Source organism: Apium graveolens, chromosome 6 (genome assembly GCF_009905375.1).
Source record: "Apium graveolens cultivar Ventura chromosome 6, ASM990537v1, whole genome shotgun sequence".
NCBI lineage: Eukaryota > Viridiplantae > Streptophyta > Magnoliopsida > Apiales > Apiaceae > Apium > Apium graveolens.
This window is the reverse complement of record NC_133652.1, coordinates 133,950,012-134,021,538: the sequence shown is the minus strand read 5'-3', so window position 1 is coordinate 134,021,538 and position 71,527 is coordinate 133,950,012. Positions and strand designations below refer to the sequence as shown.

At 34.7% G+C, this 71,527-nt stretch overlaps 6 protein-coding genes and 1 long non-coding RNA gene across 12 annotated transcripts; 3 read left to right on the top strand and 4 right to left on the bottom strand.

The window, feature by feature from the left end:
* The first annotated feature begins 30,028 nt into the window (after positions 1-30,028).
* On the top strand, positions 30,029-34,113 carry LOC141663631 (putative sodium/metabolite cotransporter BASS2, chloroplastic). Its single transcript, XM_074469420.1, has 7 exons — positions 30,029-30,494; positions 30,745-30,885; positions 32,227-32,382; positions 32,458-32,579; positions 32,678-32,839; positions 33,264-33,324; positions 33,677-34,113. The coding sequence occupies exons 1-7, from the start codon at positions 30,078-30,080 to the stop codon at positions 33,860-33,862; spliced, it is 1,245 nt and encodes a 414-aa protein (XP_074325521.1). The 5' UTR covers positions 30,029-30,077; the 3' UTR covers positions 33,863-34,113.
* LOC141663632 (protein TIFY 10A-like) lies at positions 33,769-36,740 on the top strand. Of its 2 annotated transcripts, none has more exons than XM_074469422.1 (6): positions 33,769-33,881; positions 34,901-35,135; positions 35,578-35,689; positions 35,851-35,989; positions 36,092-36,149; positions 36,236-36,740. In XM_074469422.1, exons 2-6 carry the CDS (start codon positions 34,906-34,908, stop codon positions 36,423-36,425), a joined length of 729 nt encoding a protein of 242 aa, XP_074325523.1. In that variant the 5' UTR covers positions 33,769-33,881; positions 34,901-34,905; the 3' UTR covers positions 36,426-36,740. The 2 variants fall into 2 exon arrangements, with proteins under 2 accessions (XP_074325523.1, XP_074325522.1); XM_074469421.1 differs by having other exon boundaries at positions 36,089-36,149.
* A 564-nt stretch (positions 36,741-37,304) lies between these two features.
* On the bottom strand, positions 37,305-40,148 carry LOC141665463 (uncharacterized). The gene is made up of 6 exons (XM_074471448.1): positions 39,903-40,148; positions 39,444-39,545; positions 39,275-39,341; positions 38,727-38,786; positions 37,480-37,568; positions 37,305-37,422 (listed from the first exon to the last, which is right to left on the bottom strand). The coding sequence occupies exons 1-6, from the start codon at positions 40,109-40,111 to the stop codon at positions 37,305-37,307; spliced, it is 645 nt and encodes a 214-aa protein (XP_074327549.1). The 5' UTR covers positions 40,112-40,148.
* A 1,199-nt stretch (positions 40,149-41,347) lies between these two features.
* Positions 41,348-42,204, bottom strand: LOC141664036 (uncharacterized). The gene is made up of 3 exons (XR_012551797.1): positions 41,863-42,204; positions 41,563-41,723; positions 41,348-41,447 (listed from the first exon to the last, which is right to left on the bottom strand). It is a non-coding gene; the product is annotated as an uncharacterized LOC141664036 (long non-coding RNA).
* Positions 42,205-44,328: 2,124 nt separating this feature from the next.
* LOC141665462 (uncharacterized) lies at positions 44,329-46,188 on the bottom strand. The gene has a single exon (XM_074471447.1). The coding sequence runs from the start codon at positions 46,186-46,188 to the stop codon at positions 44,329-44,331; it is 1,860 nt and encodes a 619-aa protein (XP_074327548.1).
* Positions 46,189-48,992: 2,804 nt separating this feature from the next.
* LOC141664398 (putative ion channel POLLUX) lies at positions 48,993-57,742 on the top strand. 5 transcript variants are annotated; one of them, XM_074470339.1, is made up of 12 exons: positions 48,998-49,755; positions 49,855-49,923; positions 50,560-51,180; positions 51,838-52,020; positions 52,129-52,188; positions 52,296-52,499; positions 54,026-54,274; positions 54,942-55,040; positions 55,894-56,088; positions 56,267-56,359; positions 56,603-56,869; positions 57,204-57,742. In XM_074470339.1, the coding sequence occupies exons 1-12, from the start codon at positions 49,171-49,173 to the stop codon at positions 57,420-57,422; spliced, it is 2,844 nt and encodes a 947-aa protein (XP_074326440.1). In that variant the 5' UTR covers positions 48,998-49,170; the 3' UTR covers positions 57,423-57,742. The 5 variants fall into 5 exon arrangements, 3 of the variants coding, with proteins under 3 accessions (XP_074326442.1, XP_074326440.1, XP_074326441.1); XR_012552007.1 differs by lacking the exon at positions 57,204-57,742 and having other exon boundaries at positions 48,993-49,755; positions 56,283-56,359; positions 56,668-56,802; XR_012552006.1 differs by lacking the exon at positions 57,204-57,742 and having other exon boundaries at positions 48,993-49,755; positions 56,283-56,359; positions 56,603-56,739.
* A 666-nt stretch (positions 57,743-58,408) lies between these two features.
* Positions 58,409-59,765, bottom strand: LOC141663945 (glyoxylase I 4-like). Its single transcript, XM_074469792.1, has 3 exons — positions 59,441-59,765; positions 58,947-59,290; positions 58,409-58,698 (listed from the first exon to the last, which is right to left on the bottom strand). The coding sequence occupies exons 1-3, from the start codon at positions 59,641-59,643 to the stop codon at positions 58,622-58,624; spliced, it is 624 nt and encodes a 207-aa protein (XP_074325893.1). The 5' UTR covers positions 59,644-59,765; the 3' UTR covers positions 58,409-58,621.
* Between the last annotated feature and the right edge of the window lie 11,762 nt (positions 59,766-71,527).

Below are 71,527 nucleotides of genomic sequence, written 5' to 3'. Positions count from 1 at the left end.
CACTAGCTAGTTGGGCCTTATCAGAACTACAGAAACTGTAAATAAGTTGGCAAAATCTAGCAAAATATACAGTGTTTCTATCCTCTTGCATCCTATCCCCAATAAATCCTAGCACATCAATAGCATAATCAAAATGAGTGTGATTAATGAGAGCATACCCCATTTGTTGACTCGGGATTGGGATTGCATCAAAATTGGAGCACTTGTTGGCAAAAGCTTTAGTAATACAGTCAAAGAAGAAACTCCATTCCCTCCTGATGTGAGATCTCTTCAATTGTCCCAACTTTGCCAAAGACTTCTCATAACCCATATTGGCCATCATCTATTGAAGAGCTGGTTCCCCAACTTGTGAACTGTAAACACAGTTTTCTGGAAGATGTAAAGCTTGTCGAAGAGTAGCCTAAGTCACCACATGTTCATCCTCCCCTGTTGTAAAGATAATACTTGGGACCCATTTGCACCACCATCATCATATACACCACTCCTCCAAAACTCCAGCACTTGAGTTCCTGAGAGTGCTTCTGGTTGGGTCAAAGCAAACCCAATCTCATTGTTAGCAAGAAAGTCCTGAATAAAGTGAAGATCTGATGTAGCTTCATCCTTGCTAAGAATAGCCATGTAGTTGTTGGGAACAAACTTGGCTCCATTGAAAATGATATCCTTTGGTGCCATTTCTATGAGAAATAAGTGAGAAAATGGTGTGTACACAAGATGTTTAATAAAATGCATGTTAGAAAATAGCTTCAGAGAATATTAGAGAGAGAGAATAAGAGAGATTATAGAATAAGAAAAGTATGTAAAAGATTGTAAAATCTTTTAACTCCCATTTATATACTCTCTCCACTCAACAGTCCGTTTTGGAAGTAAAACAGACACTTTACACTTGTCAGCCAGTGAACAGTTAAAACAGTATTTGGTGGGCATGAGAAATAAGCAGTAATTATTGTGCCCATGCAGTTGTCAAGGAAAACATGTTTCCCACTAACCAAATGATTATGACTATTTTTATCTCACTTAATTACTTTCTGATAAATATGACCATTACAGTAAAACCACAAATAAGTCAAGTAAATAAATAATGCCACGTAAGCATCAGAGTTTCCATCAGGATTTACATCAGAACTTGACTATTATCAGAATTTAACGGTCATCAGAACATAGCTTTTGTACTCAAAAAGTGAATGTTTATTTCTGTGATTCTTCATTCAAATACTGATTGGTTTCTTCAGAGTTTAATCATCAGAATTTTCATCAGAACTTTTCCTCAGAATTTATGCAAATAATACTAAACTGTTTGTCAAAAACAACTTAATCACCACAGTAATTTTCATCATTCATATGGAGTGAGAGTGTGTGCATTTGCAAATGATCAGATAAATATTAAAGTCTGATAAACTTCAGTATATCTTAGAAATAAGGCATAACTAAGAAAAGTGCTTAAAACCTGTCTTTAATTTTGAAGTCTACTATAGAATAAATTTATGCAAGAGTCCACCTCAACTGTTTGTGCTCATTTTATGCATCTTTTGACATTCTTTTTACAGTGGCTTCTCAGTATAAGTGAGTCACAACTGCTATCAGAATTTATGCTATAATCAGAGTATTTCTCCAGTAATCAGAGAATGTGAAAAGTCACCAAGAAAAATTTATTTGTTTTTCTAATGCATATAACTTAATACCAGCAATGCACTTGGGTCTTCCCTTTCACATATTTACTCTAGATCTCAAAGGAGTACCTGATTTTGATTTTCTTTTCTTTTCTTTTTTTCAGATAAGTGAGGCTTATCAAGCATGTAATTCATCCTTAAGATTTACTGACATCAGAATTTGACAGATAAGAAGCAAGAATCTAGTTTGTGACTTAATAATAGGATACACAAAGTAAATTTGACTAAGCTCAAAATCAGAATTTGCTTGTGTTAATAAATTTCCACATAAATAACTAATTCAAACATGGGATTTCTAGTATATTAAAGACTAATAGGTCAGCATCTAGCACAGTAATCCTCATTGGATTAAATAGTCACAGAACATTCAAAACACTATCAGAGTTTATAGAATCACATCAGATAATAATCAGTATTTAATATATTACAGTTTAAAGCACAGATTACACAGAGATAAGATAATCTGTAAATACTGATCATAAAGTCTGATGTATGAGAATAAAAATTAAGCAGATTTTGAGAAAGAACCTGAAACCATTCCAAGTTCATTTACCAGTCTTGTAAAAGTTGCTTCACATAGTGGTTTGGTGAAGATATCTGCTAGTTGTTGATCTGTTGGAACAAAATGCAATTTCACTGTACCTTCCATACCATGTTCTCTTATGAAATAGTACCTAATGCTGATGTGCTTTGTCATTGAGTGTTGAACTGGATTACCTGTCATAGCAATAGCACTTTGATTATCACAGTAAATGGGTATTTTAGAAAATTTTAACCCATAGTCTAGTAACTGATTCTTCATCCAAAGAATCTGTGCACAACAACTTCCTGCAGTAATATATTCTGCTTCTGCAGTTGGTGTGGAAATTGATTTATGTTTCTTATTAAACCAAGAAACCAATCTGCCTCCAAGAAATTGGTAGCTTCCACTAGTACTTTTCCTGTCTATTTTGCATCCTGCAAAATCTGCATATGAGTAACTTATTAGCTTAAAATCTGATTCTCTAGGATACCACAATCCTAGATCAGTTGTACCCTTGAGATACTTGAAAATTCTTTTCACAGCTATTAGATGAGGTTCTCTTGGATTAGCCTAAAATCTTGCACAAAGACAGGTAGCATACATGATATCAGGTTTACTTGCAGTTAAATAGAGTAAAGAGCCAATCATACCTCTGTAGTTAGTAATATCTACTGATGCTTTAGTATCTTTATCTAACTTAGTTACAGTGGCCATGAGAGTGGATGTAGTTGAACAGTCTTGCAATCTAAATTTCTTCAGTAAATTTTTGGTGTACTTGTATTGATTTATGAAAGTACCTTCTTCATTTTGCTTGACTTGAAGTCCCAGAAAATAGCTAAGTTCTCCCATCATACTCATTTGATATCTTGACTGCATTTGTTTTGCAAATCTGTTCAATCGACTTTCCAGAAGGAATAGAGCTAAAGTCTCATACTATGCTCTTGGAGCTTGCTTAAGACCATAAAGTGCTTTATCAAGTCTGTAAACAAGATTAGGAAATTTTGGATCTACAAATCCTGGAGGTTGTTCAACATATACCTCTTCTTCCAATTCTCCATTGATAAAAGCACGTTTCACATCCATTTGAAAGACTTTAAACTTCTTGTGAGCAGCATAAGCCAAAAAGATTCTTATGGCTTCCAATCTAGCAACTGGAGCAAATGTTTCATCATAATCAATACCCTCCCGTTGAGAGTAACCTTTAGCAACCAGCCTTGCTTTGTTTCTTGTCATTATGCCATCACTGTCAGTTTTGTTTCTGAACACCCATTTTGTGCCAACAATTGATCTGTTCTTTGGTCTTGGCACTAGAGTCCAGACTTTATTTCTTTCAAATTCATTTAACTTTTCCTGCATTACTTGCACCCAGTCAGCATCTTGAAGAGCTTCTTCCACTTTCTTTGGTTCAGTCTGAGATAGAAAGGAATGATAGAGACATTCATTTGATGTTGCAGTTCTAGTTTTGACACCTGCTTCAGGATCTCCAATTATTAAGTCAGGTGTATGTGATTTAGTCCACTTCCTTGCAGATGGAAGTTGTTCTCTAGAATTGGATCCTCCCCCATGATCCATGTTGTCTCCATCAGCATTTTCTGATGCTTCCCCTGTAGTTATGCTCTCTGAGACTTCAGAATTTGAGTTTGATCCTTCAGGATTTGAAGAATCAGAGCTTCCAGAATTATCAGAATTTGGCTCATCAGTACTTGATGAATCAGAACTTGAAGAGCCAGTGACAGGTTCTGATGCTTCTTGAGAATCTTGAGTTTTGGTAGGATCTTCAGCTTGCTCCCCCTGAACAGGTGTATTTTCCCTTAGAGTAGTTACCACAGTTTTAATGACATCAGAATTTAACCCTTCAGAACTTACAGGATCAGAATTTAAGCCATCAGAATTTACAGAATCAGAATTTAAATCTTCATTTTCAAATCTCAGCTGATCATGATCATTGAAATCTTCAAGTCCAGTAATCTTTTTATCATCAAAAGATACATTGATAGATTCCATGACAACCCTTGTTCTTAAATTGTAGACTCTGAAGGCTTTTATGGAAAGTGGATATCCAACAAAAATTCCTTCATCAGCTTTTAGATCAAATTTTGACAGCTGTTCAGGATGAGTCTTAAGAACAAAACACTTACATCCAAATACATGAAGGTATTTCAGATTTGGCTTCTTTTACTTCACCATCTCATATGGTGTTTTTCCATGCTTGTTTATGAGTGTAGCATTCTGTGTAAAACAAGCAGTCTGCACAGCTTCAGCCCAAAAGTAGGTTGGTAGCTTTGCTTCATCAAGCATAGTTCATGCAGCTTCAATGAGAGTCCTGTTCTTTCTTTCTATAACTCAATTTTGCTGTGGAGTTCCAGGTGCAGAAAATTCCTGCTTAATTCCATGCTCTTTGCAGAACTCTTCCATGATTGAATTCTTGAACTCAGTGCCATTATCACTTCTTAATATTTTAATAGAATCTTTGACCAACTTATCCAGCTGCCTGACATGATCAGTTAGAGTAGATGCAGTTTCATTCTTTTTGTTCAAGAAATACACCCAAGTGTATCTTGTGAACTCATCCACTATAACCATAGCATATTTCTTCTTTGCAATGGACATGACATTGACTGGACCAAATGATCAACATGCAATAAGTGATAAGGCTCAAGTATTGAGGATTCAGTTTTGCTCTTGAATGGAGATTTTCTTTATTTTGCCTTTTGACATGAATCACAAAGGCCATCAGGAGCAAATACTGATTTTGGCAGTCCTCTCACAAGATCTTTCTTTACTAGCTCATTTATGTTGTTGAAATTTAAATGAGAGAGTCTCTTGTGCCAATTTCAGCTTTCTTCAATTGATGCTATACTCAACAGACATATTGCAGAACTATCAGAGTTTGTTGAAAGTCTCGCTTCATAAATGTTACCATGCATGTAATATTTCAGAACTACTTTGCCTGTAGAATTACTTACAACTTTAAAGTGTTCTTCAAAGAAATCCACATGATAACCTCTGTCACAGATTTGACTCACACTTAGCAGATTGTGTTTAAGTCCTGAGACAAGAGATATTGTTTCAATGATGACATTCCCAAGATTGATGTTGCCATATCTGAAGGTTTTTCCCAGGTTGCCATCTCCATAAGAAACTCCTGGGTCAGCTTTCTCCACAAAGTCTGATAGCAGGGCTTTATTTCCAGTCATATATCTTGAACATCCACTGTCCAGAACTAGGATGTTTTTCCTGTTGCCCTGCAATCATAAATACCACTATTGGTTAGTTTTAAGGACCCGTACTTGCTTGGATCCTTTGGCCTTTTTAAGTTTGTTAGCATTTGCAGCGGATTTAATTTCAGAGTTTATGCTAACATGCTGTTTATCGGACTTTATATCAGACTTTGCATCATAATTTACACTAGAAGAATTTACACTAACTTTCTTTAAAGAAGGTTTTATTTGATAATAATCATAGTACAAATTATATTAATCCTTACAAGTATAAATGGAATATCATAAACTACCACAATGAAAACAAGGATTTTGTGGTTTAAACCTAGCAGAATGACTCTTAACTCCTGATCTAGGAGGTAAAGAGTTTATATCTTTATTTTTCCTGCAAAAAGAAGCAAGATGGTTAGAGTTTCCACAGTTATAACATTTCTTTCTAGGAGCATTAGGAACAGGCATATAATTATTGCTTTTATTCACACCTTCCTTTCCATTCCTATTTTTCCTAGCTTCCTTTATGTTAGGTCACACACACACTGTAGAGGGGGTGAATACAGTGTATAGTACACTCAAATCGAACTTTAAGATCTTAAGTAACAGAAAACAAACTTTATTGAAACAATTAACTCTGTTACAGTATGGAACTGTTACCTCTCAGTGATGAACAAATATCACGAGAGCTGATAGGGTTACAATGAATAATCTTTTCTAATAATGATAACACTTATAGTGTAAACCCTATATCTGTGTTTATATACTACACAGTTACAAGATAATCGCTAAATGATATGGAATATAATTCTGCTTCCTAAAATATATCAATCAGATATCTTTTCTTCTAAGTATTTCATTCTTCACGGAATTCCTTCTTCATGCATATCTCTTCTTATGTTTATCTCGATCTTCTTTCCTTTAATCAGCTACTGTCCTTATCTGATTGTCCTTCAGCACTTAAGTTCTGATATCTATCTTCTGATGATTATCTCCTGATAATATAAGTACTGATATCCTTAAGTCCTGATTTCCAGTATAAGTACTGATCAACAGTTAAGTACTGATTTATCCTGTTCACGTAAGATCTGAAAGCTAAACATAAAACATATTAGCCATGACATTATCAAATATATCTAACAATCTCCCCCAACTTGTAAATTAACAAAATATAAAAGTTTAACAGATATTTGATGATGTCAAAAACATTAAGTATAAATGCATGAGAAATAGACTAGATAACTACAACTTACAGTCCTTAAAGTTTTTACCAATTTCAACTTCTGATAACAACTTCAATCTGTATAAATATCAGAATTTAAGCAGTTGTAGATCTTCGACTTGGCTTCTTCATTTTCTGATCTCTCTGATGTCAGGAGTTATTCTGAGATAGTTCTTCAACAAACATTTCTCAGCATATCTTAGTTCATCAATCATTCTCCTTTTAACACCTTTAAGTTCTGCAGTATCTTCACCAGTTTGAAAGATTGCAGCTCTGAGATCATTAATCTTTGCTTTTCTCAACTCCTGATCTAGTCTTATGACATAAGCTTTGTCAGACTCAAGATTGAATTCAAGTCCCTTAATACCAAGATACGTTCTGATCTGTGCAGTATTAGGCTTCATATCAACAATATCACCATTGTGATCTCTGTACTTTGGAACATATATGCTGTCAGACTTAACAGAATAAAGCCTTTTCTGTCTCTGAATCTGTTCTTTTAAGTAGTTTGTAGCAGTCTCTGTTATTCTGTCATCCACTTGAAGTAAGAAAAGTACATTCTCCAATTCTTCAAAATACTTCAAAGGAATGGCATTTTGTCTTATATGATAAACCCTACCATCTGTCATGAAATACAACATGATGTATTCTTTCAAGTAGGTATGGTAAACCATCTGTACAGATTCCAGTTGATTCAATCTCTCAGGAGTTGCTCCAATACCTGGTTCACTCAAGGAAGTTGGATCATTGGTAGTGTTGTGTACTCTTCTTTCATCAGCACTTCCCAATCCAGTTTTATCTCTAGCTTCCTTTCCAGTAACTACTCTTGCTTCAAAACCACTTGCAGTAGTCTTCAAAGATTGAGTCTGTTTTGCTTTAGTGAATCCTGATAGAAGTGTCTTTGATCTATTTTCTGATATTAAGTTAACTTGAGCTCTGTCAGAGGTTACTTGCTTCTTCTGAATATAAGAACTTACAATTTCTTGACTCTGAACAACTTGAGCCATGTAAGAGGTTGTTTTAAGAACTTTTCTTGAAGTCAGAGCAAGATCATCTTTTCCATCAGTAATTTCTTCTTCCTCAGGAGGTACATAAGCCTTGATAGGTTCACCAGCCTTTTCTTTACCCTTGGATCTTAGATCTATCTGTGGTTGTGATCTAGCCAATGTTGCTTCAGTATGTGTCCTTTCTTTGATCACAATGCCTTTAAGTTTTGGAAGTGACTTTTTACCAGAAGCTTCAGATTTAGATGTGACTTTCTCTGATTTAAGTCTGGCTTCTTCTTCCTTTAAACTTTCCAAGTCCATCCCTGGATTTTCTTGAAGAAATAACTGTCTTGACATTTCCTCATCAAGATCTAGAAGTTCATCAGAACTTATCCTTTTACCAGCAGCAGAACTTATTCTTTTCCCAGTATCAGAACTTGTTCTGTGACTAGCTTGTCTTGATGTAAACCTTCTACCTTGACTATGATCACTACCCATTCCAGAGTTTCCTTGGTCATCTTTTCCATCATCCTTTCCTTGCAGTGTCTTGTTTGTTTTGCATTTGGACTTAATTTCCTTCTCCCCTTTTTTGGCATCAGCAGGTAATAAAAGAGAGATAAGTAGTTCCACTGAGGTCTGGATTTCAGTAAGTTGCGATTGCTGAGAAGCTTGATTTGTCAGAATTTGATCAATCTGAGCTTGTTGTTTCTCTTGAGTTTTCTCAATATAAGCAACCCTGTCAATGGTAGGTTGGAAGAACTTTTTCTTATCAAGTTTCCAAACTTGTTCCTGTTTGATAAAGTTCTCCTGAATCTTGTGTAGCTCTGCATGAGTATCAGAATGAAGACCTTGTAGATGTTTAGTACTCAATGCAGTGACTCTAAGCTGGGTTTTAAAATCCTCGGAATTTAACATTTCATCAGCTTTAGTCAAGTACTCAGCAAGATGTAAAGCATTTGGAACACATGAAACTGAGTTCCATTCCTTAGTCCACTCCTGACCTGCAGTGTAATATCCGGGATATAACGTGTAATTATTTTTACTATTAAATAATTAATATGTGTGTTCAGTATCTATTCTGTGAGTTAATTGTTAAGTGATATATGTACTTGAATATTCAAAAATAATATTAATTGAGTATTTTAATTTTTATATGTCCAAAATAAAATATAGATAATTGTCATATCTTTCTAATTATTTTTATGTTGATTTATAGATTTATAAGAATCATATGAAATTTTTAAAATCTTTTTCCGGGTAATTAAAATTTATTTTATAAAAACGGGAACCAACCGACGTCAACCGTTGTTACGTTTTTGGAACCCGAAACTCTTCCGAGAACTCCTTCCTAACCTAATTGTAATATTCCGAGCATTTTCCATGTTTCGACTTTTTCGATTCGGCGTACGGTTTGACCTGCGCGGGTCCCGGCACAACATTTTCGATACAATATTCGTTTCGGTAAATTAATAAAACCCGTATTTTCGATAAACGTGAGCTTTTTATTAAACTATCCCAATTATCACTTCGTAGTACGTGTAACTGGGTGCTGAGACCAAGACCGCAGTACAAGCTGTACTGATTTGGATAATTATCCCGAAAACCGATACCGTTTGGATCAGTTTTTATAAATAAACGTACCATTTTATATCCGGAATGATCCAACGGGATATTAATTTTCCGTAATTATAAATAGCCTTTTACCGTATTTTATTTCGTATAAAAATCATTTACAGACAGATAATTATATAATTTTACAGAGAAAAATCTTATATTCATAAACTGTTCTAAGAATCAAACAGCAAAACGAAGGCGTTACCGATCTCTGTTTTCAAAGCTTGAGTAACCAAAACGAAGGATTTGAGGTGTTCTATCAGATTCTGAGCTTTGTTTCACTGCAGAATCAAAGGTTTAATTTCTAAAAATTTATTTATTTTCGAATTTATTTTATTAAAAATATGAATTTTTGTTCGGATGATTGTTTGTATGATTTGATGATTGCATGTTGTAGAGCTTGTTTTCCTGATGATTTTCATATGTCATACGTCTGATTTGGAGTTCAATAACATGTTCAAATTTGAGTTTGATTTTCGAATTTTAAAATTAGGGTTTATAACCCGTATGAATGTTCTTAATTGAAATTTGGGGGTTTCTTATTCTGTGATAGATTGATGTTGTGTTATAGTGGGTTGTGTTCTCTGTGAAATTAGCAATCCAGTCGTATAAGTTTCATGAACCAACGAGGTATGTAGAGAAGGGAGTTGTGTTTTGAATATTTTCGATGTTCGCAGGAAACCGGCGATGTTCTTGGCCAATTTCCGGCCAAAACGTGAATGATTATAATGATTTGATTGCATGAATATGTTCCTGGTGAGGTGTAGTTGTGATATGGACAGTTTGGTGGCCTGAGGTGGCCGGAATCGTGTTCTCCGGCCACACTCCGGCGAAGTCGACGGCGGGGTTGGTAAAATTGCAAACAGGCCCCTGTAGTTTTAAAAACGATGCAGTTAGGTCCCTGAAGTTTCCAGACTTTGCAAAAATAGGATTCCTGTTTTAAAAATGTTTAAAAATCATATTTCCCATTTATTTTTATTCTAAAAATTCGTTTTTAATTTCTGAAAATTCTAAAAATTATTATTTTAATTCCGAAAATTATTTTTAATTCACAAATAAATCTGAATTAATTAATTAATTAATTTCAGTTAATTTTTAATTGATTAATTAGTCAATTAATTCAAAAATTAATTGATTAATTGATTTAATTAATTATTAAATGATTTTTAATTAATTATTTAATTAGATTTAATTATTAAAAAAAATGATTTAGAAATTCTGAAAAATAGTTTCGAGCTTTAAAATATTATTCTAAATTATTTTCAAGGCTCGATAATTATTCTAAAATTGTATCGGAGCCAGAATTGGCCAACCGAACCCTGTTTATTAACCCGAAATTGATCCAACGACCCATTTTAATTCTGAAAAATGTTTTAAAAATTATTTTAAATACCCGAAAGCACATTTATGACCCGAGACTTCTTTATAAATGATATGTCATTGATTACGTGATGTATTATGTGTTATACGTGACATGTTGTTTGACTATCGATCTATATATTCGGTGTTTACTTCGTTATTGCATAGATTTCAATCCGTTAATCGGATTTGGGTAAAACGAAGGGTAGATAGAAGTGTGTGTTGAATAGAACTCTATGAGTTGATGATTGATAGATGTTTATGATATGTGAGCAGAAAAGGCGAGACGTAGGAAAGGAAAACAGATAGTTGAAGAGTAAGACGGTTGTGATTGGAAGTCAGTGCAGAGTAGTAAGCTAATACCAGGCAAGTGTTCTGAACTTTCTCGAGATATTGTAATTCTTGATAGTCTTGTTGACATTGCAAGTGCTTTGAAGCACGGAAACCTAAACCCTGATTTCAGTTATTGTTCTTGAGCTATGAATCATATTCTTTCTAAGCCATTGATTATTGTAAACCCAAACTCGAACCTCAAGTATACGATACTATTCCATAAATACATGCAAACAAAATCCCAAACACTGAACTGAATTACTTGTACATTCAACCATTGTATCCTATGCTTTGAGAGCCCAAATCTTTGAAACCCTGAAATATTGATTCTTTTGTTATCCAATTCTTTCATTACCCAGCGTTCAAGCTTTTAAACTACTTTATTGATCCTTACAAAGATTGAAAACCTTTCATTGTTAAACACTCATTGTTGTTAATGATTTTGGTTATTGTTTATTATTGCATATTCTGTTATTATGTTAGAATTGGATTGTTTTTATAAAATTGTGGACCAGATTCGTGGTCAGACCATATAATGGTCAAGTTAGGCCAATGTGTGCCTTGGATCCAGTAGTTAGAGCAATGATGTGTGCCTTGCTCGGGGTTAGTGCGTGACTGATCAGCAGCCTAACCTTGGTTTTTAAATTAAAAGTATAATATCCAATTCTAAATCATAATCCAATGTTCACTTGATATCATAATCATAGTCACCTGATGATCATTATTCTCAGTTATGTCATTTTGACTTGCTGAGCTAGTTAGCTCATTTGTGCGATGTTGTTTATATTCTTTCCAGTTAAAAAGGAACCAGTTGGTAGCGAGGATCCCCAGTCCAGCGCGAGAGCTAGGGGTTCAGGTTGAGGAAGCTGAGCTAGTAGGCTTCTTTTGGGATAATTTAAGTTTGTAAAAGTTTGTATTAATGTTTGATACTCAGTGTGAGTTTGAAATAGTTGGGATTTGAACGGTTTGTAATATATTAGTGTGTTTGGCTTGTGTGCATACTTTAACCTGCTGCGGTCCGTGGTGGTTGATAAGTAGGGTCACTGCATATATTATTATTATCTTTATTATTGTTATAAGCAGGTTATAATTAAGGTGTGTGTGTGGACCCCAAACTTCTGACCCGGGTTTGGAAGGCGCCACATGCAGGAGTTTCACTCCAAGGCACTGGTGCATCCCTGATAACAAACTCCTTTAACAATTCAGACTTAGGAAGAGTCGGTGGAGGAGTATGTCCTGAAGGACCTGCTTCATCAGCATCTACAGTTGTAGCAGCTTCACCAGTATCTCCAACATTTGCAGCATCAGAACTTAAAGAATCAGTATCTTCTGATAAGACAACAGTGTGAGTAGCAATGGAGGCTTCAGCATCCTCAAATTGCTAATCTGATACTAAGTTCTGATCAACAGCCATATCCTGATGCTCACCTAAAATCTGATCATCAGCATCTTGATGCAGAGAAGGTGTTGTTGATAACTCTGGAGTTTGAACAGCATCAGTAACAGGTGTTGTGGAAGGATTATTTGATGTTGGAGCTTCTAAGAAAAGTATTGCAGGCACAACCAGGTTCTGAATATCAATTTCAGCACTTGTGCCTGGATCAACAAGATACACAGATGGTGAGTTAGCCTTGTCAGATACAGCTTCCTAAGATGGAGTTGATGGAGAAGAAGTGACTGGAGCAAATTCCTTGTCTTGTGAGATCAGAGATTCCTGATCCCCTTCCTTAGCTGCTTCCTCCTCATCATCTGAAACTGGCCTTTGTGCCCTCTATTTCTTGTACTTCCTTGTTGATTTGGATTCCTTGGGAGTTTCAGGAACTGTCATACATCTAAGCCTCTTGAGAAGCCTAGAACCCCCAATTTCAGAATCCTTCTGAGAAGTTGCTTTCTCAGCTTCAACCACCACAGGTTCTGAAGAAGGAATCTGTTCCTCAGAATCTGATTCATCTCTCAAAGTAAATCTCCTCCTCTTTTGAGGTGTTTGAGGAACAGTCTTTGTTCTCTTTGGCTTAGAGGATGTAGGCTTCACAGTAGGTGCTGAAGAAGAAGGTTGAGCAGTCTGTGAAGTGGAGAGATAGGATTGGAGATAAGTTCTGAGGGTAGGTTGAATAAAATGAGAGGTAGGTACTGAGGTTGATGGATTTTGGGTGGTTGGAGGTGGTTGGACTTCAGAGTAAACAGATCTATATGTATCAGGATCAGCATTTACCAGGATCTGTTTTACAGACTTAGGAATCTGTAATGGTCTAACCATTTTCTTCTTAGTATCAGCATTGACCAGATCATTAAAGTACCTTTTTGCAACCTTAAAAGGTGGGGTTTGAGTGCTGACTAAATGAGGTTCATCAGTACAGTAAGTGTAAATAAGTTGACAGAATCTAGCAAAATAAACAACATCTCGATCCTCTGTCATCCTATCCCCAATAAAACCAATTATTCCAGTTGCAAAATCAAAATGAGTTTGATGGATAATAGCATACCCTATGTGCTGACTCAGAATTGGGATAGCATCCAAATTTGAACATTTGTTCCCAAAAGCTTTGGTGATGCAATCAAAGAAGAAACTCCATTCTCTTCTGATATTAGCACGTTTCAACTGTCCAAGTTTCGTCAGACTCTTTTCATATCCCAATTCAGCCATTAACTCCCGAAGGGCTGAGTCCTCTGGAACTGAGAAAATACAATCCTCTGGAAGATGTAAAGCCCTGCGTACTGTACCAGGAGTGACTACAAAGGATGAATCACCCACTTGGAAGATAATACTGGGAGTTCCACGGTTACCACCATCATCAAAAACTCCAGTCCTCCAGAACCTCAGAACTTGTTGACTTGAAAATAATTCAGGCTGAGAATGCCAAGAGACGCAAAGATATTTAATGCTGACAGATAGAATTAATTCTACCTCGTCTCCCTAGACTTTGAAAAAGAATAACAGTCATTGGAAAGAGGAGTCATGGTCTAGACCGCACAAGACACAAGAAACAGTGGACTGTTCAAGGACAAATACCATTAATCCTAATCATAGTGACTATTACTCTTCCACTTCAACATATTTTAGTTCGAACTGAGACTGTTATCAAATTTTATTCACAGATAAGCCAAGTAAAGGATTAGACTGAGAAATCAGAACTTAGACCTATACCAGAACTTAACAGTCATCAGAACATAATTTCTTAACTCGAAAAAGGAATGCCTATCTTAGTAAATACTCATACAAGTTCTGAGTTATGGACGTCAGAACTTAATCATCAAAATGTGTAACTGAGAACTTGTCCTCAGAATTTTTGCAATAATGACACAATGACTGTTTATCTAAAATAACATAGACCACCACAGAAATTTTCATCATTCAGATGGAGTGATTAGTGTGTGCATTAAGCTAAAAACAGACAAAGAGTAAAGTCTGATTCACTTCAGTACATCTTAGAAATAAGGCATAACTAAAATTTTGCTAAAGATCTGTCATTGTCCTGAAACCTACTGAAGAATGAGTTTATGCTTGAGTCCACCTCAACTGTTCTGTGCTAATTTTATGCATCTTTTGAAATTCTATTTTACAATGGCTTCTCAGTGTAAGTGAGGCACGACTGTTTATCAGAATTTATGCTATTATCAGAGTATTTCTCCAGTAATCATAGAGTGTAAAAAGTCACCAAGAAAATATTTTTCTTTTCTAATGCATATTTACTTAATACCAGCAATGCACTTGGGTCGTCCCTTCCACATTTTTACTCTAGATCTCAAAGGAGTACCTAATTTTAATCTTTGATCTTTTTGCTTTTTCTTTTGATAAGAGAGGTTTATCATCACTTAGTACATTCAGCAGTTTTACTAGTATCAGAACTTAACAGATGAGTAGCATTATTCTAATTTGTGACTCGGTAATAAGATATACAAAGTAAACTTAACTAAGCTCAGTTATCAAAATTTGCTAGTTTCATAAGATTTCCACTAAAATAATTACTTCTTCCATGGAATCATTTATTTATTGAAGACTACTAGGTCAGTATCTAGCACAGTTATCCTCATAGGATTGAATAGGTACTAGAACAGACATATCACTTATCAGAGTTTAGAAACATATATCAGACAACAGTCAGTACTTAAAGACATTTATCAATTAAGCACAGAATATACAATGAGATTAATTCTGTAAATACTGAGCATAAAGTCTGATAATACAGAACAAGTCTAAGCAGATTTAGAGAAAGAACCTGAAACCATTCCAAGTTCATTTACCAATCTTGTAAAAGTAGCTTCACATAATGGTTTTGTGAAGATATCTGCCAACTGTTGATCTGTGGGAACAAAATGCAATTCCACTGTACCTTCATCCATATGTTCCCTGATGAAGTGGTACCTGATGCTGATGTGCTTTGTCATTGAGTGTTGAACTGGATTACCTATCATAGCAATAGCACTTTGATTATCACAGTAAATAGGGATTTTGAAATATGTTAACCCATAATCCAGTAACTGATTCTTCATCCAAAGAATCTGTGCACAACAGCTTCCTGCAGCAATATACTCTACTTCTGCAGTTGATGTGGAAATTTTTTTGTTTCTTGCTGTACCAAGAAACCAATCTGCCTCCAAGAAATTGGCAGCTTCCACTTGTGCTTTTCCTGTCAATTTTGCAACCTGCAAAATCTGCATCTGAGTAACCTATTAGTTTAAAATCTAATTCTCTAGGATACCATAATCCCAGAGCAGCTGTTCCTTTAAGATACTTAAAGATTCTTTTTACAGCTGTTAAGTGAGGTTCTCTTGGATCTGCTTGAAATCTTGCACAAAGACAGGTAGCATACATGATATCAGGTCTACTAGCAGTTAGATAGAGTAGAGAGCCAATCATACCTCTGTAGTCAGTAATATCTACTGATTTACCGGTATCCTTATCCAGTTTTGTTGCAGTGGCCATTGGAGTGGATGCACTTGAACAATCTTGCATTCCAAATTTCTTTAGAAAGTTTCTGCTGTACTTGGTTTGACAAATAAAAGTTCCTTCCTCATTCTGCTTGACTTGAAGGCCCAGAAAATAGCTAAGTTCCCCCATCATACTCATCTGATATCTTGACTGCATTAGTTTGGCAAACTTCTTGCAAAGTTTGTCATTTATAGATCCAAAAATGATATCATCAACATAAATCTAGACCAGAAGTAAGTCCTTTCCATGGTTGAGGTAAAACAGTATTTTGTCTATTGTCCCTCTGTTGAATCCACTTTCCAGAAGGAACTGAGTTAAAGTCTCATACCATGCTCTAGGAGCTTGCTTAAGTCCATAAAGTGCTTTGTCAAGTCTGTAGACATAGTCTGGATGTTTGGTATCTATAAAACCTGGAGGTTGTTCAACATATACCTCTTCCTCCAATTCTCCATTGAGAAAAGCACTTTTCACATCCATTTGAAAGATAGTAAACTTTTTGTGAGCAGCATAAGCCAAAAATATCCTTATGGCTTCTAACCTAGTAACTGGTGCAAATGTTTCATCATAATCAATTCCCTTCTGTTGAGAATATCCTTTTGCAACCAGCCTTGCCTTATTCCTTGTAATTATGCCATCACTGTCAGTTTTGTTTCTGAATACCCACTTTGTACCAAAAACAGATCTATTCTTTGGTCTTGGTACTAGGGTCCAGACTTTGTTTCTTTCAAATTCATTCAACTCTTCCTGCATTGCTTGCACCCAATCAGCATCTTGAAGAGCTTCTTCCACTTTCTTTGGCTCAGTCTGAGAGAGAAAAGAATTGTAAAGACACTCATTTGAAGTACCTGTTCTAGTTCTGACACCTGCATCAGGATTTCCAATTATCAAATCAGGTGTATGTGATTTTGTCCACTTCCTTGCAGATGGAAGGTTTTCTCTAGAACTGGATGCTCCCCCATGATCCATGCTATCTTCATTTTCATTTTCTGATGCTCCCCCTGAAACTATGCTCTCTGAGTTGGATTCTTCAGTATTTAGATTTTCAGCACTATCAGAACTTGGCTTATCAGAACTTGACGAATCAAAACTTGAAGAGCCACATGCATGTTCGGATGTTTCTTGAGATGTGGTAGGATCTTGAGTATGCTCCCCCTGCATAGGTGCATCTTCCTTTAACGTAGTCACCACAGTTTCAATAACATCAGAGTTTAATCCATCAGAGTTTGAAGTATCAGGACTTAGACTGTCAGGATTTTTCAGTATCAGAATATGAGTCTTCATTTGCAAATCTCAGCTGATCATGGTCAATGAAATCTTTAAGACCAGTGATCTTCTTGTCATCAAAAGAGACATTGATAGATTCCATGACCACTTTTGTTCTCAAATTATAGACTCTGAAGGCTTTTGTGGAAAGTGGATATCCAACAAAGATTCCTTCATCAGCTTTTAGATCAAACTTTGATAGTTGTTCAGGATGAGTCTTGAGAACAAAACACTTGCATACAAATACATGAAAATATTTCAGATTTGGCTTCTTTTTCTTCACCATCTCATATGGTGTTTTTCCATGATTGTTAATGAGTGTTGCATTTTGAGTAAAACAAGCAGTCTGCACAGCTTCAGCCCAGAAATAGGTTGGAAGCTTTGCTTCTTCAAGCATTGTACGTGCAGCTTCAATGAGAGTTCTATTCTTCCTTTCAACAACTCCATTTTGCTGTGGAGTTCCAGGAGCAGAAAATTCCTGCTTTATTCCATGGCTTTTGCAGAACTCTTCCATTATCAAATTCTTGAACTCAGTGCCATTATCACTCCTTAAAATTTTCACAGAATCTTTGACCATTTTATCCAGCTGTTTGACATGATCAATCAAGATAGATGCAGTTTCACTTTTTGTGTGCAAGAAATACACCCATGTGTATCTGGTGAACTCATCTACTATGACCAACGCATACTTCTTCTTTGCAATAGACATGACATTTACTGGACCAAATAGATCAACATGTATAAGATGATAAGGCTCAAGAATTGATGAATCAGTCTTGCTCTTGAATGAAGATTTTCTTTATTTGGCTTTCTGACATGAATCACAAAGACCATCAGGAGCAAATACTGTGTTTGGCAATCCTCTCACAAGATCTTTCTTGACCAGTTCATTTATATTGTTGAAATTTAAATGAGAGAGTTTCTTATGCCAATTCCAGCTTTCTTCAATTGATGCTCTACTTAACAGACAGATTGCAGAGCCATCAGTACTTGTTGAAAGCTTAGCTTCATAAATGTTACCACGTCTGTATACTTTCAGAACAACTTTGCCTTTAGATTTACTAACAACTTCACAGTGTTCTTCAAAGAAATCAACATGATAACCTCTGTCACAGATTTGACTTATACTCAGTAGGTTGTGATTAAGTCCTGAGACCAGAGCTACTTGTTTAATTATGATATTTCCAAGATTGATATTGCCATATCCCAATGTTTTTCCAATGTTTCCATCTCCATAAGAGACACTTGGGCCAGCTTTCTCCACAAAGTCTGATAGCAGGGCCTTATTTCCAGTCATATGTCCTGAACATCCACTGTCCAGAACTAGAATATTTTTCCTGTAGCCCTGCAATCACAAAGACCACTAATTATTAGTTTTAAGGACCCAGACTTGCTTGGATCCTTTGGCCTTATTAAGTTTGTTAACATTTGCAGCGGATTTAGCATCAGAGTTTATGTTAACATTTTTCTTATCAGAATTTACATTATCAGACTTTGAATCAGAATTTACACTAGAAGGAACAATGAAAACTTTCTTCAAAGAAGGTTTTATTTGATAATAATCATAGTACAAACTATGATAGTCCTTACAAGTATAAATGGAATGCCATAAACTACCACAATGAAAACAAGGATTTTGTGGTTTGTATCTAACAGACTGACTCTTAACTCCTGATTTTAAAGGTAAGGAGTTAATATTCTTATTTTTCCTGCAAAAAGAAGTCAGATGGTTAGAACTTCCACAGTTATGACATGTTTTCCTAGGAGCATCAGGAACAGGTTTATAATCATTGCTTTTATTCACACCTTCCTTTCCATTCCTATTTTTCCTAGGTGATTTTATCTTGTTTGCATTCTTGACATCTTTCAGCTTATGTTTAAGCTGCTTCTTTGTCATTAAGCCTATGTTTACTTCAGCTGTCTTTTCCTGTTTTAGTTTGTCAGAAGTTAATTCCTCTTTAACTTCTGATTTCTCATTATCAGACTTTACAGTTACAAACTTAACAGGTTTTAACTTTGGCTTTTGCTTAACAACAGGCTTAATTTCTTCAGTTCCTTTATCATTCTTATTCTCTCCATAACCTAAGCCCTCTTTCCAATTTTCACTACTTAGCAAATTTTGAGTTGTTCTGCCAGAGTTAGTCCAAGTCCTGATTATCTCTCTTTCCTTTTCTAACTCAGTTTTTAGAGATTCATTTAATTTTAGCACTTCATTCCTAACATAAAAAGCATCATCTCTATCCTTCTGAGTTTGATGGAACATGACTAACTCTTTTTCTAAGAAATCATTCCTTTTCTTAAATGCAAGATTTTCAGAAGTTAATCTTTCACATGTTAAAGTTTGGTCTCTATAGCTAATAAACATGGTTTTAAGATATCTTCTCAACTCATTAATATCATCAGTATGAAAAGCATAAGTAGTCTGAGGTACCTTTGTTTCAGCAGCTTCAGAACTGCTCTCAGCACTTTCTTTATCAGCATTTGCCATCAATGCATAGTTCTCCTCACTTTCAGAGTCTGAAGTGTCTGTCCAGCTTTTCTACTTTGTGACAAGAGCCTTGCCTCTGTCACCCTTTACCTTCTTGCAGTCAGGAGATATATGGCCTTTCTCACCACAGTTATAGCATTTAACATTGGTGTAATCTCCTCTGTCAGACTTTCCTCCTCTGCCTTCAGATCTTCTGAAATTCTTCTTATCAGAACTTATGCTTTTCCTGTGAAACTTCTTTCCCTTCCTGAACTTCCTGTATGCAATCTTTGTGATTCCTTTCACCATAAGAGCACACAGCTTCATCATCTCCTCATCAGCATCAGTCTCAGGCAAGCTTTCAGAATCTGAGTCATCACCACTCTCAGAACTTGATGACTCAGTATCAGACTTTATGAAAAGAGCTTTACCCTTGTCTTTCTTTGAGGAAGCTGATTTGGGGAATTCTTCTTCAGCCTTAAGAGCAACTGTCCTTGACTTTCCTCCTTTTCTCTTGCTTCTTTGTTCCATCTCCAGCTCATGAGTCTTGAGCATTCCATAGATTTCGTCAAGAGTTGTTTCATCAAGATTGTAGTTGTCTCTTATTATTGTTGCCTTCAAATCCCAGCATTCAGGAAGAGCTAACAGGAACTTAAGGTTTGAATCTTCAAGATCATACTCTTTATCAACCAATGACAAATCATTCAAAAGTTTGACAAATCTATCATATAAATCATTCAATGACTCATTAGTCTTTGAGTCAAAGTGTTCATACTCTTGAGTGAGTATTGTCTTCCTGTTCTTCTTAATTGTGTCAGTTCCCTGACACCTTGTTTCCAGAGCATCCCATATCTCCTTAGCAGTCTTGCAGTTGATTACCCTGTTTGACATTACATTATCAATGGTACTATGCAGTAAGTGTCGTACCTTAGCATCCTTAGCAATTGATGCTATGTCCTCAGCAGTATAATCACTCTTCTCCGTTGGTACGGTCGTTGCTGCTTCACCTGCAACTGCAACAGTGAGTTTGGTTGGTTTGTGAGGACCTTCCTTGATTCTATCCATGTATTCTGGATCTGTTGCTTCCAGGAACATGGTCATCCTTACCTTCCATATGGGATATTCAGATGGTCTCAGTATGGGGACTCTGATGGTCTCATACCGACTCTGAATTTGTGTCTTTGGTGGTTCCTCAGTTGTGGTAGGCTTAGTTGGAGTTTCTGTGTCCGACATGATTGTGTTTGGATCTTTAACTGTATGTAAGTTAACAGATAGGCTCTAATACCAATTGTTAGGTCACACACACACTGTAGAGGGGGTGAATACAGTATATAGTACACTCAAATCGAACTTTAAGATCTTAAGTAACAGAAAACAAACTTTATTGAAATAATAAACTCTGTTACAGTATGGAACTGTTACCTCTCAGTGATGAACAAATATCACGAGAGCTGCTAGGGTTACAATGAATAATCTTTTCTAATAATGATAACACTTATAGTGTAAACCCTATGTTTGTGTTTAAATACTACACAGTTACAAGATAATCGCTAATTGATATGGAATATAATTCTGCTTCCTAAAATATATCAATCAGATATCTTTTCTTCCAAGTATTCCATTCTTCACGGAATTCCTTCTTCATGCATATCTCTTCTTATGTTTATCTCGATCTTCTTTCCTTTAATCAGCTACTGTCCTTATCTGATTGTCCTTCAGCACTTAAGTTCTGATATCTATCTTCTGATGATTATCTCCTGATAATATAAGTACTGATATCCTTAAGTCCTGACTTCTAGTATAAGTACTGATCAACAGTTAAGTACTGATTTATCCTGTTCACGTAAGATCTGAAAGCTAAACATAAAACATATTAGCCATGACATTATCAAATATATCTAACAATATGGAAAAGATGATCTTGCTCTGACTTCAAGAAAAGTTCTTAAAACAACCTCTGACATGGCTCAAGTTGTTCAGAGTCAAGAAATTGTAAGTTCTGATATTCAGAAGAAGCAAGTAACCTCTGACAGAGCTCAAGTTAACTTGATATCAGAAAATAGATCAAAGACACTCCTACCATGATTCACTAAAGCAAAACAGACTCAATCTTTGAAGACTACTGCAAGTGGTTTTGAAGCAAGAGTAGTTACTGGAAAGGAAGCTAGAGATAAAACTGGATTGGGAAGTACTGATGAAAGAAGAGTACACAACACTACCAATGATCCAACTTCCTTGAGTGAACCAGGTATTGGAGCAACTCCTGAGAGATTGAATCAACTGGAATCTATACAGATGGTTTACCATACCTACTTGAAAGAATACATCATGTTGTATTTCATGACAGATGGTAGGGTTTATCATATAAGACAAAATGCCATTCCTTTGAAGTATTTTGAAGAATTGGAGCATGTACTTTTCTTACTTCAAGTGGATGACAGAATAACAAAGACTGCTGCAAACTACTTAAAAGAACAGATTCAGAGACAGAAAAGGCTTTATTCTGTTAAGTCTGACAGCATATATGTTCCAAAGTACAGAGATCACAATGGTGATATTGTTGATATGAAGCCTAATACTGCACAGATCAGGACGTATCTTGGTATTAAGGGACTTGAATTCAATCTTGAGTCTGACAAAGCTTATGTCATAAGACTAGATCAGGAGTTGAGAAAAGCAAAGATTAATGATCTCAGAGCTGCAATCTTTCAAACTGGTGAAGATACTGCAGAGCTTAAAGGTGTTAAAAGGAGAATGATTGATGAACTAAGATATGCTGAGAAATGTTTGTTGAAGAACTATCTCAGAACAACTCCTGACATCAGAGAGATCAGAAAATGAAGAAGCCAAGTCGAAGATCTACAACTGCTTAAATTCTGATATTTATACAGATTGAAGTTATTATCAGAAGTTGAAATTGGTAAAAACTTTAAGGACTGTAAGTTGTAGTTATCTAGTCTATTTCTCATGCATTTGTACTTAATGTTTTTGACATCATCAAATATCTGTTAAACTTGTATATTTTGTTAATTTACAAGTTGGGGGAGATTGTTAGATATATTTGATAATGTCATGGCTAATATGTTTTATGTTTAGCTTTCAGATCTTACGTGAACAGGATAAATCAGTACTTAACTGTTGATCAGTACTTATACTGGAAGTCAGGACTTAAGGATATCAGTACTTATATTATCAGGAGATAATCATCAGAAGATAGATATCAGAACTTAAGTGTTGAAGGACAATCAGATAAGGACAGTAGCTGATTAAAGGAAAGAAGATCGAGATAAACATAAGAAGAGATATGCATGAAGAAGGAATTCCGTGAAGAATGGAATACTTGGAAGAAAAGATATATGATTGATATATTTTATGAAGCAGAATTATATTCCATATCAATTAGCGATTATCTTGTAACTGTGTAGTATATAAACACAGACATAGGGTTTACACTATAAGTGTTATCATTATTAGAAAAGATTATTCATTGTAACCCTAGCAGCTCTCGTGATATTTGTTCATCACTGAGAGGTAACAGTTCCATACTGTAACAGAGTTTATTGTTTCAATAAAATTTGTTTTCTGTTACTTAAGATCTTAAAGTTCGATTTGAGTGTACTATACACTGTATTCACCCCCTCTACAGTGTGTGTGTGACCTAACACTTTACCTTGTTCAAATTTCTTATCTCTTTCAGCTTATGCTTAAGCTGCTTCTTGGTCATTAAGCCTATGTTTACTTCAGTTGGTTTATCCTGTTTTAATTTGTCAGAAGTTAACTTTTCTTTTACTTCTGTCTTAGAATCTTTCATCTTTTCAGAATCAGACATAACAGTTTTTGCTACAAATTGAACAGGATTTACCTTTGGCTTAGTAGTCTATTTAACAACAATTGGCTCAATTTGCACAGTTCCTTTCTCACTTTTATCATCTCTATAACCTAAGCCCTCTTTCCAGTTTCCACTACTTAGTAAATTCTAAGTTGTTCTGCCAGAGTTAGTCCAAGTTCTGATGATCTCTCTTTCCTTTTTCTAAATCAGTTTTTAGAGATTCATTTAATTTTAGCACTTCATCTCTCACATACAAAGCCTCATCTCTTTCTTTCTTAGTTTGATGAAAAAAAACTAACTCCTTTTCTAAATAGTCATTTCTGTTTTTAAGAGCAAGACTTTCAGATGTTAATCTTTCACATGTTAATGTCTGATCTCTAAAACTAATGAACATAGTTTTAAGGTATAATCTCAACTCAGTAATATCATCAGTATGAAAAGCAAAGGTTGTTTGAGGTACCTTCAATTCAGCAGTGTCAGTACTGCTATCAGCATTTACCATCAAGGCATAGTTCACCTCATCTTCAGAATCTGAAGTGTCTGTCCAGATTTTCTTCTTTATGACAAGTGCCTTGCCTTTATCACTTTTTCATTTCTTACATTCAGGAGATATGTGGCCTCTTTCACCATAATTGTAGCATTTGACATTTGAGTTGTCTCCTCTGTCAGACTTTCCTCCTTTGCCTTCAGACTTTTTGAACCCTTTCTTATCAGAACTTCCACATTTCCTGGAAAACTTCTTGCCCTTTCTGAATTTCTTGTAAGCTATCTTTGTGATACCCTTCACCATAAGAGCACACAGTTGCATCATCTCTGCATCAACATCAACTTCAGATAAACTTTCAGTTTCTGAATCATCATCATCAGAATTTGATGACTCTGAATCAGACTTTATGATGAGAGTCTTTCCTTTGCCCTTCTTTGAGACAACAACTTTAGGAGACTCCTCCTCAGCTTTAAGAGCAACTGTCCTTGACTTTCTTCCATACCTCTTGCTCCTTTGATCCATCTCAAGTTCATTAGTCTTGAGCATACCATAAATTTCATCAAGAGTAGTTTCAGTAAGGTCATAGTTGTCTCTTATGGTAGTAGGCTTCAAATCCCAATTTTCAGGAAGAACTAAAAGGAATTTTAGATTTGAATCTTCAAGATCATATTTCTTGTCCACCAGTGACAGATCATTCAAGAGTTTGATAAACCTGTCATATAAATCAGTTAATGACTCATCAGCTTTTGAGTCAAAATGTTAATACTCATGAGTGAGTATAGTCCTCATGTTCTTTTTGATTGCATCAGTTCCCTGGCATCTTGTCTCCAAAGAATCTCATATCTCCTTTGCAGTCTTGCATTCAATTACCCTATTTGACATGACATTATCAATTACACTATGCAGCAAATGCCTTACCCTTGCATCCTTGGCAATAGATGAGATATCTTCAGGTGTGTATTCATTTCTCTCCTTTGGTATGGTCTCTGCTGGTTGATCAGCAACTGCAACAGAGAGCTTGGTAGGCTTATATGGTCCTTCATTAATTCTGTCAAGGTATTCTGGATCTGTAGCTTCCAGAAATATAGCCATTTTCACTTTCCATATGGGATACTCAGAAAGTCTGAGTATGGGAACCCTAATAGTCTCATATCGACTGTGGGTTTGAGTGTTTTGAGTTTCTTAAGTTTTGGTGGGCTTAGTTGGGGTTTTTGTTTCTTTAGACATGATTGTTTGGATCTTTACTGTATGTGTGTTAACGGGAAAAGCTCTAATACCACTTGATAGGTCATACAATACTATAGAAGGGGGTTGAATATAGTGTTTATACAATCAAATCGATTTCAACACAAGTATGTAACAAAGATCAAGTATATTCAAATAAACTCTGTTATAATAGAACTGTTGTTCTCTCTCAGTGATGAACAATATCACTAAGAGCTGCTAGGTTACAATAAATAATGTTTCTCGATAATGATAACACATATAGTGTAAACCCTAAGCTGTGTTTATATAGTACACAGTTACAAGATATATTCTAATTGATATGGAATATAATTCTGTCTCCTAAAATATATCAATCAGATATCTTCTACAAGTCTTCTAGTCCTCTAACTCTTCATGCATATCTTCTTTTGTTTTAGTCCGGATATTCTCCCGTAAATCAGCCGCATTCCTTATCTGAAGTCTTCCCGCACTTAAGTTCTGATATACATCTTCTGACAACTTAAGTTCTGATATTAAGTTCTGACTTCAGTAAGTTCTAATTTCCAGTAAGTCCTGATATGTCTTGTTGTTAAGTTTTGAAAACTAAACACAAATTAGATTAGACATGACATCTCAAATATATCTAACACTCTAGGTGGTAGATTTCTATCTTTGGGCTAGGAAATGTTTAAGAAGAGATAGTTGGGCTTTCAAGAATCAAGGTTCAAGATAAGGCGAAAGCCGACATTCATCACAAATCATCAACAGGATCTCAAGGATCTTTCAAATGGAAAGCGAGAATCTTTTCAACTCTGAGAATCAATTATATGATTGATAAAAATATCAAAATAAGAATCAGGGTTCACAAGTTGTATGCTAATCAATATCACAATCAACTCTTTTCAAAACATTATAAGCCATTTCATTATCAAATAAGCAATTTGCTAAAGCAATGTATTCAATATCCTTTATAAAGTGATAGGGAACCCTTGATTGGACTACTTCAACTTTCAATTAAAAATAATAATACGGGTGATCAGCCCGTACCGACCTCCATCTGGTCGTTAAGGTACCTATGACATAATTTCAGCCTTAAATTGGACTAGCCCCGCTAGTCTCTTATTTGACTGGACTAGTCCCACTAGTCTCTTACGTCTCAATCCAATCCATCAGGAATTCATTTGGAAAACCTTTTGTTGGAAAAGAAAAGTTATACTAAGTTCATTTTAACATTACCAAGAATATGAAATTATTCAGACTCTTTCAAGTCAAAACTCATTCTTAAGTTCAATTTCAAGAATTCAAATAAAGTGAATGAATCAAAGGTAAGCAAAGTTCAATGCTAAGGATCTTGATCAAATGATCACAAGATATACAAGTTAGGGAATCAAAACAGTTCCAAGGATCATCATGGAATAAGGTAAACAAAGGAATGAAGGATCATTACGCAAGGGGGTTCATAAAGGTTCTTATAGGATTTACAAGAGTTCAGGGTATCAACATGTGATCGGGATATGAATAAAAAGGTTACTATAAGGGTTTGAACAATAATCATATCAAGTTATTACAAAAACAATAATAGGGGTTTCTCAAGAATCAATAACAGGTTTATCACAATTGCAATAAAAAGCCTCTAGTTAATCATGGCATCATCAATATCCTCTCTATAATCAAATTATACGAGTAGGCAGAGTTACTTGCCTGAATTCGCTTTCCTGTTTCACAAGGGTTGAAATACTGCCACCTAGTACACATTTCCCTTTCCGAGCCTGAATGCCCTCACACTCCGAATCTACAATCCAAAAATCAAAACCCTAATTAGATTCCCATTCGACGTTCCCGGAACGCTTAACAATTTCCCTTTATCGTAATACCGTAAGAGTACATATACTCAATCATAAACACAAAGCACGTTTATACCATAACTCGTAAACTTTAACCAAATAGTCATCGAATCACATATTACGACGCAATTACGACACATAGCATATAATCCTTGTATTCAAACTCTATACTCGAGTTATAATAATAATTATACAATCTCATATCAAGACGACTCAATCCTTCCTTTTATTCCATTTAATTCGAACCAAAGCCACCAAATAAACCAAATAATTCTTAGTAATCTTACATGCATTCACTTAGTGAATCCCTAGGATCAATTCAACCACTTTTATTAGAGATAAATCCTTTTACAACTATGATCCATTCGGCTTTATCATAAAACACAAGCAAGAAATCAAACGATTCTTTTAAATCTTAATTTTACCAAATACAACATCATTCCTTAACATGCATCCATTATTTATTCAATTTAAACCTTAATTCAACATTATAACTCATGGAAACATATGAACAAAACCTTGAGCACATAAATCATCTTAATTTCTTATAAACTCGAATTATACTATCCGAATTTCCCCAAAAACATCACATGCAAACATCAATTTGATCTTTATTCCATCAATCTAACTAACTACATCATGATCTCTAGTGACAACTACCATAAGATCAAGCTACTACATGCATGCATCATTTTAAATCTTTAAACCACATCTCAATCTAATTTCTAAAATCAATCAACAACAAATCGTTCTTATCAACAAAAATTCAACTTAATCCTTTTAAAAAAATCAAGAACCATTCGGGTTTTAAAAGAAACATCACATGCAACTTTTGAAAATCAAGTTTTAAGAATCTAGAGTTCAGTTTATGCATCATTACTCACCACCGATTCACCAGAGTTCATCACCGGTGGCGGTGATTTCATGGTGGTGCTCCCATTCGGGGGTTTCCAACCTTGAACCTCCAATTTTCACCTCAAAAACACAACTAACACATGCAATACACAATCATCACTGAAATCATAGAAATTCAAGTTGATCATTCAAAAGAAGCCAATAATCCGGCCTTCGGTTCATCACCGAATCCAAACACACACACACACACACTCGCATGCAAGCACCTACACTCACATGCACATGATTTAGAGCTCACATATGAATTATAAATGAAGTTTCATGGAGGAATTCATAGAGATCGATGGAGAAAGAGAGTTGTACTGAGAGGAAAAGAGAGAGAGAGAGACTTCGGAGTGAGAGAGAAAAGAGAGAGTTGAGAGAAAGTGAGAGAAGAGAGACAGTAGAGCCGGGTGAAAGAAAAAGAAAGGGGAGGGGAAAGATTATATATATATATATATATATATATATAGAATTGGCAAGGGTAATATGGTCATTGCACCACACTTTGATTTTCCTTTTTCTCTTTTCTTTTATTCTCAATCTAAAAATGAATTCTAAATAATGAATAACTCTCTCAAAAAAGATGAGAATGAAAAGAATAATAATTTTAGAATAAAGATCTCGAAATTAGCTTTTCAGCCATATTTTTAAAATAATTTTTGAGCGTACGGTGGATTTATTACGAGTTTTACAAGATTGCGCTCAGAACAGAATTATAACTCGATAATATCATTTTAAAAAACACTGATCACGAAATAAATCCATCTATCATTTTTATAAAGTCTTTAGGACTATTTTGAAGATAACACAACAACTTTCACACCTCGAACATACTCGGATAATTTTATAAAAACATTTAAAGGTCCAATAAACCTTAATTTAAATCAAATAAATCCCTTAAAATCATTTAAAATCATCCAGATCACGTAATCATGCATACAGACAGCAAACACATATATTCACACATCACAACTCATACTTGATCACAAAATTTTCCTTTTTATCATTACTTCCCTTTTTCGCGTAATGGGTCGCGTCCTGTCTAACGGCCCGACGCTGAGCGTTTTCAGACACGCTTCACAATCATTCTATTTATATCCACTGACACATCACTGGAATATAATACTCACTTAAACATTCCTATTTCACACAATAGCACATAGTTCACATTTAAACACTTTAATCCCTTTTAAGACAGGTTCCGTTCTATCTAATGGCCCGGCAACACAGCTTATCCCCTAAGCTGACTCGTCAAACTAGAACAGATCATTTTACGTTCCCAATTACTAATATACAATAAAGACAATTAACCAACAAAATCATTTATCCCTTAACTAATCACATAATTTATAATTACACCACAGACTTATACTTTATTCACTTAATCATGTCGCGAAATTTTCAGTCGTCACATATACTTTCGAATAATTTTAAAGAATACAGTGGTTACCGATTGAACATAAACAAACATTGATAGTCATCTGTAAATAGACCATTGATAATCATCTGTAAAAAACGATTCAAAATTGTCAATATTCATATGAAAAAATAAATCTAATACATGAATAATTAATCATCGCACATAAATATAAATTTAATACTGAAAAAAAAAAAAGAAGAAGAAGAAGAAAAAGAAGAAGAAGAAGAAGAAGAAGAAGAAGAAGAAGAAGGAGAAGAAGAAGAAGAAGAAGAAGAAGAATATATGAGATGATTAGTATTGCCCGTAAAAAATGGTGATTATGATGTATACAATTATTCATATTCATGTATATGGCCTGTAACAAAGAAAGAAGAGGAAGATAATGATTATCAAGAAAAGTAGTTATGATTTTTGAATTTGAATTACTGAATGTGGATCTGTAATTGATTGGGTATAAAAACAAATCTATTTTAATAATATGTTTGATCTTTTTAATACTGAAAATGGTTTTTTAATAATTATAAATACCATTTAAGATATGGATAGTCCATGGATCTTTACATATTTGTATAGAAATTAGTTAATTTATGAAAATGGCTCGACCCACTGGTGGGTCAAAATATTTACAAAAATATCTTTTTTGGTACAAATTTACAAAAATATCTTTTTTAGTACAAATTTTCAGATCTTTTCGCTAGTTATCATTAAGATATAATAGATTCAATAGAAATAAATAAACAAATATAATTATGAATTTAAATTGATCGGACAAAAAACCGGCCTACCAAATACCAAGACACCTACATTTCCGACTCAAAATGTCAGCCATGTCACTATCTTTGCGCTTAAATCACCTTCTTTCCCACCCATTTTCACCATCAACTAGAAATCCAATCTTTAATCCAACAAAGCCCACATTTTTAATCCCTCCAAAAAAATTCCCACATAAAAAACCCCTCAAAATCAGATCTTCAAATGGAGAATCAGAGCAATCATTTCCCATTATTCAAGAAAAACCCAAATGGGAAAAAATGGTTTCAGATGCAGCAAGTTTGTATCCTATTTATGTTACTCTTGGTGGAGTTGTTGCTTATGTTAGGCCTTGTACATTTTCTTGGTTTATAGAGAAGGCTCCCACTTCTTATAGTTTGGGACTTGGATTCATAATGCTTTCAATGGGCCTTACTTTAGAGCTTAAAGATTTGATCAATTTGTTCTTGCAAAATTCTTTTGCTGTGAGTTTGTAATGATGCTTGTTGTTTCTGTAATTTATTGGTTTTAGTAATTTAGCTGTGTCGATAAAGGGTTTTTGGGTCTTCGGAAACAACCTCTCCACTCGTAGGAGTAGAATTTTGACATGTTTACCCGGGGATAGATGGTTTTTGAGCTTTTGTTGGGAAAAAGATTCAAGCTTTTGTTTTGATGTTTATTATATTTTTAATTTTTAATAATAATTGATGAGTTGAATAATTTACTCCTTGGCAGATATTATTTGGATGCCTAGCTCAGTATACAATAATGCCAGTTTTGGGGCTTGCTATTAGCAAGATATTACGTTTGTCGCCATCGCTTTCTGCTGGTTTGATATTGCTTTCTTGTTGTCCTGGTGGTACTGCCTCCAATGTGGTAATAATGTCTCTTATTGAGAATGGTTTTTAATTTAAGTATGTCAGTATTATGCTTTCTAGCCACATATTACTTTCAGTTAGCGTATGTTTGGTTTCACCAATGACAAGCTTAATTATCTTTGCCTTGTGCATATTCATCTGGGATCAATAAGTACATGGATATGTGTTTACTCTGGCTAATCATGTATTCTGTCTTGTATTAATAGCATTCCTTCATGACAAGAAAATACACAAGATACAAGTTGGTCATATTCTGATATCATATTTACATTGTTTGTTTATGTTTTAAAAGTAAAGGTTATAGTTGGTGAATAAGACCCCTGTATCAGAGGGTCTATGGAAGTTCTTGATGTACTTGTGACCTAGGTGATAACAAGTAGACACTAGACCAGCGATGCTAAGTACAAATTCGTTGGTTATGGAGTTCAAGTTTTATTTTGTAGTTAAGTGCATGTTATATTTTGTATTTAAAGTTGACATAATGCATATGAGGAGATAATCAATACATATTTTTGATGTATATGTTGATTATGGATTATAATCTACAGCTACACAACCTACACTATTACGCACAATATTTAGGATAATATATAAGATGTATGCGTAAGCTAATATCCTATAAAAAAGCCAGTTTTTCTTGCTGTTGACGTGAGTATTTTTTTGAGTTGTAATTGTCAAAAATCAACATATTTTTTTAGTAATTAAAATCACATTCACTTGCAGACATATCCTTAACCCGCTGCCAGATTCTCGAGGATGTACAACGGACATATACTTTATAGAATGAATTGAAGATTATCGATGACTATATACTATCCTTGACTATTATATTATTGTTTCAATCCACCTTGGATATGGTCGGACATGGTTTGAGCAAAGTCTGTTAATGATTAGTTGTTGTTGTGAGTTTTATTCACATTAGTCCATTTATGGTATATTCAATGCATACCAATAGTCCAATATATATTTCCTTACAAATTCACCAGTTACATTTGAATTATTGCTTATTTTTATTAAGTATTTTTTTCTATCAGGTTTCATGTATTGTTATTTTAGAACAACATAGCAGCTTAGTCATATTATTTTTTACTTTCTGACAATGCACCATTTGATCAATGGTAGGATTCTTGCACGATAATTTTTACCTGTGCATTACCAAACATAAAGCATTTGTTTGTGTTTATGTGATGGTCGTAGTTTAAATTTTCTCGAAATTATGTTTAACTAAAATCTTACTCAACAATTCATAATGATAATAGGCTTCTACATTACTTGTATTTTAAGGTTTTTACTTTTTTGGTTATTTATTCATTTATCTTTCTGTCTGGTAGTGTTACAGGTGACCTTAATTGCTCAAGGAGATGTTGCATTATCCATAGTTATGACTGTATGCACCACTCTTGGAGCAGTGCTGCTTACTCCTACTCTGACAAAGATACTGGTCGGAACTTATGTTCCTGTAGATGCTCTTAAACTTTCCATCAGCACTTTGCAGGTAAAGCAAATCTCTCCTAGCCGTTTGAGCAATTCTCTGCCATTTGTTAATAAATCGTTTGAAATTTCACTACAGGTGGTAGTTTTGCCGATTCTGTTAGGTTCTTATATGCAGAGCAAATTTCCTAAGGCTGTGAAACTTGTGACGCCTTTTTCTCCTCTATTCACTGTTTTGGCTGCCTCATTGCTGGCATGCAGGTGTTTTAATGTTTTATTATTAACGCGAGACTATTGATATCACATGCTCATTTTTAATTTGTAATCTTACACTTCTGAATCTGTTCATCCTATTTCAGTGTGTTTGCTGAAAATGTCGTTCATCTGAAATCGTCAATAGCGGGTGCATCTGTGTCATCTGACCTGTCTCCACTTCTTCGCTTAAAAACAATACTATCTAGTGAATTGGGAGTTACCGTACTTACAGTGCTGTTGCTTCATTTTGCTGGTTTTTTTGTCGGGTGAGACTAACCTGCTCTCATGTTTTGGTCCAGACGTGCTGTCATGTATTTCAATTATATGCACCAATGCAGAAAAACGAGACTCGCCTGCTCTCATGTTTTTTATCCAGACGTGCTGTGATGTTTTTTAATTACATGCACAATGCAAAAAACCAAGTACCTGGTACTTCGTAGTAGTTAACAATTTGATTCTTCTTCGTTCCCACAAGCTCAAGCAGCTCAAAATATGGTCAATTACTTGAGTAGAATTCCTCTTATAGGTCATACTCTGATGATACAGCGTTACATGGTTGTCTTCTTAGTATAATTGCTTAATTAACCAAGTTAACTTTTTCTGCATTAAGTTTTTTAATGATTTACTTGTAAGTACAAGATGTGGCCTGTCAGAAAGACGAATATATAATGCAATTAGGTTTCTGTGCAGGTATATATCAGCAACTGTTGCTGGGTTCAGAGAAACACAGAGGCGCGCTATATCAATTGAGGTGATACTACGGAAAGCAATGTTTGATTAGCTCAAGAATATAGTTATACTTGTTGGATGTGAGTTGTCGGAATATGAATTAGGAGCTGTTTATAAATCACTTTAAACCCTGATTAGAACTTGAAGTCGTAGAATATAAGAAGCTAGGTGCTTCTGATTGGAATTGCCCCTCATCGCTTCACCTTTTTGTAAAATAATGTTTAACAAGACAGGCTGGTGAGAATATTTTTTTTGGTAAAATTGACCATACATCTGTATTACTGGCATAAAATTAATTTACCCAAAAAAAATTAAAAATGCGTACAGTAACATGCTAGTACATATCTTCTTCTACTAATCCTTCTACATTGCAGGTCGGCATGCAAAATTCTTCCCTAGGCGTTGTTTTAGCAACCGCACATTTCAGTTCATCCATGGTTGCATTGCCTCCTGCAATATCTGCCGTGATAATGAATATAATGGGCAGCAGTTTGGGCTACTTCTGGAGATGCATTCATCCTGCTAATTTAAGCACTAGTTCTACAGTTGGTAATAATTAGCGACTGAAGAATTTTTTGTGTAAGCAAGATTGTTTTACCTCAACTACTGCAGTTGTATATCTTTTGTCCAGCGTAGCTAATAGTGATCATTTTGATTTTATTGGTAGCTCTAGGGAGTCCAAAATAAAAGTTTAGAAATGATATCGACAATTCTATAGAAAATATGGAAATGGAGGACTGTTTTTTTGAACTATAGTGGGCAACTACTAATTATCTGTCTGATCAGACAATAAGAATTCTTGTTTATTGTATTAACTTATTGTCATCTTGTTAAGATGGCATCAATTCTAAACAAAAGAATGTTACCCAACAATTATCACCTCTCTCCGCCCTTTTTATAGTCTTTCTCCTTGTATAAGTTATTTATCAGTTTAACGAAGCTTGAAAATAATCGCAAATACATTACTGTTATGTTGCGTCCATATTTTTTAGTACTTTTGGAGTTGCCGGTATGTTTGTGACTTAGTCGCACAGTTGCTGAATACATGTTAAAGAGTTGTAGATAGAAACAGCCAAACAGGCATAACCAGATGCGTTTTGACATCCAAGTAGAAAAGATGTTGAAATGGATGGACTATTGTCCACTGTCATGTCGTATATATGCTAAGTCTCCATTTTCATTTTTTGTAAGAAATTACTAGTTTTTTCAATTCAAGCACATGCAAAATTAAAAAAAAATAAGATTGTAAAATCAGCCGTCCAGAGAACATACATATATGTTGTTATCAGTTGAATATTATATAGAAAATCACTTGTTTTTAGTTTTGATTCTTAGGGTACCTAACAAATGGTCGAGTCATTACAAAACAGAAAACGATCCTCTCTAGAAACCATCGTAGAGACTCCCTCCATTTGTTTCCCTTTTCTCTACATATTTATACAAGTCAGCTGTGCGAGTTCATAGTTTCTGTACAACCTTTTAAGAGTTCTCTTCCTCTATAAAGATTGTATCGCGATTGAAATATAAATCTGAAATGTCTCAGATCATTTCGTCAGCTTCAAAAGATTGTATCAATACTGAGAAATATGATCTTTCAGGTGATATGGGTATTTCTGATGATCGAAAGGATGTTTCTAGTGATGAATCCAACCTTGGATTGTTCAGAAAATGTGTGTTGAATAAAGGCCAACAAAGTAAAGGCAAACGAGTTGAAGAAGAAGCGTCTGAGTCTATCAGAAATCAATTAAGGTTTTCTGGCATGCACCCTCAACAGTTTGCCTATACTTCTCGACCTTCAACTCTGCTCGAGAAGCACTTGCTTCCTGTACTCGAGTAAGCATATATCATCTTTCCTTTACAAGTGATAGTGTATATGCACGTTTTGTTAATCGTCCTGTAAAATCCATCAAAATTATAAATTAAGCAACAAGATTATAGTTTGCACTTCTCAACATACAGTTTATAATTCACACAAATCAAATGATTTGTTAGACGACCAACGCTCCCAAAATTGACCACTAAATGTATTCTATACTTGTAAGATGATCCTCATTTGCACGAGCTTTATCAAACTTACCAAGGAGAGACAAACAAACAAACGTCTCGATATTTAGGGTACAGGGTTTAAACATCGACAAGCTATAAAACCTAAAAGCATTTTTGATTTCTAGTATGATTCACCAAAATTTGGTAACATTACAAGTGCAATTTATTAATTTATAATTTGGGTGTGAATGTTTTTTGCATATACATGTATCTGAGACATTGTATACAGGTCTAGCGCCAAGTTACCAACCTCATCCGGTAAAAGTAAAACTTCAAATCCGCAGCTAACAATTTTCTATAATGGTGCAATCAACGTATACGATAATGTCTCTGCTGATCAGGTATTGTATTGATTTCCTCACTTCAATTCTGGTGACTCGTGATAATTTGCTTTTGCATAATCACATACACATTAATCGTTGTGAACTCAGTAAAATATACTCCAGTTCTCTTCTCTATGTTTAAACTTGCCTATACTAGCTTACTAACGACTTATTTTTAGGCACAAGCCATTTTTGTTTTAGCAGGTGGTGCAACTGTATCCCCTCCAGTTGTGACAAATAAACCAAAAGCGGATGTTGCAAAACCTCAAAAAGTGCATCAGCCAGATACCACACTCTCTATTTGCAACTTGCAAACAGGCATATTACTGAAACTAATTGAATTGTTCTTAAATTAATTTATGAGAAACTGTAAAACAGAATTCTTATTCATGGTCATGTTTTGTCAACTGACTGCAGCAGACCTTCCACTGGCAAGAACAATTTCACTCCAACATTTCCTTGAAAAGCGTCGCAAAAGGTACTCACTCACATATTCCGAATCACATACATGTTCTAGCTATTTGATTGTTATTCTTAAATCAAATTACATGTTCTATTGTGCAGGATAATGAACAAATCTCCGTACCCTGCACCCTGTAGTAGTACTACTCAACCTGATGTTGACAAAGAACTTACTCAAATGAAGCTAAACTTAAACAACATTGGTGAATCAAATGAAGAAAAAAGCCTCTCAAATTTCCCCTTTCCTTCCAGGGGATACTTTTTTCCCATTTCAACTAACAAGCGTTGTTAATGATGATTAATATATATGACTGAAGACGTTTAAATATGTTGAAGCATTTTATCTGGAATGAGTATGCTTGTTTTTTTCCTAATTAGTGGTGAAATTAGCTTCAGACTTTCAAACAGTATAGTCAGGCATAATAACATCAAAGCTTACGAAAATCAGAATACGATATCAGTTTCTCTCTCGATAACCGTGCTGCGATGTTGTGTACTGAATTCAACCTTGCTTAATATCACAAATTTGCAGTAACGGCTAGGGTGTGCAATTATGATCTTGTAATCTCAGTCCTTAATAGTGTTTTTGGTTACATGACACTCTATTTCAACCAGAAAGCTAGCATAAATTTTGGGCAAATTTCCGAATTTGTTATTGTAAATGCTAATTATCTTTGAGTAGTTATTTGGAACTCATCAATCATTGTTACAGATTATACTAGTAACTTGGATCCCAAAAGTGTTGAATTGTAATTGATATATGGTCATGTTCCCTAACAATCACTCTCCTGGCCGTTGGATTCACTAGTTATTGGGAACTCATCAATCATTATTACAGATTATACTAGTAACTTGGATTGCAAAAGTGTTGAATTGTAATTGATATAGGTCATGTTCCCTGAGAATCGTGTGTCAGGGAACCCTTAACCAACACTCTCCTGGTCGTTGGATCGTGAATCCAACGGCCAGGATTTTTTTAAAAAAAAATTTCGTTCTGTGCTTTTTTTTAGCGGAACGGAGAGGTTCCGCGCTTTTTTATAACGGAACGCCTCTCCGTTCCGCTAAAAAAAACGCGGAATGGCCAGAGACTTATAAAAGGTCGTGTTTACATACAGTTCCTTACACAAACACAACCACCATCTGATCTGATTTTTTTGTTCATTCTGGTCTGTCATTCTTCTTTAAACCATTTCATTAGTGATCTCTGTTCTTGAAACACCAAAGACTTAACCAAAGTTTTAACCAACCCCGCCTCCCTCACCTCCAAACTCTGATGCTCCAACGCCAACCTATAATACATAAACGCAAGACAATCCTTAGGACTCTTATAATCAAAACTCTCTCACCCCTTCTCCTTCTTCCTCCTCGGATAATCCTTAATCGCCCTCGCCAACTCCACCGCGCACTTAACATCAAATCTCTCCCGCACAATCAACTTTGTATTATTCATTTACACTACTAAAAATATGGGATCAGACATCGGTTCTGAACCAATGTTAAAAAAAACTGAATCGATGTCTTCGCGTGTGATGTTAAATGTCATCAGCCTTTGACATCGGTTCACAGCCGATGTCTATTACAGTGCTATACATCGGTTTTAAGAATAATTCTGATGTCTTTGCAACAAATTTCAGCTTATATTACAGTATTTCTAGGTGAATATGAGTATATTATGGGGTAATTATCCATTAAAACATGAAACCTACAAGCTCTAAAAGATATTTTTTTAAAAATCTTTCAAACAAACCGATGTGAAAATCTAGATCAGACATCGGTTATGTTGTCTGACCGATGTGAAATGGTCCATCAGACATCGGGTACTTTTATCAACCGATGTAAAATAATGGGTTAGACATCGGTTTCGTTCATTTGGTGATGTTAAATCCTTTTGTTTAACATCAGTGTTTTTTTCTAACCGATGTTTAATCTTTAATATTGTAAAATTTAAGACATCAGCTATTGAAAATTCGATGTTATTTGGCTTAAAATACATTGATTTTTTTTACAAAACCGATGTCAAATGACTATTTGACATTGGTTTTTGTAGTTCTTTTTCTTTTAATATTGTTTCACCTGATGTCTTTTGTTCATTTTTACATCGGTTTTAAATTACCATTCTGATGTTAATGTACTGTAAATTGCATATGCCATCCTGGTACTATTAATAGCCCAGGGAACCAATTGCATTTTCAACCAGAAAAATACCAACAATATGCAATACATCCAACCAAATTTGTAAAAACATAGAGGTATACATTGATACCAAATTTACTAACATTCAATCAAACAAGAGCTCAATTCGGACATTACATTCCAATTCTAAAATAAACATCCCAACTAAAAACAATAAAACCCAAATTCTCTAGTTATTACATCCAACATTCTAAACATGTTTGACTAGTTAATATGTACCACTTGTCAAATTTTGACAATTCCAAACATAAATCAGAATGATGGATGTAATTGTCACCAAACATCCCTTAATTAACCACCAACCACCAGCAAGCACAATATCAATTCACATAGTTCAGAGGAAAGCTATATATATAGATACTTATCATTTTTACATCTTGTCTTGGATAAATTCAAGCACCTCCATCCGCATCTCATCCAGCTCCTGCCTTGTGTAGGACTTTCGAGTTTTGGCTGCCCACTATAAAACACACGTAAAAATTAGCAACCAGAATATTATTAACCAGAATTGCCATATGTATAATTAAAAATAAACAGAACCAACTATTTATAATTTAACCAGAAGAGGACCTTTTCTATATTTAATCGTAATTTTCTTCGTTAATCCGAAACTATACCAGATAGTTCCTTATCACTAATAAAAACAAGATCCATCTGGAAATCACTAATAATAAAAACTGATAATAAAAATGGCACTCATATTTATCTGTTCTGAAAAACTACACAAAAAAATTCTACATGCCATCTATCGGAAATGATTTGCATATATACCTTGGTAGTAAAAGATAGCTCCTTATCAACAATGATATCTTTCATGTATCGCATTATAACATAGCCACATTCAACCCCTCCTGGTTGTTTGGGAGATCCCTGTTACAATATAAAATCTGAATTAGCACCAGAAATTAATTAAAATTACAAAGTGATAAAAAAATACAAAAAACTTACAAGAAGATTCTTTATCTGAGGAGCTTTATTTCCACTTCCAGTTTGAGCATTGTAGGATTTCATCGCTCTACATTGCAGAACAACAATAATATACATGATTAGTTTTCAAAAGGGAGAATATTTACTATATATATATATTTATATATAGTAATTAACATAAATATATTACTCTGTTAATGATTTTTCCAACTCGTCAAAATGTGTTGGATGTGGCAGAGGGTTCAGAATATAAATGTCGCCATCCCAAATTACAACCAAAATCCAGTGGCAACTATGTTTATAAAAAAGAAAAAAGAAAAACACAAGTCATAAATTTTAAAAAAACTACCTAAATATATTAATTTGTAAAAGCATGTCTAAATTAAAAATACTTACTTATGATTATGTGGCATGAAGTACATGCGATAGGGACTACTCTCTTTCAACCGATTAACAAAATAAGAATGAAAAGATTTGTTCAACGTAAATGTAGCTCCTGGATCGAAAAATTCATATAAGACCACATCATCATTCTTCCTCTCAATCTTAATCAGTCTTTGCAAGAGCCTACCAGGGAGTGAATTATATTACTTATAATATCCGTATAAAACATAAATATTGAATATGTAACGATAAAAAATTAACTTACGCCATATAAGCAGATATTGCAGCTTGGCCAATCATATCGAACTCCAACAATGCTTTCACATTTTCATGCAATATATAAATTATTTTCTCAGTCCCAAACACGTCTGAATCACACGGAATTGGTATTGACTCCCCAGTGGCTTTCATGAAGACTGCAGCATGTTTGTATAACACCTTGTACTGCTTTGGCACATTCTTGTTTAGCTTCATTTTTCTATAATCATCTTGAAGTTTCTGCAACTCATCTTTCCGCTTAGACTGTCCCTGCAACACTTCCTTTTTCTTTTTCTACACAGAATTAAATAAAACAAGAATAATCGGTTATTATTGACATAACTACTATAGAATGCAACAATCAATTCAGAGTATATTGACATAATTTTTATATAACATACCGCCACAGTTGGGTAGATGATCAATTCACGAGGCCATGCTACGTGAGAGCCAACTGCTTGGCGTACAACCTCAATTTCACCAGGTATGGGCACTGGAACCGACGCCTCTGGCTGGATGTGTCCGTCAACCGACACACGAACATGTCCGGGCTTTAGAGGCACTCCGTGTACTGAAACATTCATCTCTTCGTGATCATCAAAAACTGTTCCAAAAGCAACCTTGTTCTCTATGCAATCCAGTGCAAGCTCACATGACTGTGGACCCTACATTATAGTGAGGGATCAATTTAATTTTATTGCATAAATCCCAAGTCCGTAGGCAATTATCTAGTAGGTCTTAATAATATTTTACCTTCTTTCCGCTCCGAGGAGAGGGGTCAAAACCAACAAAGTCTTCATCATTTACCAACAACTGTTTGGCACTCAGCGGTTTAACAGCAACTCCAACATTCCGCTTATCAGCAGCTCCCTCTTTATTAACAGGTACTTGATAACTTGATTTGTCAGAGAACATAGGAGAGTGACCATTCGAAGCATTAACCAAGGCCTTAAGTTCAGCCATCTCCCGCTGATTTCTTTCCAACTGATCCAACAACTCTGCCTTGGTAATTTTAGTCTTTTTCGCTTTCGGCAAATTGAAGAATGCTGTTGGAGTGACAAAGCCGCCAACCCCTCGAACCCTTCCTGCGTGCTCAGGAGTTTGAAGTGCCGTAGTCAACACATCTTCTGTTCCATGTGGAACAAATTCACCCTTCTCCTTCATTTCAAGTAACTCAGCCTGTAAAATAAATACAAATAATTAGTGCATTATTTATGACGCAATTATCTTTGAAGGGAATGCAGTATTAAAAATATCACTTACAATTCTCGCATTTATTTCCGCTTGCTCTTCAGTAAGCTCATCAGGATTCTTTGGCATCCTAGCCTTCCACCAAAAAATTGCACGATCAGGTTTCTCTTTCTGCTTTAAGTTCCCTTTCTTTATCTGTTAAAAAAGAGAAAATGTTTAAACTCCCTTAAAACTTAGAATTACAAAGCCAAATAGATATGGTTCTTACTTCTTCTTCTCGCAAACCAATATACCCCTTCCTTGACAAGCGGTGATGATATTTCCGTTTACCCACTCTATTGCTCTGTAACTTACGTTGTTCCTGCACCAAAATAAATTAGTAAAAATTAATAAATATTATTTAACCAAAATCTATTTAATCATTTAGCAAGTAAAATGGCAATCCTGTATATTTTATTAGTAGAATATATTCATACCAGCCATTTGGGGCTCGTCCTCTCTGCAACAAATTTCTTCCAAGGTTCTTTACCAACAAACGCATACTTCTTCGGAGGCTTCATCAATTTCTTCTTTTTTCCAATAAATGGCATCACATATTTTGCAGTTAAATCAGCTTTAAACTGCCTCCATTTTTCACCTGTCGATTGTATCACAAGCTTCTCACTTTCTGGGGCAATTTTGAATGTGTCCTAAAGAGCCACATAATATAAATTAGCCACATAATTTACAGTCACAATTTAAATAAAATGAAGAATTTAACAAGGGATATAATTTACCTGGACATCATCCCATAATTTTGCTTTTAGATCACAATCCACTTTTGGCCAGTTTTCAGTGTCGATTGGAATCATTGTCCTTGCGAGCATTCCTATGTAAGACTGTAAAGTAGGCCTGGTATTTCCGATGGGAACTCCAAAATCATTGTATCTAACTTTAAATTTCTTTCCCCGAGCTTTCTTCACCACTACTTTGTGAAGAGCTGAAACACCACGCGCACCTCCTAGCCTTTTTTTTGCAGATTCAGAAGTGGTCATCGTTTCTTCACCACTACTTTGAGTTTGATATTGTGGAGGGACTTGAACCAACTTATCATTACAAGTCTCTGAAGTTTTGACATCAGGAACAATCTCATCCTCAACCTTTTCAGAGTTATTCTTCCTGTCATTTTCTTCGAAAATTACTTTCTTGGCTTTTTGCTTCTTTGCCATTTTGCTCCCTTAGTCTGCATTAAATTGAATAATAAAGCCATCAGTTGAACAATATATTTTCAGTCCGTCATTAATTACAGTCAAGCATAAATAATAAATTGTAAAATCAGCAAGTACGAATACAACTATACAAGAACAATAATTTACCTAAACTGCAATCAGTAATTAATCACATCTGAAATAACTCTAAAGCATTTTATAGAAGTACAATTAAATAATGCAAAATAATTAAAGAAAAAATAATGCCATCAATCAGTAATTATGGATGAATTACTTATATGATTATAACAATGCAAAACAAAAGAAAAAAAAATTTAACAATATATTTTACACATTATAACATAATTAAAGGCAAATATATATGGTTCATTCAGTCATCCAAATTCCCATTTAGATATATATTTTACATAAAGCTACATCATCAGTCAGTAACGACATTAGGTGCAGGAGTTTTAGTAGCAGTATTTTTTAATCCAAATTCCCTCAACATTAGGTCTAGCAGTATGAGCGACATCATTAGTAGTGACATCAGTTGCGGGGATTTCAGTACAGAATGGGGGATGTTCCATGATCGTGTCTCCTAAGTCATATTCATTATACAATTCATGGTAGTCTCGAGTTGTGGAGGACAGAACAATAGACCAGGTAGCATCAACGGGATCTTCAAGGTAAAATGCTTGACTTGGTCAATAGAAACATATTTATCTTTTTTGTGACCTTGTCGACTAAAATCCACAAGTGTGAACCCAAGATCATCAACCCTTATTCCTTTATCATTACTTGCCCATTTACACAGGAACAAGGGAGCTTTGAATGCATGGTAGTCTAATTCCCATATCTCTTGTATGATACCGTAAAATGTCAAATCATTTTCTACGGGGTTCAAGTCCTTGGCACTAGAAACCTGGACCGCTTTAGCATGACAGACACCCCGCTGTTTTGAACAACGCGTATGTCATCTCGTTCCTTTGTAAAATCTTGCACTCCATTCACTAGATAACCTTGATAAGTTAGTACTGAAAATGATGGCTTGGCAACGAGCCATCTTATCGTATCTGAAACACCTTTGTTATTCTCCCTTAGTTCATCATTCACCTACAGATATGATAAGAAATTTTAAATCCTAAATAGCTAATAGTCGTCATTACACTACAGATCAAAGAACCTAATACAACACTGACTTTGTTTTGAAACCAATCAGCAAAGAGCCGATTGTGCTCTCTCATGAGCCAATGTAAGCTTTTCCTTTTCCCTCGGTGAATTTCTTCAAGATATTCCTTATGCATTCTGAAAAATGCATATGGAATGATATATTAAAGACACATTACAAGACTAATTACTGGATAATGAGGAATTGAAAACAACAAACTGCATAAACTCACATAATATATGGAAACACTTCAGCGTTGTTTAAAAGGACATGTAGATGTGCTTCATCTCGCTCCTTCTCTTCCACTGATTTTATTATCACAACGGATAATGGACCTGATATCTTATTATCTTGGTCCTTTGGAAGACCGGCAGTGAAGTAATTCTGACTAAGAAACTCGGTGCAGAATTCTACGGACTCTTCTCCAAGGTAAGTCTCTGCCATACAACCTTCGGGATAATAACGGTTTCGAACATAACTCTTTAGTACTTTATTAAACCGTTCAAACGCATACATCCACCTATAAAATACTGGTCCACATAAGCGTAGTTCCTGGACCAAGTGGACTACTATATGTACCATTACATCAAAAAATGACGCATGAAAAACCTTTTTTAGATCGCACAAGGTTAGTATAATATCTGACTGCAGCTTATCCAGTTTTGACACGTCTACTACTTTGTTGCACAAAGCATTAAAAAAGAAACACAATCTAATAATTGTGACCCTAACATGCTTCGGAAGAACGTAGCGTATTGCAACCGGGAGTAATTGTTGGAGAAGAATATGGCAATCATGTGATTTCAGCCCGTAAATATTCAAATCAGGCATGGAAACACAAATTTTTATGTTTGATACATGTCCGTATGGAAGTTTCATCGACATTAATGATGACAAGAAAGTCCTTTTTCTGCCTTTGACAAAGTAAAGGGAGAAGGAGACAAATAGGTTTTCTTTACTCCTACTTGGGGAGCCAAATCAGATCTAACGCCCATTTCCATCATATCACGACGGGCTCCCGCACTATCCTTTGTCTTATGGCGCATATTTAGTAATGTGCCAATCAGACTATCACATACATTCTTCTCGACATGTATGCCATCAATACAGTGCCTAACATGGTGAAATTTCCAGTATTCTAACTCGAAAAATACTGACTTTTTCTTCCATGGACTTTCAACCTTCTTTGCCTTCTTTATTTTCTTCCCAAATTCAAATTTGATTTGTTCTTGCTCTGCTAACACTTCTTCTCCGGATAGGGTTCGACGCGGCTGCCCAAACTCTTGTTGTCCATTAAAAGTAGCCTTCTGCCTTCTATAAGGATGATGTAGAGGCAAATATCGACGATGCCCTTGGTAGCACATTTTCCTACTATAAGTCAAATATTTAGCTACGGTGTCATCTCCACAAACTGGACAACACTTATAACCCTTATTAACGCAGCCAGATAAATTTCCGTAAGCAAGAAAGTCATTTATCGTCCACATTAAAACTGCTTTTAAAGTGAAAAATGATTTGTTATACGCGTCATACATATTTGGTTCCCCTTCCTTCCAAAGCTTTTTTAAATCATCAATCATCGGTTGTAAGTAGATGTCGATGTTATTACCAGGCTCATGCGGGCCAGGGACCAATATCGACAACATCATAAATTTTCTTTTCATACATAACCAGGGAGGAAGATTGTAAGTCACCAATATGACTGACCAACAACTATATCTATTAGATAGGCCATTATTGTGCGGGTTTACACCATCCGCCGATAAAGTCAAGCGAAGGTTTCTCGGTTCACTACCAAAGGATGGCCACCTATAATCTATATTTTTCCAAGATGGAGAGTCGGCTGGATGTCGCATTTTACCATCTTGTGTCCGCTGTTGCGCATGCCAACACATTAGTTCAGCGGTGGAAGGAGATTTAAACATACGTTTAAATCTAGGAATTATTGGAAAATACCACATGACTTTGGCTGGAAGATTAATCCTCTCTTCACCTTTCTTTGTCAACTTCCACCGAGAAAGTCGACACTTAGGACACTTGGTTGCATCAGCATGTACACCCCTGTACAGTACACAGTCATTCAGACATGAATGGAACTTTATATACTCTAGACCTAAATTGGAGAGGGTTTTTTTTGCTTCATATGCATTACTAGGTAACACATTATCTTTGGGAAGTAGAGACCCAACAAAAGAAAGGAGGTTAGTTAAGGCACTATCGGTAATACCAAACCTAGATTTCCAGTTATGCAACTTCAACATCGACTCTAACTTAGTACAGTCACTACCCTCATATAGAGGTTGCTCAGCATCGGCTACGAACCTCCTAAACTGATATGAATCATTATCATATTGACTCGAGTTATATACCGCTTCACAAACATCAATAGTTTCCGAAGCAGCGACATGCTCCTGATCTTGCTCTGACGCTTCATCAGAGGCTTGCTCAGGAGGTGGGTCTGGAGCTTGCTCTTCAGGTGGACAATTAGCACTTGAAGATTTAGGACCCGTAGAAGCAGTCTCCCCGTGCCAAACCCAATGCACATAACCTAGACAAAAGCCATTGTCATAGATATGGCCCCTGATTGTTTTTATAGAGAATTTTTTAAAATTGGCGCATCGTCCACAAGGGCAAGGAATTTTGTTACGATCTTCAGAATTTTCTTCAGCATATATCAAGAAGTTTTCCACCCCCATTTCAAATGCTAAAGAATCCCTATCTTGCAAAATCCATGTCTTATCCATCAAATTTCCCTACCTGATAGCCACTATAAATATTAAAAATCCAACACATACCTATTTATAATTATTTAATAAAAGGCATATCAAATTTGTGTTGGTTACTGTAGGGATTAATTATATAAACTTAGAAAGGAGTAAATACCTTGATATCCTAATAATTTATAGTACTAATTCATTACTCTAAGATCCTATACATATACCCAATTAATTACAAAACTAGACTAAATTTATAAACTAGACTAAATTAAACCAAGATAATTAAAACAAATTAAACCAAGATATTTGAAAATATCACATAATTAACAACCAATAATTCCAACATTCACAGCCCAGACAATTGTTAAATTTCCTTCACATAAATAAAACTCAGTGAGAACTTGAGTATTGAAACAAATTCAGCCCATAAATAAATAAATTAAAATTATCTGTTACTTGTATCTGTGAGAAGGATAATTATACAAAACAATTACTATAATACAACACAAGTAACAGATAGTTCATATCAGGAATGCAGAGACTTGTTCATATCAGAGAAATGACTATCATACAAAACAAGAAATGCAGAGACTTGTTCATATCTGAGACCTGTTCAAATGCAGCCCCCAAAACCCCCCAAAACACACTAATATGTATGAACAACCCCTAGAAAACACATAATTAAAAACAGAACAGAAACATTTATATTTACATCAATGTACCTAAAACATTGATTTACATCAGTGTACCTAAAATATTTAACACGACATAAAATTCCCAAAAACAGGACATAAAACCCCCAAAAAGAAACAAACATAAAACCCCCAAAAACATAAAACATTTACATGCACAAAGAAGAAAAACAGTAAAGAAGAAAAGAAGATAAACATAAAACATTTACATGCACAAAGAAGATATTAAACATAAAAATGAGGGAGATAAACAGTAAAGAAGTAAAGAAGAATATACCTCCGGATGCTTTGAATGTTCCGAAACCCCAATGTTCTAAAACCTCAGTGCTCCAACCTCCAGATGCTGTCTACCTCCAGATACTAGCTCCAACCTCCAGATACTAGCTCAATTTCAAGTTTAATTTGCTCTAATTTGAAGCTCCAAATCTTGAATTAGAATTGGGGCTAAAATTACGATTTCAGAGAAAAGAGAGAAGAGACGGTTAACAGAGACTAAGGTAAGAAGAGAGAAGAAAGGTAAGAAGACTAAGAGAGAAGGAGGGGAGAGACGAGAGAGACGAGAGAGGCGAGGGTCGGGGAGAGATGAGAGGCTCGCGGGAGGTTTTTTGGAAAAGGGGGGGAAAATATGTTAAAGTGATTTTTTTGTTAAAATTAAAGGGGGAAAGTGTACTGAAAAGCGCGGGGGGGGGGAGTTAAGTAATTTTTATTTTTTTTAAAAGGCCATAGACAACGGTTAACAAAATGAACCGATGTCAAAGTTAAAAACAAATTTGGGGCCTTTTTAATTTCTGAAGATAGACAACGGCTACTAAGTGAAACCGATGTCAATATGCGTATTCAATATCGCTTTTTACAAAACCGATGTTAAACTGTATTTTAACATCGGGTGCATTACATGCCGATGTCTAAGGACCGATGTCGTATCTACTATTTCTAGTAGTGTTATGAAGATGGGAGAACTTAGATCGGTAGACTTGTTGTTTTGGAGGAGGGGAGTTGGGGATGAGAGGGGAGAGAATGGGAGAGAGAGTGAGAGAGAGAGAGTGGATTTTTATTGGGATTTGTGAGGAGGGGTGAGATGGGAGAAATGGGGTGGTTAGAGTGGGGAATTTCAGGGTGTTTAGACAGGAAGATGATAGCATTATATTGTTGTTGTAATGAAGAAGACATGTATGTTTTAGTTTGGTCTGAATGTGGAGATAAGAACTCAGAACTCACTCAGAGCCTTACCTGTTCAACTTTTGGTAATGAGAAGAAGTGTGCTTGTTTGTTCTCTGGTCGTTCCGCGCTTTTTTTTAGCGGAACGGAGAAGCCGTTCTGTTAAAAAAAAGCGCGGAACCTCTCCGTTCTATTAAAAAAAAGCGCGGAACGGTAATTTTTTTTTTTAAATCTTGGCCGTTGGATCAATGGTCAGGAGATGGAGATGATGTGTTGGTTAAGGGTTCCCTGACACACGATTGTCAGGGAACATGACTCTTGATATAAGTAGAGCCACACAATTGACATAAGAAAATGATAGGTCATATGAATTTATTAAGAAATCAACAGCAAATGATGAATAAAAAAAAAGGAACACAAATGAACAACAACACTTGTACATAAAAATTAAGCACCAAAGGGTAAATATGCTTAGCTGAGTGCTAATACTTGTTGCGGCTTTCTCTACTCTCCTTAATCAACACATAAATATGAGTTTACCCGTTTAGTTTGTTTAAACCATGATTTAATACATAGTTAGTGGGAGCAGATGTACATGTATATTCCCCACATGTAAATTACTTTTTATCTCAGTATTTAATCGAAAGAAAAAGATACTTTTATATTAGCATTTTTATTTGTGAAAAAGATTCTATATGTAAATTACTTTTTATCTCAGTATTTGATCAAAAGAAAAAGATACTTCTATATTAATGCTTTTACTTGTAAAAAAGATTCTATATGTAAATTATTTTTATCTCAGTATTTGATCGAAAGAAAAAAATACTTCTATATTAGTGCTTTTACTTGCGAAAAAAATTCTATAATTTGCTTGTATTATGGTTTCTAAAAATGCAAAGAATGCGGAATAATCGTTCTTGTGCAAAGAAATTAAGAAAGGGCAGCTAAAGTAGTACATCAGAAAATCAGTGCCCAAAAGGGTGCAGAACATGATTTACTTTTGTCAGAATAATTGTAGATGCTGGAATCTTATAACATCAGCATTCCCAAGATCTATGTAATGTATCAACCCCTTTTAACTGCTACTCCTACTTGTACTTGGAAACTTAACTAGCATTAGTTACTCACGTGTCATCTCCCTCTCTCTCTCTCTATAAAAATGAAAGCAGCAGAAGAAGATAATCATATATCCTCCTCCTCAACACCCAACATGAAACCTGAAGTAAGACCACCCCTCCTCAAGAAATCAAGAACCATCTCTACCGATGATACCCCACCTACTCATTTCCCTGGCCCACTTTTCCCCGCCGTCCGTCGCATCTCCACCTCTCCACCACCTCCCATCCCCCTCCCTTCCTCAACCACTTTCTCCGATCAACGCTTCGGTGTCTCCGACAGAGACTACGTCTACCCTTCATTTCTTGGACCTTACAGTTCAAGAACTCGTGTCACTGTCAAGTCATCACCATCTAAGCAACCCCAGAAATCTTTTGATCCACCTGGCCTGGTGGTGAATTCACCTGCCAGGACCACTTCTATGCCTTCCTTGTTGGATGCTTCCAGGGACTTTACTACTCCGGAATCGAAACATAAGTCTAAGTTGAAGCAGGAGAGAGATTTGAAATCTGTTCCTGTTCAGATTCTTGCTAATACTTTGACTTCTAATTCCTCTTTGTCTACTTCAGATTCTCCTTCACTTACTAGGACTACTAGTGCTTTCAAGAATTCTTTCTTTCTTAACTTGGTCAGTTTGGGATTTCGTCCTATTTCTGCACAAGTTATTCATTTCTTATTTTTGTGTGACAAGTTATGATGATTGTGATTAATTTTGTTTGTGTTGCAGCTTAAATTTGTTTGTATAGTGTCCGTATCGTATGCCATTTCGTTGCAGAGTAAAGTTACAAAGCTTCAGGTTAGTCTGTACTTGAATCTGATTTATCACAAGTTACAAGGCTTTTCTTTGTAACTGATGACAAATGTTGTTGAGTATTGATCTTTCGACTAATTGAATGCATATGTCCAAATTCTCTATCTTATTAATTTTGTATGTCACAATTATTTACTTGTGGACCGAGTTTAGTGCTTATTTGTTGAAATATGAGGCAGACTTGGCTTGGTCCCTCACTGAAATTTCAAAATCTAGTCCTGAAAGTCTCAATTGTTTATGTATTATGACTTAGGTATCAACTTATTAGTCGATTAAAAAGTTATTATATGCAGTTGATCCAACTTCAAGCCTTGCAATTTAGTAGTAGTTAACTTTCTTTTTTATATTGAAAATAGTAGTAATTAATTTATACCTAATATATCCATAGCTTTAGCTTAGTTGTTTAGGGGGTAAGAAGAGTTGGTCCATATTCAGATTTTACCAGAGATAAATTTTACCCTTGATTTTTGAAAATCTAGTCAATATTTACTTTTTTTCTTTATTTTCCTACTTGGTCCTAAGGGATTTGAATTCGGGTTCGCCAATGCTTAAAACGTATATGTTCAAAAAGAATATGATTCTGATGCAGACTGGTTGACTGTGAGGGTTTCTTTTGTGCAGGAGGAGAATGTTAGGCTTGGAAGGATGTGCAGCCTTAACGAAAATGTATATATTGACAAAACGTTAGAGTCTCAAAATGAACGTCTGTTTGTATATTTTAGGAACACTGGAAGTAGAGAAATTGCTCTATACGTTGTTCTATTTACCCTTCTGATACCATTTGTTTTGTACAAATTTCTTGATGATCTTCCGAGGATAAAGAATATTTCCAAAGCGACTCATAGAAAAGAGGAGGTTCCATTGAAAAAAAGAATTGCATACATGGTTGATGTGTGCTTCTCTGTTTATCCTTATGCAAAGTTGCTGGCACTTCTATTTGCAACTATATTTCTTATAGGATTTGGTGGCTTGGCATTGTATGCTGTCAGTGATGCTAGCTTTTCTGAGGCACTTTGGCTTTCTTGGAGTTTTGTAGCAGACTCAGGAAATCATGCTGATAGGGTTGGCACTGGGCCTAGAATTGTCTCTGTCTCTATAAGTGCAGGAGGCATGCTGATATTTGCCATGATGCTAGGGCTCGTTTCAGATGCAATCTCAGAGAAGGTAGATTCGTTGCGGAAAGGGAAGAGCGAGGTCATTGAAAATAACCATATACTTATTCTTGGATGGAGTGACAAACTGGTAACCTCTTCTTTTTATTTTTTTGATTGTTAATGCTTGCTATGAGCTTAGTTTGTAATTATCAGTTTTTATGTATTCTTATCTTGTTAAAATGGCAATCTTACCTTTTCTTATAATATTAACTTTTAATGCATAATGAGACATGCCCTGTCATTAGCAGCGACTGGAATATCTTGCTTTTTTGATGTCCAAATAAATATTGTCCTAAAGTTGTAAGAGTTATTTGGGGAAGTAAGAATGCAACCATCTTTTTATCTCTTCTAAAGTTTATTGGAAAAGCCGAGTTTTAGATTTAGGAACTCCAAATGATAAAAGTTGTTTCTGAAAGAAAGATAATGCTGCCTATAAATTTGTACGCTATCAGTGTTGTTGCCATGATCTTTTAGGAATGACTGAGAAAAGAAGTTTTCAACATATGATAGGTCTTTTTTATGTGCATGCTACCATCAAGTCCATATGTGGAAGTTTGATATTTGTTGCTATAGTTACCAGTTGTTGGGAAACCTTGAAGCAGCCAAATTGTTGACTTGCGCTTTTTATTGTTCACTGTCCTCCTCGTTGTATTAAAATAGGTGCAGGATTTTTTCATTACCTAAGAAACTAGAAACTGTGATTGAAATGTTTAAAATTGTATTGTAATTTGTTCTTCTAATTTAGGGCTCACTATTAAAGCAACTAACAATTGCAAATAAAAGCATCGGTGGCGGTGTTATTGTTGTCCTTTCGGAAAGGGACAAGGAGGATATGGAAATGGATATTGCAAAGCTTGAATTTGACTTTATGGGTACATCTGTTATATGCAGAAGTGGCAGTCCTCTTATATTAGCTGATCTGAAGAAGGTGACACAGAGAATCCTATGTGTTAACAACCCCCCTTCTCACACATTCCTCACTCAACTGAGTGTACTTAACTTTTTTGTTATTTGTGACTGTTTCTATTATAACCAGGTTTCAGTTTCAAAGGCGCGTGCTATAATTGTTTTAGCATCTGATGAAAATGCCGATCAGGTATATATCATGTATACATGTCAATGAAGTAATCCATATGAATGAGGACCTGTATTGTTTTGGCAAACCAAAATTGTTAATTTTTTTATATATAACATTCCTTTTAGAGTGATGCACATGCTTTGAGGGTTGTGCTTAGCCTTACGGGAGTAAAAGAGGGATTGAGGGGTCATGTAGTTGTTGAGATGAGTGACATTGACAATGAACCCTTGGTGAAGCTTGTTGGAGGAGAACTCATTGAAACGGTGGTTGCACATGACGTAATTGGCCGGTTGATGATTCAGTGTGCACTGCAGCCCGGTCTTGCACAAGTCAGTTTAATGCATATTCTTAAATTTGAAATGCACAGTACAATAGCACTAGTTATTGGGTTATATTTGTCGGCGTTCTCTTTGAGCCCAAATGACCTATAATTGATATTCAGTTAATTGCTTTTTATTTAAAATATTTAGAAGTGTCTGAACTTTTTTTTGACTAATTAGGCTTATATGCCTTACAATTAAGTATATGTTCTAACAAATCTCAAAATGTTGACAATTGCACATTTTTATGTTTTACTTTATCCACTATTTGATAAGCACTGGACAGGTCTAATAGACTAAATTTGCAAAGCTTTTAGCTTAGGGATAACGTGTCCTACGTTTAGTGCAGAGCTTAGTATCTATGCCATATTTGGTTTATTGCCTTATAGCATCTTCAACAAACTCTTTAAACAAGCTCTTAAATGGAAAAATAAAAAACATTAACAAAATTAGAGCTCCAAGAGACTCTCAGAGGCTCTTTAAAACCTTAAGAGCCTCCTCTCTTTCCTCCCTTTTAAGAGCTCATCACTTACTCTTAACTTATATTTTATTATAAAGTAATTCAACCACTCACTTTCTCTCTCCACTTTGTATTGTACTTCTATTAAATAAAGATATTTTAATATTAAAATATTATTTAAAAAGTGGATAGAAAGAGTGTTGTTGGAGATGAATGCATATTAAGTTATTAAGAGTCAATATTTTATAATATATTTGAAGAGTGCCTCAGGAGACCGTTGGAGATGTTCTTACTCCTTTATTTTACCTCTTAGAGCATCTCCAGTAGAAGGGTACCAACTCTGCCAGGTAATCAAAAATAGTTATTATTTAATGTTCTCTCTCTTTCACATCAATTTTGGCACTCTTTTTTTACAAAACACTCCAATGGTTGGCACCCATAGATGCCAACTTCACAAACTTAACAGTATAAATGTAAAATATAAATATATTAGAGATATATAATTATTTATTCATTATTGGTACCATAAAAGGAGACCATAAAAGGAGTTGGTACCCTACTTTATGGGATGTCAACTTATGGCACCCCATGCCATCTCACGTGGCACCCCAATGGCATCCCAACACTCTAATGGAGCGCTAAGAAGAGTGCCAAGCCACGTCATGCCGCATGGCGTTGACACCCCTCTTGACACCCACCATTGAAGTTGGTCTTGAAGACATTTTTTAAGAAGTTGCAGCAAATATATTAGATACAAAGAATTTCTATCTTGAATAAATGGGGTACTTTTTTGTAGTTACAAAATATGATCAAATGATTAAAAATATAAAAAAAATACACTATGTACGCCGGTAAATCTCCTAAGTACATACTTAGGGACATTTTTCTCTTGATGTATTACCCACTTACCAGGACTTGAGGCATCATTTAGTATTACTGACGGATATTCACTTTGCCATAGCAGATTTACTTCCCATATTTAATTCAATTAAAACTTTTTTTGCTATATTTTTTTTAAGTTTGCTATGTTTTATTTAAAATGACATTGGTGATTGTTTCTTTGTTGCTGAGTCAGATATGGGAAGATATTTTAGGGTTTGAAAATGCAGAATTTTATATCAAAAGGTGGCCTAAACTGGATGGTTTGCATTTTGAAGAAGTGCTTGTTTCATTTCCTGATGCAATTCCTTGCGGAATAAAAGTTGCTGCTGATGGCGGTAAGATAATCTTAAATCCTGATGATAAATATGTGCTAAAAGAAGGTGATGAAGTCATTGTTATCGCTGAGGATGATGATACATATGCTCCTGGTCCCATAGCAGAGGTCAGTTGTATTCTCTTGCTGCTGTATATCACTCTGTTTTATACCTGCAACACAAAACTTAAATAGCTATTTAGCTGGAAACTCATGCATGCGCACATGCTTATCTTTGAACCAATATTCTTTGCTTTCTCTTGACACGCTTATAATCATCACAATTCACAAGTATGATCTTTAGATTCTACTCCAGAAATTCCTCAGTGCTTGATTTTGTTTATCTGTGTTAGAACTTTTCTACAGGTCTAACCGAGCATAAGTTATTTGTCTGATAAGTTTCTTAATGTAAAAGTAAACAAGGTACCAAAAACTGAATTCACTCCTCACCCTTGTAATGTAAAAAGAAAATGGTGAAATACCTTCAAGTTCCAAGCTGTTGCCTGAGCACTGAAAATTTAAACGTCAGATTCCTTGTCTAGCTTCAATCTGATGCACCTATAGTTGGTACTTCGTAAATGTGAATTTGGATTATGGTTAAAGAGGCAGAGTTGCAAAATGGCAGGGTAATAATATTAGTATCTAGAGATCAATGACCTTAAGCTGCTGATATTGCTTAGAGGCACTTGACTTGGACAAAGATATAGATATACAAGCCGGCCTTGTTTTAATTATGTATTTGGTACACCTAGAACAGTTATAATAAATTTTGTCTTGTTAATTCTTTCTTATGCAGGTTCAACGAGGTCTTTTTCCTAAAATATCCGACCCTCCAAAATATCCTGAAAAAATTTTATTCTGTGGCTGGCGGCGGGATATTGATGACATGATCATGGTAATTAATTTTACCTATCATATTAGTCTTGTTTTGGATCTATTACGCCTATCTTGCTATACACATATTATTAGAAAAACATTTAAGATTGGGTATTTGTCATGGGTAATGTCCTGTCTCTTAGTGAGCCTGTTGGGTGGTGTCCCAGTAATAACAAGAAAAAAACAGCGACCAACAGTGAGCAAAATGGTTTGATAATACACATGGTTAAAATTCCTAGGGAGAATCAACTTTCTTAAACATCATGGACCTGCAGGGTAGTAAGTCACTTCAAACTTGAATCTTGAGAATTATGATAACTCCCTTTCTTTCCAGAGCTCTTCTCCCTTTCCTGTTCAGACTCGACCTCTGTTTGCACGGAAATGAAGGCGCGTGAGGTTGGGCTGTAAAGTGGGTTCCTGCAAAACCTAAGCGGCCATGCCCCTTGTACATAATTCCTAGATCTGCAGTAGAGCCTTAGTGTTAATTAGGATTCTCATTCTTTTAATGTCTTCTTCTACAATTGTAATGCATGCCAGAATGAAAAAAAACCTAATTGATTAGGGAATGAGAATGACCAAGTACACAATATTCCAAACTTCAGCAGAACCCCCTGATACAAATATAAACCAAGCAAATATTTATTTTAAGTGTTGCAAACATGGATCTCAGAGAGTGGTTAATCTCCAACTTACACAAGATTAAGTGAATTGAGAATAAACATTTCTGCATGCAGGTTCTTGAAAGAAGACGAATTTTCTATAAAAATTATTTCGAGAATCACTTTGCATTTATTCTTGAAGTTTTTAAACATATAATTTCTTTGACGCCTGTGTAAGTTAATCTATATGCCGAACCTTTTAACATTTTTCAGGTTTTAGAGGCATTATTGGCTCCAGGTTCTGAACTGTGGATGTTCAATGAGGTGCTAGAGAAAGAAAGAGAGAAGAAGTTAATTGATGGTGGGCTTGATGTAGGCAGACTAGAGAACATAAAACTTATACATCGTGAAGGGAATGCAGTAATTAAACGGCATTTAGAAAATCTTCCTCTGGAGACATTTGATTCTGTAAGGTTTACAATCCCATTACGGAGTTCAATTAAAAAATTGCGAGAAACACGGAGACAGTTAGTGCTATATCAGTTCACTCCTTGTGAATTATTATATCCTCTGCTTTGAAAGAACTCTTAGCAAAATATGTGTGTGGGCGTAAGCTTTTTCCCGTTACTAACTCTAAATGGATCAGATTTTAATTCTTGCAGATGAATCTGTAGAAGATTCCATTGTGCATTCTGACTCGAGGTCTCTTGCCACACTCCTCCTTATCAGAGACATTCAGGTGATTATTTGCATTGAACTTGTGCTGTATATAGATCGCTTAGCATAGATGTAGCCTGCAGGGCATGTGTTCCGATGTCCCGTACTATTATTTTTTATGGTCAAGTCGTACCGGGTAAATGCTTAAAGATGGCAAGTGCCTTCATATGAGTGCGTTTGTTAGTGCTATATTTACAGTTTCATCATTGACGCTTGCAATTTAATTAAAAAATGACTTACGTACACCTATATTTGTGGATTTCAGTCCAAGCGACTCCCTTACAAAGATAGGAAATCAATGCCCTTACGACATTCTGGGTTTTCTCACAGCTCATGGATCCGTGAAATGCAACAAGCTTCTGATAAATCCATAATAATAAGTGAGATCCTGGATTCTAGGACAAGAAATTTGGTTTCAGTGACCAGAATTAGTGATTATGTGCTTTCAAATGAGCTGGTGAGCATGGCTCTTGCAATGGTAGCGGAAGACAAACAAATAAATAGAGTGCTCGAGGAGCTTTTTGCTGAAGAGGTAAGCTTCATCTTCTCATGTTTTCTTACAGTTTTCAGTTTTCACCACCAAGTACTGGTCTGGAATTGAAAATGTCATGCAAGTTTCTATTAAATGAAATCCCAGATATATTAAACGATATATTTGTTCTAGAGTTTGTTGATGATGCTTTAGCTGGTCGTATATAATTTAGCCTTAAAGGAATGTGCAAGTGAAAGATATAATAAGTATGTAAGTTATGTACTCTGTGCATACCAATTATCATCTACTTGATATAATAAAAAAAGTGATTTTGTTTGCTAATGATATATATGTGCAAGCTTACATGATCTTAATGGATGCTTACTACTTGCAGGGAAGTGAAATGTGTATAAAACCTTCAGAGTTCTATCTTTATGACCAGGAAGAACTGTGCTTTTATGATATTATGATCAGGGGTCGTCAGAGAGATGAAATTGTTATCGGTTACCGTCTTGCAACTGCAGAACGCGCAGTTATTAACCCTGTCCACAAATCAGAAACAAGAAAATGGTCGATAGATGATGTTTTTGTTGTCATCTCACTGGGTGAATGAAGAAGGAAACTATGAGACCAAACAATAGTTAGTTGCAGTTGTAAAATGTAGCAGAGATCTTTTTGGCTGATAGAGAATGTTCTTGCAGTCGCAGAACTTGAATGACTTAACTCAGATCAATATGACTCAGACAGCAGCCGCAGCAGGTGTTTTGTAGAATTGCAACAACAAAGATTCATTGTTGAACTCGAATACAATTGTAGGTCATTTAAGTGATAGAAGATTCGTTTTGTTGCCCTTTATTGTATACAGTATACTAACATTGTGTCTTGAGAGAGGTACTTCAATTTTTTCATAACACCGTGTTGTTGACTTGTTTATCTTCTTTCTTGTTTTATTTATATAGTTTAACAAATCAGTCTCATATGATAACGCCAACTACCATGTTGACAAAGAAAGAAGAAACATACTGATCAGCAAGCTTTTACCGATAAAGATGCATGCATGTATATTACACTATTAGAAGCTGTCGACTGTAGTCATCTAATAATTCCTATTAGTAGAATTATCATGTTATCAAACTACAGGCTTTTGTCTTAGCGGATCCAGCAAGAACCACGGAGGACACCACATATGTCCCTTCAAAACAAAATTTGACATTTTATTACAATTAAAGTTTTGAAAATATATAAAAGTGCCGTCACAAAATTTTAAAATATAAAGGCTTTCCGAAATTTACTTGGTGTCCCCTGAATCCGTCACTGCTTTTAGCCCGTGATTGTGTAGCACAGAGCTGATAAGTTTTCTGAGGTAAAGCCAACTTGGCGAAGATGATTTCTTTTCCTAATAGTGCAGGTCTATTTCATCCTGGTTGTACAGTGATATCCAACAATTTTGATTGTTAAATATGAAGCATATCAGAATGGTTGTGCAAATATTTCTTTACCTAATACCTATCACCATTTATTTATTTCACTTTGAACTATCAATTTGGTTTATCTTTTCTCCCTTGACAAATTAAATGTTGAAATCAAACTATGAAGAGGTAATTAATAAAGGTTTTCATACCCACTTAAACAAGAAAAGAAAGATTTACAGGTAATACACTCAACACTGATTGAAAGTGTGTTATACAAATCCTTGTAATTTTCCCTTAAAAAAATACAATAAAGGATGAAAAAAGAATATATATCTCTCTCTCGTCCATAAGAAGCTTTAAATATAATCGATGAGTAGGTTGGGCTGTCCAGCAACCTGTTTCAGAAAATATCCATCATTCCCACAACCAAATGTTCCATCATCATGGCTTCAACTTCCCACTTAGAACTCACATTCCCTGCATTTATTTCATTTTTTTTAATATCAATGAAAATGATCACATATATAACTACTCACAGTTATATCTAGCAGTGGAGGTAGGTACAGTGCAATAGATTGCTGCAACTTTCTGCTATGTTTAGTAATGGAAAATTATATGGCATACTTTGTTTATTTTCGGTATACCCTCTTCGGTCGCTCGGTAAGAAAAGGTCCAGTTGATTTATTTTTAAAAAAAATAAGGGAGGTAAAAATAATGAGACTTACCACAAGGGGAAGGCAATGCATTGTTGTTACTAAGAGTTGTTGACTTAGGGATAGGGCATGAAGAAAGGCCAGAAAGAGGAAGAATAGGCAGGTTTTGGCAATTGCAAATTTCAATCATGTAACCATCCGGGTCATGGAAAAACAGCTGATCCACCACCACGCCGCCTTCTGTCACCACCGCTGTCGCGTATTCCACGCCCATTGCCTCCAGCTGCTGAATAATGAGGTTCATGTTTGAGCATTGGAAGGAAATATGGTTGTCTTTCGGATTTATTTTTTGACCCTGTTTTGTCACTGCATCTTTCACTTCTAGCAAATGTATGCCAATTCCATGGTTGAACAACCTTCAAAATTTAACAAAATATTCCCTCTTAGAACACATTCTTTAATTGAAACATAAAAATAAAAAACTATACACACCATATTGAATATATTTATCAAAGTAACTCGCAAAGTCTAGGATAAGGTCAATTACGAGAAATTTAACGACATACCATGCTCCTTCGAAGTCGAATGAAGACGGGCGTTTAACGAGCACGAATCCCAGTACATCCTGGTAGAATTGAACTGATGTAGGGAGAGATTTGCAGACATAAGAAACATGATTTAGAGCCAGGAGTGGCACTTCTTGCTTTGTTGGTGTTGATGACCAGCTTATAATCTCTTCTATTTCTCCGCTAACATTTTCTTTTCCCATTTCTCGATCTCTCTCTCTCTCTCTCTCTCTCTCTCTCTCGAGATATAAAATAAAACTCACCCTCTTAATGTATGAATCTCTCTATCAATACAAATAAATGTTTATGTTTGTAACGTGTATGGAATCATGTTGCCCATACTCGTATATATAAGCCATTGCACAGATCAATAAAATACTAATAAATATATTGAGTTGACAGATATGATCGATCCAGCTCAGACAGACGTGACAAGCGCAAGGCGTTATCTAAATGGCCTTTCTCACTCACATGCATGTTTTACTCTATCCAACCACGCGTCACAACAACAAATTACTATACATTTTCTCTGCCTAATTTTTCGACTAATGCTAAAGTTATTAAAGAAATGTATAAAAATTATTATTAAATAACACAATATATATGAAATAATAATATGAAATAATTTAATTAACAATATTGATATTAATAGATGAGTTTATAATATTTGATATTTCATAATTATTTTGATAATTATTTTTATGCGTCCAGTATTTTCATAATTCTACACGTTAAGTCATTAAGCTCAGAAATAAGTTACAAAAATACGTTGTCAAGTATGGTTTTGATGTTGTTTAAAAAATGGTTTGGTCTTTATGTTGAGAATCTTCGCAGATGTATTCATATTTTACTTCATAATATCACATTAAAGTAAGTGTGTACGGATTGACATAATAATACCACTAAACACTGCTGCTTCTAGAATTTCAATTATTCGTCCATTATATTACATGCGAGCAATTTCAAAAGTTAATTTCTATACTCCTTATAAATTATATTTTTATATATGCTCTTAGTTTCAGACTCCTAATAATTTGAGAATGCGCAAGACATGTGTTGAAGATGATTTTTGCTTCAACCCCCTCAAATTTTAACTAAAGAACATATTTAGGTGATTCTCGGATTTACTCTAACTTAGAGTGTGTTTAATTTAGAATCAATACCTAAAATACAATTTTAGAACCAATATAGTATAAGACGAGTTCTATCGTAGAATCTTAAATTTTAAATATATTTTCAGGATTCAAATCTAAATATATGTTTTTTGCATCATTGTGTATTTAAATATAATTTCAAAATATAATATATAAACACGATATTTTACATGTGCAATTCTGCTATATAAACACGATATTTTACATGTACAATTCTGCCGCAGAATTCTAATTAATATTACAAATAAGACAAAATTTTACGTTTGCACTCTACGTAAATAATATATTAATACTATATAATAAAGCGAATTTTGCTATAAAATATTATGTCCAATACATGAACTCAACAACATTTGCTTTATTTGTACTTAGGATTCTCAAGCAGAATTCGTTTATTGCGTAGTATTAATATGCTATTTTTGTTGCAGAAGTCAAAATTTTGAACTACTCTCTGAATTCAATTGTTAAAATATTTCATGATTTCAATACAAAGCTGCATAACCAAAAATTTTGAACTGGATTCAATTTAAAGTATCTCATGATTTAAATACTGAATATAAAGTTCAATCGAAGAATAGAGAACTAAAAAATAAGGTGAGTTTTGCGGGAGAATCTTCGTTAACTTACGTAAAATGTATAAATTGTAAGAGTTTATAGTTAAGGGTTCTAAGGAGAACATTACCGATTAACTCAATTCTCGTATTTCTTTTTAATTTTTTAAGAGAAAAGATATATTCGAAAGCTTAAAACATTGTTAGATTTTTAAATTATTTAATTACTTACATGCTTAATTTTCGGTGAACATGAGTATGGTGAGATTAATAATTTAAGTACAGTTAAACCTCCAAAAATGAATACTTTTTGGACTGAAAAAATTATTTAATAATCAAAATTATTCATTCATCAAAATAAAAAAATATATTGTTTTCATTATGTTGGGATCGGAAAAATATTAATTTGATGAAATTATTCATTTATCAAATATTTATTTATCAAAATTCTTATAATAATAATTCACAGTAAAATAACTCTAACAAAAAATTGGGAATCAACGTTTTTTATCCGGTGCGACTATCCTTTACTATCCCACGCCCACGGTCTAGTCTCATATCATCACCTGGAACATAGAAATAAATTTTATCAAATAACTCGTTTAAAGGCGCCGTTTGAGTGGGTATCTAATTTAATAATCAGAACTAACATAACAAGATCAAATTTAACTCCAGGTTCAATATTGATTGAATTCAACTAAGAAAACCTATTAAAATAAGTAGAAATGAAATCTGACTTAATCAGAGAAATTAATAATGCAAATTATTCTTAGACATGATTCTATATAACCTACGACTTTGTCTTAATGTCCAACATACAACCCACGAGGATATGACTAGATCATACATTTCACACCTGTACTTTTAACTAATACACCCTGGATTTATTGACATATCACTTAACCTAATTCTTTAATTGTGATTAAAGTTTTCCCGGACTTAACAACTAATTCTGACTTGAGCTCATAATCTAGCTGCATAAACCAGTTGACATTTACGATTAATCGGCACTATATTTATATTGAAAAAGAAACACAGGGCATGAGCCGTCAATTCTAGCCTGAAAAATGTTCAATGCGTAAATTTCTGTATAGCTAGGGAGGAACGCTCTATTTACATTATAATTTTCAAAAAAAAATATATTACATGTAATGTGATTTTGGATTGTTATCCGGGTTACTCTGGTCCTCCTAATTCCTAAGTCGGTAATCGATGTCCTTAATCAAGCATTTAAAATAATTAGGGCCGTAAGTGAGCCGAATCAAGCCAAATTCTTAAGTGTTCATGTATTAGCTCGTTAAAATTATATCAAATTTGAGCTCGAATTTTTATCAAGTTAAAATTTTTATTCATGTATCAGCTCATTAACAAAAAAGTTATTTACGAATATGTTCACGAACTATATATGGTTCAACGAACAACACAAAATTTTAATTACAAATAACTTAGTTTACAAACTCATTCTCACGATTCGCAAATTTTCGCATGATATTCACTTATTCTTGTTCTTAAAATAAAAGAAATTTTTAAGAAGGTTACAAAACAAGCATTCCAATTTTGATTAAATTACATTATTTCTATTTAAAATATTGATATCGACACATTAATTGAATACATGAACACAATTTAAATAAAATAGTTATATATTTAACATCTATGTATTATAATTTAAGTCCTATGATTATAAAGAAATTAAAAAAAATAGATTAAATAAATTAATAAATTGATTTGTAGATTAACATATACACAATTATTCACTAAATAATATCTCATAAGCATGTGTGATTTACGAGCACATATAACTAATAATTCATATAATTATTCATGAGTTATACTTATATCAACGACTAAGTTCACAAATACTACTCACAAATATATTCACGAATAGCAAGCGAACTTATTCGCAAACTTTCAAATCGAACTAGCTCAAGTTCGGCTTATTTATAAATCGACCTATAAAATTGTATTTATATTCGACTCGTTTATAAATTAGACTGAAATAAAATCGAATATCAAAATATTTATGAACATATCAACTCATTTAGCATTCTATAGACAAAATAAAAAATTATCTATTTCAATACATGGGTTTTCCTTACATATATAAGATTGGATTAATAAAGTATACTAGTATCATAAATATTAAATATTTTCATATTACTCTGTGACACCTAATCTTAAAATATTATGAGTCAACATTCCATTTCATGCACTCTGAAATCTGAACAACAATTTTATATAATATTTAAAGAATCGAAGAAAGAACAAAATAAGACAGTGAAAAGGTTACATTTCAAAAAAAAAAATTTAGTAGTAAGCAGGTAGATCATAGTTTTTAAAAATGTAAGCAGGTAGATTATAGATGGCGGCTTTCATTCTTAAGAGGCAGGCAGGTAACACAATACAAAAGAGGGTGGTACACGGATCCGTTCTAAATATTTTATTAATGTGTCTAATTAACAATTAACCAGGTTTTAGTAAATTATATAGAGATTCAATTTTTTTTTTATAAAATACAATTTTTATTAAATAAAATATAGCACAGTCGAAACAAATTTTTAACTGTCGATACAATCAGACTGGAAAACAAATAATAGACTTAAAATAATTAGCTGATTTGTTTATTAATATTTTAATACACAAAATTTAAAAATTCTTACAATTAAAAACGAAATCAAAGATATTTGAAACTATCCAAACTACGCCATTCCTAACAACATTAATATTACAATTGACCTTATTACGTAAAAAACAATTGTCAGCGCTTCAAAGAAACTCTAATCTTATTGGTTGAGATTCAGATAGTGACACACCCGATATCAATATGTGTAAACATGTCAAAAATGTAAACCACAAAGGATGAATAATTTTTTGGTTGTGAAAGTTGAGTTCTTACAATAATCACCATCAAAGCAGATTTAATGTGGGTTTTTCAGATCCAAAAATATTAATAAAATCATTCTTAACAGATACAATACCTAATAAAACAAAATATAATTAAAGAAAACTATAACAAAACACCTAAAATGATGGACAAAAAAAATATTACCAAAGGTTAGATATACAAACACCCAAAAAATTATGTTTTATTGAAAAAAATCAATGAAAACAAAAGAAAAGCTTATTTTATAGAGTGACTCCGGACGATTAGATCTTGCCTTATCACGTGAAAAAACCTGCAATTTCAGACTTCTTATCATAATAAACTCAATAAAATCCCCTGAATTAACTTGATAAAGGACAGATATAAAGGATGGGAGGCCGCTATTTAAGCCCCAATTATGAAAAGTTGTTGCGTTATAAGAAAAATGCCCCTAAGGATGTACTTAAGGGGCTTACCTAAGTATATAGTATATTTTTAATGACAGAGTCGTAATTTTTAAACAGAATCATTTCCCAAGGATGACCTCAGCCCTCAAATAGTAGTGTGAGTTTATAACATTTTCTCATACAAATGCACGAGGGTAAATTTGTAAAATCAAAATAAAAATTGGTATTACAAAAATGCCATTAAAAATGGGTTAAATGTCAAATACGTCACTCATTGGGGCCAAATGTTTTAAGTAGGTCACTGACTGCAAATCTGACTCGATGTAATCACTAATTAACTCTAATTGTTCATTCCGTCAGAGTCAACAGAGATTAGTAACGGTCAACTGTATGACATGGATATGCAGCTACCGAGTGAGTGACCCGATGCTTACGTGGCTGCGCAACGACTATAATACCATGGGTCTATATATACAGACTGAAATCAGACCTCAACGAATTAAGGTTCTTCACTAAAAATTATTAAATATTTCCCATTTTATTCATCTAATTCGTTCTTGGACAAACTTCAATTCAACCTTAAGTTCAAAAGGCACATGGCGTCAAGCTCCGCAAGGTCGTTCCAAGTTTCGATGAATGAGCAACTTTGTTATTACAGAAAAAGGGCCAAGATGTATACATCTTGGTCACTCAACAATCTCGGGAGAAAGTTCTACACATGTTGGCAACCCCAAGTAAGCCGTTTGTATTGAAATTTTGATGCAATTAAGTTGGTTTTTTGGAACTTTATAATTGTTTAAAAATTACAGGGGAGATGCAACTACTATCGATGGTACGATCCTCAGACTTTAGGCAGGCACGATGATGTTATCACCTACTTGAATAACATAAGAATTTTTTAAGATGAAAAAATGGCACTTCTTGAAGAACGGATAGCAATGCTTGAGAAGAAACTTGCAACTAGTGAAGAAAAGAAGAGAGCTTTTTTTGTGCAAGACATGCCTGTATCATAACAAGACTAAGTCATATTGACAACACTAAGATTAGTTGTATTGTAACCTTAATCTGTAATTTATACTTGTAACACTTAATGTCTGTAAAATGTAAATGGAGCAGACTGAACCATTTTTCTCTAAACAGTGTCAAGCCTAAGAATTCTATCTGAAAGAACATCCAGAAGGTTATGCCTCAGAAGAATTATGAAGAAGCTTGGAGTTGAATAATTCTGTTTGGTGAAAAACATTCTAAGTCAAGATCTCTACAAGTCCCATAATTAGTGTTATAGAGAAGTTATTCGAGAACTCAGAAAGACCTATTGAGAACTCAGGAATTGTCTATCGAGAACTCATGAAATGCTATTTGAGATATCGATAAGTCAGATACCCATTCGAGAACTCAGAGATATCGACAAGTATACATTCATTAGAGAACTCTGAGTTATCGATAAGCCAAAGTCCATTAGAGAACTCTGAGTTATCGATAAACCAAAATTCACTAGAGAACTCAGAGTTGTCGATAAGTCAAGTCAACAATGAAGTTTCAGAGATATCGACAAGCCAACATGCCTATCGAGATGTCGAGTTCTCTACAGCTTAATTGGAGATCTCGAAGTGAAGACATTTCTCTAAGTACAGAATTGCAGAACAGTTCAATATCCAAGGTTTCAAATCAATAAACAATTCACACAGCTGGATTGACAAGTCTACAAAAAGCAGCTTGAGAGATGTGCAAGATTAATGGTGAAGATTAACTGACAAAGGAGGATCAACCAATACACAGTGGATGAAGATATGCTAATCTAGATATGGAAATCTCACTTTTCCCTTAAATAGAAGTGATTAGTGACAGGTTAGAAAAGCGATTAGCACTTCTTATTGTTCACTGTGTAAACCAAAGTTAACTATCATATAAAGTTAACTGAGGCCCTTTTTTTAAGATAGGACTGGATAGATTAGAAATTGTATTCTCTCTCAAGAAAGAAGCTAAGTTCTAAACCAAGAACTTAGAGATTTTGTAGCAAAACACTGCTTGATTTTTAATATAAAATTAAGTGAGTTTTGAAGATCTTTGTTTTACATATTTGCATTGTTATTTATGTTTAACATCTATTCTACAAAATCATTGATAACAACCAACTGCTAAACCCAAAGTCGATCAAAAAGTAAACATTTAAGCCAAAACACATTCACCCCCCCATGTGTGGTATTCATATCTAACAAGTGGTATCAGAGCAAAATCTGAAAGTAAACAGATTAGATCTTGGAAAAATGAATACACAGAAAATCAGTAGTATCAAGATTCCTCCCTTTGATAATGCCAACTACACTTTATGGAAAAAGAAAATGTTGCTGTTTATAAGAATGGCCAATCACCTTTACATTCAGATCCTCAAGAATGGGCCCTTCACTCTTATGGTTAGAGTTGAGGAAACCACAGATGGAGACATGGTTATTCCAACTCATTATGCTCCCAAGGATGCCTCTGAGTATATTGAAACTGAAAGAGAGAAAGTTTCCCTAGACAGTGCTTTGCAACTGATACTAATTGAGTCACTTGACAATGTAATGTATAATAACATTGTCAACTGTGACACTGCTAAACAGATCTGGGAAAAGATTGAGAAACTCTGTGAAGGAACTGAGAAGGTTATGTCAAATCAAAGAAGGATATTGATTTCTTAGTATGAGGGTTTTATGGCTAAACCAAAGGAATGTATTACTGATGTGTTTGAAAGGTTTAATAAGTTGATAAATGACTTGCAGCTTCATGATAAATTTTATGATGTTGAAGAAGTGAATTTGAAGTTCTTGCTTACTCTCCCTGATCATTTGGAACAAAAGATCTCTGCAATCAGAGAAGGAAGGGATTTGAGTAGAATCACACTGGAAGTGCTATGTGGGGTTCTGAAAACTTATGAACTTGAAATGATTCAAAAGAAATCATTAAGGGCCGGTCAAGGATATGTAATGTATGGCTCAAGTGCACTGATTGTGAATGATGGCCAGACCTCTAATGATGAGCAAAGATCCCAAACTCCAGTAATTTCTACAAGTGAGAAAAGAGTCAATGACACTAAAGAGTAAGTCATACTGGAATTGGATGAAGAAGATGAGTTCTACACTCTTGATGAGCTAGACAAATCAATGGCTTACTTGGCTAGAAAATTCTCTAACATTAGAGTGAAGAAACCAAGATTTTTCAAGAGCAAAGGACAGTCCTTCAACAAAGACAACAGCTGGAAAGGAAAAGGGAAGTACACTCCTGATAGCAAAACTGGCTACAAAACTGGATCAGTTGATAGATCAAACATAAGGTGCTTTAACTGTGATGAGTTGGGCCAATTTGCTACAGAATGTAGGAAACCCAAGAAGGCAAAGAAAGACAAAGCCTATCTTGAATTGGAAGCAAAGTATGATGCTCTTCTAAAGAAGCAACAAGGGAAAGCTTATATTGCTGAGGGCAAAAGCTGAGATGATTCAGATAATGATGAAGATGAAGAAGTTGGAAACTATGCACTCATGGCCTTGGAGCAAGGAGATTTTTCATCATCAAAATCACAGGTACCAACTCTTACCACAATTGATTTAAATGTGAGTCAATATAAGGAAACTGTTGAAAAGATGAGTACATAAATGTTCCGTATTCATACAAGCATGGTTTCTGCAAATGAGGAAGTTAGCAGATTGAAAAAGATCAATAAAAAACTTGAGAGTGAAAAACAAGAGACTGAATTGTTGCTGGTTGAGCTTGATGCTGCTAAGCAAAAAAATGCATACTTAAAAACCAAATTAAAGTGTGCAAGTGAAATTGAAGCAATATTGAGAGAAAGGCTGGAGAATAATGAAGTGAAACTGAAATCCTTCAAAAATGCTTCTGAGTTGATTGGCCAATATCATGAAAAGAACAAGCCATGTGCAAACATTACCATTGGTCTTGAATATGAGCGTTTGAACAACAAAAAGAAGTTTGTCAGTGACAAAGGAAAATCAACTGAAACTGAGAATGTTCCAATTATTTTGAAGAAAGTTGAATCACCTTTGTTCAAGGCATGTGAGGTGAACTTCAGTGAAGAAGAGATGATCATCAAACAGGAGATAGATGATGAGGACAAGGAAAATAAAAATGATGAGACAACTCAGTCTTCCATCTCTGTTGAAACACTAAAAGCCAATCAAGAAACTAAGGAGCCTGTGAAGGAGATTAAAACTGAAGAGGTCAAAAAGAAAAAGAAGAATAGAAATGGAAAGATTGGGATAAACAAAAGCAATAATTTTGCTTATGTTGCAGATGCTCCTAGAAAGAGGTGTGAGAATTATGGATCAATGAATCACCTAACTCACCTTTGTAAAAATATTATTAGCAATCCACCTGAAGGAGTCTGCAAGTACAATGAAGCTAAGGCTAATGATCCCTATTCATTTTGTGACAAGTTTGACTGCATTCCCTGCAACATGAAAGTGATGAAGAGTTGCCACAAATTGAGAATTGATCTCATAGAATCAAAAGTTGGTTCTATATCTGAAAGGGAAAATGCTCAACAGTCTATGAATTCCATTTTATCTGAAAATTCTCATTCTACTTCTGCAAAATCAGTTAATAAGAAGAAAGTGCCCAACACAGCTTGGGTAGCTAAATACACTTAATCCTCATTGTGTGCAGGGCAAAGGAAAGAAGGTCATATGGATCATTGATAGTGGATGTTCCAGGCATATGACAGGTGATAAGGCCCTGCTATCAAAATTTGAGGAAATGGCTGGCCCTTTGGTGACCTTTGGAGACAACAGCAAATGATTCATAATGGGATATGGCAAGATTGTTTCTGGAAATGTTGTCATTGAAGATGTAGCACTAGTTGCTGGATTAGAAGTAAATCTTCTAAGTGTTAGTCAATTTGCAGACAGCGATTTTCAAGTTGTTTTCAACAAAGAAGATTGTGCTTTTATTAGCAATAAGACTGGTGAAATTGCTCTTAAAGGAGTAAGAAAGGGAAGCTTGTTTGTTGCAAACTTAGACTCAACAAATAAGGATGAAATGTGTTGTTTCTACACCAAGGCATCAGAAGAGCAAAGCAAATTATGGCATAAGAAGCTATCTCACTTGAATTTCAAAGCAATCAACACCTTAGTCAAGAAGGAGCTTGTCAAGAGTGCTTTTCTTAATGGTGAACTAGAAGAAGAAGTTTATGTGCAACAACCACCTGGCTTTGAAGATCCAGAATTTCCTAACTTTGTTTACAAATTACTCAAGGCTCTATATGGATTGAAACAGGCACCTAGAGCCTGGTATGACACACTGTCAGAATTTCTACTCAAACATGGTTACCAGAGGTACTATTGATAAGACTCTCTTCTACAAGAAGCATGGTGAAGATATGATCCTAGTTCAAATCTATGTGGTTGATATCATCTTTGGATCTACAAATGAAAAGCTTTGTCAAAGATTCTCTAGGCTAATGTAGAGTGAGTATAAAATGATCATGATGGGAAAATTGAGTTACTTCCTTGGCCTTTAAGTTAGTCAAAGAAGTGATGGTATTTTCATCAGCCAAACCAAATATGTGAATGACTTATTGAAGAAATTTGGTATGGTGGATAGCTCACCTGCATCTACACCAATGTCTACTGCAACCAAGTTGGATGAAGACAAGAAAGACAAGAGTGTGGATATTTCAAGCTATAGAGGGATGATTGGATCATTGCTTTATTTGACTGCTAGTAGACCAGACATCATGTTTGCTACTTGTCTATGTGATAGATTTCAAGCCAATCCAAAGGAATCACATTTGATGGCTGTGAAAAGGATTTTCAGATACTTAAAGGGAACTCCAAACTTGGGATTATGGTATCCTAAGGGAACTGGTTTTGAAGCTATTGGATACACAGATGCAGATTTTGCTGGATGCAGGGTTGATAGGAAAAGTACTAGTGGAAACTGCCAATTTCTTGGTCAAAAACTTGTATCCTGGTATAGTAAGAAACAACAATCTGTGTCAACTTCCACAGCCGAGGCTGAATATATAGCTGCTGAAAGTTGTTGTGCTCAGGTGCTTTGGATTAGAAATCAGCTAATGGACTATGGTCTAGTGTTACACAAAATTCCTATTATGTGTGACAATACTAGTGCCATATCTATAGTAGCTAATCCAGTTAATCATTCTAGAACAAAGCACATTGATGTTAGGTACCATTTTATCAGGGAACATGCTGCAAATGGTACCATTGAGCTCATTTTTGTTCCAACAGAGAAACAATTAGCTGACATTTTTACTAAACCTTTGGATGAAGCAACCTTCACTAGACTTGTGAGTGAAATTGGAATGCTCTATTTTCATCCTAAGGCAAGAACTCAGCTAATGTGTTGCAGCAGATTAATTTCTAATAAATCAACCTAGTTTGATTTAATTGGAAATTAACTGAAATATGAATTACAAAAATATTTCAGAATCTCTGTATATTTATTTTTTTAAAAAAACTCAAAAATTAACTTAAAATATTTCAAATTCTAAGTAAACTGCGTAGTTGTTAATTTACATTTTAAATGTGTAAAATTAACACAAGGCATAATAACAGTACTCAAAGGTATAGAGAACTGAGTTCTCGATAAGTCAAAATGACTTATCGACAAGTCATTTTAGAGTTCTCGAGTGAGTCCTCGATAAGTCTATTTACAGACTTCTTGATAAGCTCTATTATGACTTATCGATAAGACCATGTAGAGTTCTCTAATAGTGTTAATTCACAGAGTTCTCGACAAGGATATTTTGAGACTTATCAATAACTCAGAACTAAAATAATTTAATTCAATGAATTATTTTAGACAAATACTTTTGGAAAATTTATTCTGATTTCAATTTGATTCAATTCAAATAAATTAGAATCATTTTTTAGTCCATTTTTGGACAAACTGGGCATTTATCAGAGTTCTCGATAAATCATTTCTTAATTCTCGAAAAGAATTAATAAAATGACTTATCGAATGTACGTTTTTCAAATTCAAAATTACTTCTCGATAAGTTTAATATCAAACGTTTATTTGACTTCTCGATAAGTATTTTACTTTTTCTATAAATACCCAGACTTCTCGATACATACACTGTACTTACACTTTTTTGA

Excerpts from the sequence above, each read along its gene's own strand:
- LOC141665462 (XM_074471447.1), bottom strand. The coding sequence starts at position 46,188 with ATGGATAAGACATGGATTTTGCAAGATAGGGATTCTTTAGCATTTGAA.
- LOC141663631 (XM_074469420.1), top strand. The coding sequence starts at position 30,078 with ATGTCAGCCATGTCACTATCTTTGCGCTTAAATCACCTTCTTTCCCAC. Across the intron at positions 30,886-32,226 it reads GTGGTACTGCCTCCAATGTG|GTGACCTTAATTGCTCAAGG; the intron begins GTAATAATGTCT and ends GTAGTGTTACAG. Across the intron at positions 33,325-33,676 it reads GGCGCGCTATATCAATTGAG|GTCGGCATGCAAAATTCTTC; the intron begins GTGATACTACGG and ends TCTACATTGCAG.
- LOC141663632 (XM_074469421.1), top strand. The coding sequence starts at position 34,906 with ATGGGTATTTCTGATGATCGAAAGGATGTTTCTAGTGATGAATCCAAC. Across the intron at positions 35,690-35,850 it reads ATAATGTCTCTGCTGATCAG|GCACAAGCCATTTTTGTTTT; the intron begins GTATTGTATTGA and ends ACTTATTTTTAG. Across the intron at positions 36,150-36,235 it reads CTTGAAAAGCGTCGCAAAAG|GATAATGAACAAATCTCCGT; the intron begins GTACTCACTCAC and ends TCTATTGTGCAG.
- LOC141664398 (XM_074470339.1), top strand. The coding sequence starts at position 49,171 with ATGAAAGCAGCAGAAGAAGATAATCATATATCCTCCTCCTCAACACCC. Across the intron at positions 49,924-50,559 it reads GTAAAGTTACAAAGCTTCAG|GAGGAGAATGTTAGGCTTGG; the intron begins GTTAGTCTGTAC and ends TCTTTTGTGCAG. Across the intron at positions 55,041-55,893 it reads ATATTGATGACATGATCATG|GTTTTAGAGGCATTATTGGC; the intron begins GTAATTAATTTT and ends AACATTTTTCAG.
- LOC141663945 (XM_074469792.1), bottom strand. The coding sequence starts at position 59,643 with ATGGGAAAAGAAAATGTTAGCGGAGAAATAGAAGAGATTATAAGCTGG. Across the intron at positions 59,291-59,440 it reads TTCGACTTCGAAGGAGCATG|GTTGTTCAACCATGGAATTG; the intron begins GTATGTCGTTAA and ends TAAATTTTGAAG. Across the intron at positions 58,699-58,946 it reads TGCATTGCCTTCCCCTTGTG|GGAATGTGAGTTCTAAGTGG; the intron begins GTAAGTCTCATT and ends AAATAAATGCAG.
- LOC141665463 (XM_074471448.1), bottom strand. The coding sequence starts at position 40,111 with ATGAAGCTAAACAAGAATGTGCCAAAGCAGTACAAGGTGTTATACAAA. Across the intron at positions 39,342-39,443 it reads TTGGAAAAATCATTAACAGA|AGCGATGAAATCCTACAATG; the intron begins GTAATATATTTA and ends TCTGCAATGTAG. Across the intron at positions 37,423-37,479 it reads AGGAGGAAGAAGGAGAAGGG|GTTGGCGTTGGAGCATCAGA; the intron begins GTGAGAGAGTTT and ends TATGTATTATAG.